General features: G+C 39.9%; 1 protein-coding gene across 3 annotated transcripts; it reads right to left on the bottom strand.

Annotated features, from left to right (window-relative positions):
* Nucleotides 1–39,441: 39,441 nt before the first annotated feature.
* LOC149220259 (protein Brevis radix-like 3) lies at nucleotides 39,442–42,617 on the bottom strand. Of its 3 annotated transcripts, none has more exons than XM_089382770.1 (6): nucleotides 42,115–42,617; nucleotides 41,724–41,860; nucleotides 40,966–41,351; nucleotides 40,357–40,483; nucleotides 39,969–40,240; nucleotides 39,442–39,798 (listed from the first exon to the last, which is right to left on the bottom strand). In XM_089382770.1, exons 2-6 carry the CDS (start codon nucleotides 41,847–41,849, stop codon nucleotides 39,708–39,710), a joined length of 1,002 nt encoding a protein of 333 aa, XP_089238896.1. In that variant the 5' UTR covers nucleotides 41,850–41,860; nucleotides 42,115–42,617; the 3' UTR covers nucleotides 39,442–39,707. The 3 variants fall into 3 exon arrangements, with proteins under 3 accessions (XP_089238896.1, XP_089238894.1, XP_089238895.1); XM_089382768.1 differs by having other exon boundaries at nucleotides 41,724–42,008; nucleotides 42,115–42,615; XM_089382769.1 differs by having other exon boundaries at nucleotides 41,724–42,001; nucleotides 42,115–42,615.
* Between the last annotated feature and the right edge of the window lie 29,472 nt (nucleotides 42,618–72,089).

Below are 72,089 nucleotides of genomic sequence, written 5' to 3'. Positions count from 1 at the left end.
TCAAGGAAATTATAGAATATATCCCATATAAAGAATATTTCTCTGTCTTAAAAGAATTCAAGAGAGAAGCAGACAAGTATGCTAATGAGGGGTGCAAACTGAAGATAGGTGAATTAAAGATTATTGGCCAAATCAAGCCTACTATAATTCCCTAATCATGGATGAAGTCTAGCACTTCAAAAACTATTAATTTCCAAGACTTAAATGAACCTCTTTAAGACAACAATTGGTTTATAGTTATGAAATATTTTATAATCAATTAGTAGCATTATATGTTGTAAATTTATTTTTTTTGTTGGGGAAATTTTCTAAGGTATTCACCTACAAAATCCATCATTTTTTTGCTCATATATATTCTCATAAGGAAAATCATGTATTCCTATTGGAAAGGATAAAAAAATTGAAACTTTTTGATGAATTAGCTCTATAATGCCTAATTTATTTGTTGCAAACTAGGGGCAAACTTATATAAGGCAAATACTCTTTCAAATTTAATAAAAATGTATAAGACAAGATGAGATGATCCTTAGATTAGGTCTCCTTAGTATATATAGAGGAGACAAATGATACAATTATCATGAAAGGGTACAATGAAAGGTTTTGGTAGATCTACTAGTATAACAATAAAAATATAATAACTCAATATAAAGGGATTTATAAGTGGTTTTATGCTTAACACCTCCTGGGATTGAAAAAAATTAAACAAAGGAAAGGGAAATAAAAAGGAATGAAGCAATAGAAGAGAAGCACAAAAAAGGAGAGAAGTGAAAGATGATGAAAATGAAGGAAATTGAGCAAGCTCGGAATAAATAGTATTGTATGTTGATGAAAAAACATGGAATCAATGAAATTTGGCACCATTAATCAATATAATGATCTTTCTTAAATAGTTTTTTTCGATGATAAAAAGAAAATTCTCTTAGTCATATGTTTGTGTAAGGGTTAGAACAATATGAAATGAATATTTAAAATTCTATGTACCCAAGTGAAATGTTGATTTAAACATTCATAAACTAATTATAACCCCATAAGTTCAAAGTTGAATTATTTGTGGTAAACCAAAAACCACTTGATTTTATGTATGGTTCATGGTCAGCTGAAAGCACATCATGGTTCATGGTAAGTAGAAACCACTTGAGGATATGATTATTGAGGGTAATCCACAAAAACTCAAAGAATGTAATGGTTGAACTTAATCCAAAGAAAGAAAAAAAGTGTGGTTATGGGTTAGCCAAAGAAAACCCAAAGTGTGGTTACGGGTAAGCCAAATAAAAACTAGGATGTTGATTGATGGATGCATGGGAAGTGAAAATGTTTTTGGTTAAATAATTGTTGTTAAATCATGTAAGAGGAAAGGTTTCCTAGAGAATTAGTTGATACAATGTCTGGAGAGCCATGTATTTCAATGGATGGTAACTTTTTTATAGGGACCTTAACAAATACAATGTCAATTTGCAAGTACAACATGAAAAGTGAAGATGAGTGAAGATGGAGGAAAAATTGTAGAAGACATGAAATGAAGATAAAGAATCAAAGGAAAAGAACAGATAAAATGACATTACTAGTTCAAAAGATAATTTAAATAACAAAGGATGTTGATTACATATTAATATCACAAGTATTCATTAAGGAGGAGTATGAAGGATTAAATCTTACTTCTGAATCTAGAATAATGTCTAAATTATGTGATGAATTTGTAATGATGCAGAGCAATCTTAGAAGTCTACATAAGAATAAGTTATGAAGATAAATAAGAGATGTTAGGGATGAAGATTAGTTGAGATATTCATGGAGATATTGTGGAGATAGTTACGGAGATGGTTTGAGATAAATATCTTATTATGCCATAACTATTATTATTGCCTATTGTTATATAAAAAGGCCATTTGTACAATAGATAAACACAAATGGATCAATTAATAGATTTTTGCATTCGGGAGTTTTTGGAGAATATAATCCTAGTGTTCCTTACTTTATATATGTGTTTATGTGTTTATTGACTGCTATAAACACTAACATATTTATGGGTTTTTGGAGTCATCAAATGCATTCATGATCTCAAAAAAAGTTGAAAATAAACTAAGACCAATCACAAATTGTTTGTTGGAGAAAAGAGAGTTTATAAAAAAATTACATTTTCGTTAATGCATATCAAGCTTCAATATGATAACATGAGATAAAAGTGTCCAAAGCACGCCCTTTTTTATGCCCTTTTCATGATTAAAATCTAGTGACTAACTTATAGTTAAAACCTATGAGTTTACAACTTTAGATTAACATAAAGGTTTTTGGGTTCGGTTAACTTGATCATTAGCTTAAAAAAAATGCATCCGAGTTTATTTGTGTTTTAGAATAATGTATATCAATCTCCATTATGATATAACTGGGCTAGATCCATTTTAATTCCATATATACCAAGCACCGAGAGGGATCAAATCTCTTGAGGTGCAAACCTATTTTGGAGTGAAAACAGATTTGATCACTCTCAATGCTTGGTAGATATAGAGTTAAGATGAATCTAGGCTGACCTATTATATAAATTTCACATTTCTATATATAAAAGTATTCTCATTTTCTATTTTATAAAAACATTGATTTAATCTCTATTGAATGTCCACACAATATATCTAGTAGTAGCGAGGGTAGAGAGTTTACATATATCTCAAAAGTATAACCCTTTTATTTTATATTTAATTTAAAAATGAACTATAAAATAAAATAAAATAAAATATTTATAAAATATTTTTATTGTGGAATGAGTTATGGTTTTTGGGCATGTGGTATTGATAAGCCATGGTCTTGTAACAAATCCTATTTACAATTTATTAATAACCATGGTAAAGTGGGTGTGAATATTCATTGTGAAGTATTTTGTTATATTGTAAGTATTAAGTTTTTATGTGTTTATTAATTAAATTTAAATATGGTTACAAAATCATTACTAGTCCCTACCATGGAAGGACTCTAGAAATCCATTTTGACCATTATTGTTTTAGTGTTGATCAATGCAACTTATAATGATTAATTTTGAAAAACAAATATTTATTTTTCAATATTATTAAAAGAAACTATTTTTTCTACATTTGATTGGACCATAACTTGAAGCTTTGCATAATATAATGCAATGTGGATAACTTCATCACATATTTTGTGCCATAATTTATTGATATGGTTCCAATATTCATGCTCCTAGATATTTGCGTACATATTTTTAATCCAAAAATAAAATCCTTAAAAATAACTCATATTTAGGTAAATAATGTATTTTCCGTGAATTACTCCCCACAATAATTTAAGCAAGTCTTTACATAAAAAAAATAGATACAAATAAATAAAATAAATCTAATATATGAATAAATATAAATTCAACATATTAAGTTGACATTTAAAAAAGGTGTAGTCTAACTTATAGATGAAATGACCTATTTTCAAAGCATTTTTCTCGTTAGTTTTAATCAAAATCTGGTAGATATTTTTAAAAACTTGAGTTTAAGTTGTTTAATCTATTGAATTCCTCTACCCTGATGTTTTTCAGGGTGCTAAATCCATTTATGTATTCAAAAATGTATTTTAAACACCAAAAAATCATAATTTTGCTTGAGATTGTATCCTCAAATTTCGGTGAAAAGGCCATTTTATATATAAGTTAGACTACGCATTTAAAAAATGTTGACATACTATATTTCTTACATTACACCTAATGCCTACACATCTCACGTACACTGGGTTGTACAACACAATGACATACAAATACCTAAAATGGATCTTTGTGATTGAAATATTCTGACAAGTTATAGTTTCAAATTGTGATCAGAATATCGGGACAAATTATAGTTGCAATCCAAAATTATTAGTTTTTACATTATTATAGTGCTCCAAAGATTCTAAGTGCCACCAAATAGATGTATTTAATAAATGAAATAAATATATATTCAATAGATTTATAAAATAAAATAAATCTGTATTCATATGCGAATTTATAATTATGATTATTAATATTAAGAGAATGAGTTATATGTTATCTATTTTTTGTAATTGTATAGGGTTTGAATTATTATTCTAATAATAATAATAATAATAATTATGTGGATAGCCATGTTTATTTTAGAATAGATAATCTGTAATTTTAGTTTAATTATCAATAATTATTAGGTGAATCGCAAATATTTCTCCATAGAATATGCTAAAATATTAATAGTAGTTTCATAGATCAAGGGTTAATATTTATCTCCAAATTAGTTACCCTAATAGGTTGTTGGCTTGTTGGGGCCTAACCCAGGTTCAGAGTTAATTAGCCAAACAAATCCCTGTACTACTGGCCCTTTCGGCAACAGTCCGCGGAGCGTGGACTGAGGTCTCACCCGAAGTAGTATGGCGGGGTGCTTGAACCAGGTTTCCACACCCTTGAGATGTCTGAGGGTTTGATGGGGTCCAACCGTTAGTCCCTTCGCGCAGGTGACTTCGCGCACTTCCCTAGCCTTCGTGCCCTGATATACTCGTCTTCACGCAGCCCTAACCAGAGATTGTCTACATTATTTCCCTAAGTCCCACCTGATATCTAACTTATGTTCTTACACCAGTTAGTTATCTTCGCGTAAATGGATGCCTTATGTTATATTTATTTATACAGCACATTCATATGAGTTCGTGCAGCAAATACACAGTAAAATTGTAATCCATACCCAATAATACATAAAATATGAAAAGATACACAAAAATATGATAAAACTTCTCTTTCTTGATGTTTCCAACGGTTACATACTTGAACTTCCCTGCGCACTCAGCTGCAAGGGTCTGCGCACTCAATTGCGGACTACTAGGCCTCTGCGCACTCACCTGCAGAGCCTTTTCCTACTCTACGACCCAAGACACACTTTTCACTTCGACTCAATCTCTTAGACTCATCATGCTTCTAGTCTATTCACTGATTGATTCTTTTTACACATATAGCCTCACTCTATTTATACAATCCCATGGTCCGTGGACCATGGGTGGATCTTTCAAGCCAACATTACATTACAAAAACAAGGGTGGACAACCTTGTGACTCTATTATGACTTCGCGCTCTGCGCCCACAAATCGCGGAGTCTTTACAAAGGACTTAGTCAAAACTTGAGCTTTAAGCCCCAAAACATGCCCTGGGGGGATTCCACGTCCAACAAGCCTCCAACACAAACATTGTGACTTTCCCTCGAGTGACTCTGTCAGTGCGAAGCTCTTTGCACGGAGTCCCTCTAACTTTGCTAGAACCGTGGCAAGATCGATAGCACACTAAGCGGCTGACTACTGAATCTCCTGTACCCGTTGTTCCGAGACCACAGTGTTGGAACTGCTTCCCTGCATCTATTCCTGCGTCCCTTGCATTTGTGCGAGCTTTCCTTCAATTTTTGTTGTGATGGTGAAGGCCTCGTCGATCCAAGGCTGAACGCACACGTTCAAGACTACTTCTTTGTGTCGTGCTGCGTCCACCTTCTCTTTCAGTGCTTTGGCTTGTTGCATTCGCACGAGTCTCTGAGTGAGGGCCACCATCTGCGTGGTCCCTTTGACGCTGTCGTACTATTGTTTGAGCTCACGCGCCTCTGGCTCTAAGCACTGGATGTTAGGGTCCTCCTACAGATTCGTGAGGACCTCAAATGACTCCTCCAACATTCTGGTGCAATCACTTACTACACTGCCGATCTCTTCCAGCCCTGATGTAATAGCGCTAGTGCGTTGTTCTTTTACTTTTAGAGGGGTGGACGGCTATGCCTTCAATCGCAACTCTGCTATCTGAAGGTTCAACTCCAGCTGAACCTTAGTCATTTCATCCCGCGCCTCATGCACCCCTGCTACTAGTCTGTGGATGCGCGCCTCTACTAGTTCGTCTGCTAGGATAGCTAGCTCAAGGACCATCTGATAAGATTCTTCCAGTACCTGTACCATTTTCCTGTTCTGTGACAGCACTTTGTCATGCTGCAAGCTCAACTGCTCCATGTTGATATTTTGCTCACGCAGCACTTGTAGCACGCGGCTCTCCCTAGCCCGTAGTTCTACAGTAATCCCATCCTATAGAATGTATAGCATCTCCTGCAGGAGTGCAGCCATGTTGATCTCAATACCCTTCAGTGCACTAATCGTAGGCCTATCGGCCTCATTTGTTGTCACCAGTGCCCCTTCTGGCAGCACTATTGTATTTGTTGTTCGAGTGCGTAGCATCTGCTCTGTTGTAGTTGTCCCTACTGTGAGGTTGGTTGAAAGGGTACTAGCTTGAGGAGTACACACCTACAACTCCTGAAGCTATGCTCTGAGGGCCCCCAACACAATTTGATTCTCTTGCGCGAAGCTATGGAGGGCCTCGGAGGTGATGTCGCGCACCATCTCATCGATGTCGTGCAGATCACTCTCTGTAAGGGTGATCAGGTCAATAGACAAATTTGATGCCTTGACCTTCTTGCGCGGCCCTGTCCGCTCACTTGGGCGCTGGCACTTTAGTTGTGTTGACGTGGTTTATGGGTCCGTGCTGCCCTCCTCTTCCTCTTCTTCCTGCCCATGTGAAGGCAACTTTTGGCCCTTACGCACCTTCTCGGCTGCGTCCTGTGCTGTTGCTGCTACTGTGGCATTTTTCTATTTTGGTACTGTCTGGGTAGTGTCTCGCACCTCCTACGCTTTTTATGCCACTACCTCTTACCTTCTATTTTCTGCCAACAGTGCCATGTGCAGTTTGGCCTCCTCTTTCTTCTTCTGCGTCGCAGATTTCTCCATTTCCGCGATGTTTGGGGCACGCCGCTTCGGCGGCCATGTCTCTAGTACATCAAAGATTATGTCATCCATGGCTACAAAGGGTAGCTCTCTCCATTTCTTGGCCGGGTCCTTGCACGCTCTGATATAGATGTTGTGGAGGTCCGCTTTAAATTCTGCAAAACTTTGTAGGCTGTTGTAGACAGTGGGTGATAACTGCGGCTTGCGGTTAATCCCCATTCTGATGTTCATTTCCATGAACACCCAGAATATCTTACTGTCGCAGATCCGGTTTTCGTCCTTCATGGCCCAGAGCGAAGCATACTTCGCAGCCTCCAGCAGATCCCTGTCGATTATGGGGAACTGATTGTCCTTTGGAAATTCCCCTACCACGAGCACTATGGATAGCAGAATCCATGCATAGTGAAACGTTTTGCCATGTTCCTGGGCCTTGCAGAAATTTTCCAGGAACTCCTTGCATAGGAACTCAGACTAGTTAAACTGGACACCCTCTGCGCACTGCTCAGCAAGTTCCACCACCAACACAGGTACCTTGTCCGCACGGCACTTGTACATAACATTACTTGCCAGTATTTGGGTCGCCACTTTAACTACTTTGTTGTTGATGTTGGATATGGCGTAACCCCTTTTCTTCTTGATCCAGGTACGGGTGTGACAAAGGACCCTTCCAAGACCTTTTACTTTCGTGATGTGTTAAATTGCATTTTTAAAAGAAAATAAATGAATACATCTGCATGCTGTAAAAAAGAGGAACATGACAATCACTAGCAACATAAAACTCAAGACGTTGATAACGGAGTTCGTCCAGGAGGGACTACGTCTCTAGGCCCTAGTGTCAATATGGTGTAGGCCGCTGCATTAAGTGTTGTCAATAGTGATGATGTACACAAGAGATGATGTTGCTATCATAAAAGGAAAAAGCCCTCATGCAGGAGTGGCTCCAAGAGATGTTCCACTACAGGAACTCTCAGTCAAAAGACTCCTATCAGTATGATACAAACTCATGCATGATGAGCATCTCGCTAACATGGCATAAAAGGGACCTCAATGCAAACATACATGATGACAACATGAGTATCCCATCAACATACAACAAAGGGATCTCAAAACATAACATGACGAATCATGACAACAAGTACATCACATAGATGATTCCGCATCACATCAAGCAGGAATCATGAAAACAAGTAATAAACAAGATCCCTCATTAACATCAAACAAGGATCTGTGCAGCACAATGCATAGAAAAATAAGTACATGAACACTACATATACCTCACAACCAAGGGCCATCTGAAGGAGTGGATGTCAAACTGCTGAAGTTGTTTGTGTGATCGAATCGCACGAAAATGGTTGCTCGCACATGAATGCTGACACCTGCACTCTAGTTAGAAAAGTGGCTGAAGAATAGAATGAGCAAATGAAAAAATCTGAACGCACCTTCAGATTTGTGGCGTCGAATAGTGCAAGATCAATAGTCAAATTTCTGAATTCTGAGAAATTGAGAATCTAGGGCTCAAGGAATCTTTTAGATTCCCCCTAAATTCCTCAAAGATTATACTCCATGGGTGGACTGGAAATATGCAACTCAAAAGGCGAATCCATCCTCACCATTGCAATCCCTGCGGAAAACTATGAAAAACGACTATAAACTTGACTATATTCCAACATGGAGAAAAATTACCTCCTCGGGAAAATTTCAAGGATCATGGTTCCGCTCCCTGTTTCTACAACAGTCATGGTTCCACCTCCATACTAAAAAATGGCTGAAAAATGCAGAACTTTGATGGAGAAACAGATAGCGCCATTGCATTCGTGGCATCAAGAAGTGCTAAAACCATATAAAATTTGTCAAAATCTGACAAAGTGAAAATTCGGCCCTCCTGCAAAAGCCGCCTCGAACTGCGTTCACTGTCTCCTCCTCCTGGGCGTACTGAAAAACTGTGTTTAAATAAAATTTCCCTGGTGGATTTTTCCAAGTGAAAGGTTGGATGAGTTGGTTAAGGCTCCCGGTTAGTATGGAGGAGGTTGGGCAGTCAAACCCCGCCTCCTCCCTGTTTTATACATTACAAACGAATTTTTTAAAATTAAAATTTAATGGTTGGGCCGAGCCCACCTTGGGCGGCCTGCCCACCATACCTACCTCCGCCGTGCATGTGGTTGTTGCATCCCTTTGGGTGTGGTTGGGTCTGTGCCCCAAGGGTCGGCCCACCACCCAACTCCCAACTCCCACTTTATATTTATGGTGGTCTGTTATTTTGGTTTATCGTATTACATGGGGCCGCCCGTTTGGGGTCTAGCCATGTGGGCCGAGCGGGTTCGACCCCCACCAGATCCCTTACTAAACTCTTGTCATCGCTTTATTGGTGGGGGTGGGGGCCGGGTCCATCGGCGGTGGCCTGTTCCCACCCCAAATAATGTAATATGGTTACGATGGTTGGTGGAGGGCTCGGCGGGGTGATGGCCACCGAGCCAAGCTTTAATTAATTTTTTTTTAAGGTTTCGGGGGTGGCGAGGTCATGGCCACCTGCCCCTTTTTTTAATATATTTTTGTTATGAGAGGTATGAGGGGTGGTGGGGGTGGTGGCCCGCCACCACATATTTTTCTTAATTTTTTTATTTTTTTTTTAAATAGGGCATTTTAAAATTATTTGGATTTTAGGCCGAAGGAGAAAAATTAACCGGGCCACAAATTCACCCAGAATCTGGCCTAGGTTGGCCGAAATCTGGTGGTCGGGTTCTGTCCAAATTGTGGCCTCCTTAAGCCTGCCCAGTCAGCAAAAAGTCAACCGAACTTTTACCACTTCTAACTTTCTCATACGGACTCGGTTTGACGAACCGTTCACATCACCACAATCAGGACGATGAGATCTACGCTCTGGTCCTGGTCTGAAATAATTCTAATTACTTTGATTTTTCAGTGTTCATAAGCCCTCTTTGTCTTCTGTGTGTCTCTGGAGCCACCTGGATCACTTCTTCTCCAGCTTGTACTTCTTCTTCATGGCCTCCGCGATCGCCAAGTCACTACTCTTCCCCTCCGAGATGTCTGTGGGGTCCTCTCCTTTGCATGGGACCCGGGTAATGCAGTGGATTAAGTGGTCTATGATTGGGATGGGCTCTGGTAGCCACAAACACCCACCATGCACTAAGCAGAGCAGCTAGCTGATGACAAATATTGTTATTGGGGTGCGGTAAAAATTGGACACCCAGAGTGGGTTTAGTAACCCTGCCTTTTCCACTCCGTGTAACCACTTTCGCAGCTCCAATTTGATAACCCCCGTCGCGGTGTTCTCCTTGGGCTTCATGAGGTGTGCAGTCTCTAGATGAGGGAACTTCTCGTGGTCAGCGAGATCCTAATCTTGAAATTTCAAGCTCGACAGTCGTCCCAGGTGCGTGCCCTAAAAAATGATGTTGTCCGGGAGGAGCGGGGTCTGGAGAGAGCTCTTGCTTTTGTCGAGATCCTTGGGCACTTTTTCCTTCCCTTTCCATGGGGTAATATAGGCAGGAAGCTTTGTTGGAGGGTGCGTAGGCTCAATTTCTTCCTCCATACCTTCATCCTCATCTTCTTCAATAATAAGGTCTTCCAGGTCTTCCTCCTCATCGTGGGTTTCTGGGTTAACTGCTTTCCCCTTCTCCTCCATTGTTAAGCAGGTGCGCAATGGGTTTCGAGGGGACACACATATAGGAACCATCAGCTGTTTGTCTTTCTTCGGCCTCGGTGTGCGCAGTGATTTGGGGATTTCTACCACAATCCCGGTGCCTTCAGGGGCATCCCCCATAGTCAGGGCCTGCGCATCCTCTTCAGCGGTCATCTCTGCAATTTCCCTAACTTCTTGTGACACTGCCATCTTGCTGGTCTAGAAATATTTCAATCACGTACTCAGGGGCTCAATCAATGCTTGGCACAGGGCAAACAGATCTTGGCTCGGGATATGTGGGGCATACAATAGCTCAATTCGCAAATGACCAAGTGTTGTTTGTTGGGCAGCCCTTTGTAATTTATAGCGCCTTTTGAATTTGAATTCGACCGTTCCCCCCAAATCTGGTTCATTAATGCTCCCTTGGCAGCAGATTTTCCCAAATCTTGCCCATAAAGCGCATATTAAATGCCTGTCGCCCACTCCATTTGGTCTCAAGTCGAGCATCACATCGTGAATAGTGACTCCAACGGTCACTTTCCAACCAACCCGTGCGGCAGCGCAGCCCCCCTTGCGCGGTCGCGGACCTTGTGACTCTTTGCTTCTGCACGCAGCTCCAACATCGTGCAGCTCCCGGGTAGAGTAGTTTACAGTCCCGCACCTCCTTTCAACTGCCTGGAGCACTAAGACTATGCTTTCCACAGCTAGTCAGGTAGCCGCACCACCTGTATAAGGTTTCATTCAGTCATCCATCAGTTTTCCTAGAAAATACCCACCTTTTATTGTTGTTGGCTGCGTTGCGCACTTTATCATCGGCATCATGCCACCATGGTTGATCTGTTTAGTAATATGTGGTCCAATCCAAGGCATCAAGCTGATCAATTCTCGGCGATAGTCCCTAAATTCATCAATGTGATCGTGCGCACCCTATTTTGTCATCCTAGGTTCTTTATCGAGAAAATCCTTCTTGATCCCATCCTCAAGCTTCTTGGCTTCCACTTCCAGCAGAGCACTTTTCTCCCTTAATCGCACCCTATCGTTCATAAGTTCTTGGAGCCTAAGGTCACCCTATCGGATTTCCTTGTCAGGTCCCAAGTGTTCTGCTTCGTTCAGCTATGCTACCCCTTCTTCCAAGGTTCCGCGAATCGTTGTATCTGCCGATGCTACCATGCGCGGACTAGGCATTTTATGATCTATGGGGATTATAGCGTTCACTCCATACTCCAACCTTGGAGGTGCTTGCACCATCAGTTTCTTGCACGTGGTCCTATAAGCCCATAGAACTGCTGGTACGTGCAAGTCCCAATCAGTCCGCTGCGCACTGTGTACTTTGTTTAGTGCTTCATATACTTCATTAAAGCCTTCTATGTGGATAACCTTCTGCGCACTTGGTCTTTCCATACTCTGTGGTTCCAACTGGAGGGGTCGTTCACACCATTGCCTCACCCGCACATGCTTACTGATTGTGTCTCGTAACGCGAAGACTGTGTGCATCCATGCAGGTTTCGTATGATATGCCTGTATCCATTTGGACATGTGGGTGTGCAGACCGTTTCATCCAACAATATTGTCTGGTAATTGCATCTAAGGCTTCCCAAATCGTATGTGCATCGCTCTCCTGTAGTTGCGCCAGTCCCCGAAGCTTCCTTGGTGCATACCCCACCACCTCGCAAGCGTAGCGTGCAGTACCCATTTTAAAGCTTCAAAACGTTGTTGTTCTGGCACCTCTCTTTCGAATCTGTTTAGGAAGTCATCTACCTTACTTAACCCATCATACGTTGGCAGATCCCTTACCTCTGTTGATACCCAGCGCAACAATTTCGTCATCATGGTACAGTTCAGCGTGGTTACCTCGTGTAACTGGTTCTGCCATCGTTCTATTTCCTCATCAGAATCTGATGTGCAAGAGCTTTCACGCTCCCATGAGATTTGTCTATCCGCGGTTGGGTTTACCCAGTCTTTCTCTCGCACGGTTATCTTGTAGATGTAGTATAAGTCGTCGTCACTTTCATAATCGAGTACTGGCTCTATGTAGCACGAACCTTCTGCATGGTTTAAGGGTACAACTACGTGCAGAGAATTTTTCTCAAAAATCATCTTGCGCTTCTTCAGATTTATCACCCCATTCATGTCAGTGGCCCAATCTATTGCTAATAGCGTGGGGTAGGGATTACTATCATCAACAATCTCTATTACTTCAAAGTCTGCTAGCGCGCTTGCTCCTTCAATATCCACTGTGATTCCCTATAATCTCCCCATAGGTAGGATCTTTTGGTGGTTTGCCATTCACAGTTGGATAGGAGACCATTGCAGCGTAGGCCTTCCCATGCACTCCCATATTTGCTTCAGCAGAATGATCGCATCTGATCCTAGGTCCAAAATTACTTGGTCCATCTCATATTCTCCAATTTACGTGATCAATCTCATCTCCCTTCCCATCCTCGTCGTGTGCTTTCCAAGCTTCCAGACTACGCGTAGTTCTCCTAGCGCGATCCCAGCACATTTATTTATGAGTTCCTGTAGCCCCTTTACAGCCTTGCTATCGCGTAACAGCTTCATGCATGTTTCCAGGAATGTTGTGAGCATCGATGGGTCCATTTCTAGCTCTGGTTTGTCTTTGCTTCCTGAAGTGGAGGCATCAGCGAAGCACTTCTTGGCTTCCATGAAGGTTTCCTTAGCACACTCCAAATCAAACTCTGGTTCTTTCATTAGAGCCTTATGAACCCAAGTACTCTCTTCAGGTTGCTTTCCTTTTTCATCCCTATTGTAATTCCACTTCGGAGCACAATATTTACATTAGGGTCTTCCTCGTGCGGCTCAGACCTCATCATTTGTAGGTTCTAAGTCCGGGGAGGTTGGAGTGCTCCTTTATCGCGCAACCTCGCTATCAGTGTGGGACAATCCTTCATCTCATGGTCAAACAATGTACAATACAAGCATGATGGTCGCATTGGATGTGTACAATCGTGGTCATCATGTCTAGGCTCTCCGCAATTGTAACATATCAGTTGTCTGCGACCTCTTCCAAGTCCTCCTCCACCTCGGTCTCGTCCGTGCCCCCGAAATCCAGTTTGCGGCATCCCTGCTTTCTGTTCAAGGGGCCGCGTTTCGGCCTGAACTCGGTAGGTAGGAGTTTGATCCATCATCAGCTCATAACTTCTACAGGTGCGCTCATCATGTCCCACTGATCTATAGAAATTGCAGAACAACTACTATGAATTCTGCATGTACTTCTACAATAAATGGCATTTATCTGTAGCATGTTTTCCTCCTATTTGACAAATCGCACAGCACAATGCAGGTGTTGCGCTTAGTCTCGCTTGTGACTCCAGTCTCATTGGCATTGGTCCTCCTCCCGCGAGGTAATTTTTTAACACCGGGCAGTGGTCCTTGTCATGTCCCTGACCCTTTCACTTTACGCACCATACCTCATCGCACACTTCTGGGCGATTTGTCCTGTCTTGTTTCAAATCTACATCTCAAGGCACAAGTTTTTCAACTTCGCGTGAATTTGTTGAACTCCTAGGTTGGGATCTTGTATTGGGGTCTCGTGCAGTCTCATTGCGATCTCTAAGGCCTCGGCTTGAGTTGTTAGTCTCTGTTGTGACAGTGCATTCCTTAGATGCGGTGTTAGCGATGCTACAAACCATTCGCAGTGTTGTCCATCCATCAACGTCATGTTAGCTTCACGAATTGTGCACTTCAGTCTCTGATCCGACTCCCAAGGGGTCTCACCTGGTAGCATTGTGATTTTCTTGAACACAATGATCGACTGCGACTCTAACTTTGGCCTGCTAAATTCTTTGTTTAGGGCAGTTTGGATATCCATGATCCCCGCATTTGGATTGTTGTTGGAATGCTTAATGTACCAGGTCAGCGCATGATCCTGTAGAGCACTGACCAACGCCGCTTTCTTTATATTGTCATCTGTAACTCCCTGCGCTTCCCATACAACTTTTATCATGAACCAAAACTGGTCAGGATCATCATTCCCTACTCCCTTGAATACTGGAAAGTTTATCGCGCTTGCCATATTGACTCACGGTGGTGGTGGAGGTGGTTTGGGTGAAGATGGGGGTGAAGACGGTGAAACTAGCAGTGGTGTGGGTGGGGGTGGTATGCGTGGAATCCTCTGCCTTATCAAATTGATCACACTTCTTGGTAAGACCTTTGCGAGCTCTTCTTCGCCCCCTCGCGGAGGTGAAATCAAGGGGCTAGTTTCTAGCTCCGCACTACCTTTGTTTCTATAGATTCTCCCACTTCGCATAGCCCTAAACATCAATTTATTTGCATAACCCACTTTTCACACAGTAGCATTTTAATTCAAGTGTTAAAAGACTTAACGTACTTACCTTTTGGTCCTTTGAGGAAGCGTTGTTCTGGCTCGCTATAGTTCACTGAAGTATCTACCGCGAACTCGGTGATGAATCCTCCTATAATTCGATCAAGCCAGTGATCAACAATGTGCACGATCTTATCCTCCGATGCTTCCAATATGCACACCAATTCTGGAGTCCACACAATAGGTCTGTTGAGCTTACACCTTCCTTGGCTATCTACTAGCTTCGCGATCCACTCGTATAGCTCAGTAGGGAAAGATGGAAAGAACATTTTGTGGATCTCTGTGTATAAGTAGCAATCTAACCACTCTTCTTTTGATAATCGCAGATTCCTTTTCTCCTGCGCTGCGAACTCATGAATCTTCCTATCCAACCAATCCTCAATTCCTTTCTTAGTTGGATTCCAGTGATATGACATCAGACATCTCTATGCAGATCTCGGTCCCAACAACAGAACCATTTGTTGGCTTGTTGGGGCCTGACCTAGTTTCGGAGTTAATTAGCCAAACAAATCCCTGTACTACTGGCCCTTTCAGCAATAGTCCGTAGAGCGTGGACTAAGGTCTCAACCGAAGTAGTATGGGGGGGGTGCTGGAACCAGGTTTCCACACCCTTGAGATGTCTGAGGGTTTGATGGGGTCCAACTATTAGTCCCTTTGCGCAGGTGACTTCGCGCCCTGATATACTCATCTTCGCGCAGCCCTAACCAGGGGCTGTGGGGCATCTGCTCTACTGGAGTAGCGCTCTACACTATTTCCCTAAGTCCCACCTGAGATCTGACTTATCTTCTTACACCAGTTAGTTATCTTGTGTAAATGGATGCCTTATGTTATATTTATTTATACAACACATTCATATGAGTTCGTGCAACAAATACATAGTAAACTTGTAATTCATACCCAATAATACATAAAACAGGAAACGATACACAGAAATATGATAAAACTTCTCTTTATTGATGTTTCCAATGGTTACAGACTCGACTTGGCATGTGCACTCAGCTGCAGGGGTTCGCGCACTCAGCTGCAGACTACTAGGCCTCTGCGCACTCAGTTACAAAGCCTTCTCCTACTCTACGATCCAAGACACACTTTTCACTTCGACTCAATCTCTTAGAATCATAATGCTTCTAGTCTATTCTCTGATTGATTCTTTTTACACCTAGAGCCTCACTCTATTTATACAATCCCATGGTCTGTGTACCATGGGTAGATCTTTCAATCTGACATTACATTACAAAAATAAGGGCGGACAACCCTGTGACTCTATTGTGACTTCATGCTCCATGCCCACAAATCGTGGAGTCTTTACAAAGGACTTGGTCAAAACTTGGGCTTTAAGCCCCAAAACATGCCCTGGGGGGATTCCATGTTGTTACACAGTAATTTGTCACTGTCTTCACTCCCAGTCCTTCTAACGTGTCATGTGGTAAAACATGCTCATACTGAACAAATGCTCTCTTATGCTGCCAATTGACCCACTTTTCCAAAGTTATCTGCCTCATCACGAGAGTGGACTTAATATACGCGATGAATGGCGGTCATAAACAGTCTAGCCGCGCTTCCAGCGCGGAAGTACATCTATTTCCCACGACGGTCCGATTTCATGCTCCGGCGCGAGGCTACTTACTATCTTTAGCGATGATCTGACTGGCTACATTGCTCACTAGTGATGTCAGCACTAAAGCTTAGTTATAAACCCGTGATGATCCAGATTGGGTGAATTTGTTCCAACAGTCGGCCTTCTGGATGTCTCCAGACCTGGTTGTTGGCATAGGTTGTGTCGCCCTTCCTTCTCTGGTATGGCAGTTCCATCAATTGTGCTACCTTCCTTGGGGATAAGCTCTCTCTTCCACCTTTCATGGAGACTCCTTCTCCTATTTAAACACTCACCTTTGCTATGATCAGCTAGTTGGTAAATTCTTGGATTGAGTAGTGTTGTTAGTGCTTTTGAGTTTGATAGATAGCTGGTGTGGGTGTGACAAGTGTGAGAGTGTTGATAGCTTGTGGAAGGTTGTGAAGTTCCCTTAACTTTGTGTAAGAACTTATGAGTGAGAGAGAGATTTTGTGTGTTGGGAGATCCATCTTCAAAGAGTGAGTGCTTGAGGAACATGCTGGCTGGATCCTCTGAGAAGGCTTGTGACGTCAAGACTTTGGTTGTAAGCTTGCTCTTATTTCATTATTAATACAATCAATGATGTTTTCCTATGTCCTGTATGTAATTTACTTGATAGCTCATGACTTCTTGACTTTGTGAGTAAATAGATCATTGTTGTCTTCTGGGTATGTTCTTTGTTGTATTTCCTTTGCATTGTTTCAGATTGATCACTCATCGAGGAGAAGGAAGCGAAAGCTGGAGCAGCATAACGGAACTCCATCAACCACCGGTTGAGGTAGGCCTCCAACTATGACTGTTTAAGGAAATCTATTGTTGATCTGTCCTTGTTGTGACTAGACCCACTCTAGGGCTAGAGGGGTTGCCTCTGTTCGCAGAGGGAACACTTTCCTGCATCACAAGTTGGCGACTCCACTGGGGAGTCTATCCTATGTTCTTCTCTTGTTTGCTCTTGTTTTGATTTTGATTTGGTCTCTCTTGAATTTTGGGGATTAATTATCAGTCTTTTGGGTCACCTAGATTGATCTGGGAAACCCCTCTATTGTCTGTTGGATTGACTGGTTCTTGTTTGGGAGTTTTTTGCTCGTTTGTCATTGTTTTTTACATCATCACGGAATATAGTTTAACAGTCACGCTGACATCGTGCTCATTCTTTTGTAAAATCCTGTGCATCACTTAATAACGTCTCACAGTCGCGACGACTCTGAAAATCGGTTCATCGCGGAAAAGACATGTACTTCCGCGACGATGTCGCCCTGTTGCTACAGCTAGTTGCTTATCAGCACTAGTTGCTTGTGTAGTGCCCACGACGATTCCTGTAGGATTGATTTTTTCAATTCTTCCTCCTGAATTCACTAGTCTTGTTGATCCCTTGCTTTGTTCGCTTGCTCAGCAGCTTATTTTTCACTGTTTTGGTTAAGGCACTCATTCTTTGGCTTTGTTGAATGAATATTGCATTTTTTTGCCTGTGTGACCTAGTTCGTTCTTTCAAGTTTTTGGATCAATTGTCTTGGTTGCTGGTTTCCTCAAGGCTTGTTTGCAGCCTTCTTGTTGGTTTGATTGAACCTTCCTCATTGCTTGTTTCTGGTTGATTTTTAGTGACAATTATCGGACCAATCTTTGGTATTGATTCGATTTCTTTTCACTACCGAACGTAGATCACGATTGTTTGGATCAACCGGTTCTTTCACACTTGCTGGTTTGTTTCTTTTAAATTATAAATAAAAAAATAAAAATAAAAACACATCAAAATCAAGAGACTGCATTTATTTACTGTACGAAAGTGAAAGTGAATTTGCATTTCAAGGTTGCATATTGGAAAGCAAATGATAAAATCTCTCATTAGTAGTATCCATGCACTGTAGGAATTGATGTCTGTATGCATTGTGTGATCGCATTTGCTTATCTTGGTTTTCTTGGTTTGGGAATGATCTCTCTACCCTCCTGTAGGTAGGTTTTCATCGAAGTAAAAGGATATTTTGCTCATTCTAGCTGCATCCTAGGATTTGTTGTATACATACGGTAAGGCCTGAAAACTGAAACATAATTCAAGATCAACTTTAAAATGAACTGAATAAACCTAACAACGCATTGGAACATAACGCTCATTACTTAGAGGTCTAGGCTAGAGACGTGCTCCGGCGTCGTTAAACCTAGTCACTATTGTTTTCACTCAAGGTTGGGTGATTCCTCCTTTTGTGACTCAATAGCGGTCTAGTATGGAATTGTGCTCCCATGTACCGTCGAGTATATGTTGGGAGACCCCACTAGGTTATCATCCTTTATCCCTAGGAAGTCGTGTCTACCGCCTTGCAAACCATAACGCACTGAACACAACATTCGGGAAGATTGACTGTTGTACGGAAAGTCCTTGGTTTTCATATGACTGCCAAGGTGTATATGCAGTTTTACGGGTTGTTTGGTAAACCTTTTGCCTAGTTCTCCAGAGTAGTCACTTTTGTTCCTTTTCGGACTCCCTAAAAGAAAAGGTCCATCTGAGCACTTGTCACTTCAAGCTCATTAAATATTTGAAGGTGACTAGACTCACCTTTTCGTCATTTTCTTGACTCTTGAAACATGAAAAGGTCAAGTCTTGTTCCTGCGTCATAAAATTTACTGCCCATGAAATATTCTTGGTAACAGTTCAAGTTCTTGGTTGTGATAAGAGTGTTTTTCAGGCTCGTTCTCGATGGCAACATTCCCCGAGTCTACCGGCCAAGGTCTTCCCCCAGATGGAAATCTTGGTCCGTTTCCTCCATTTGGAAATGTCGGTGCTCCATATATGGCAACATTGTCTTTGCCTGGGTTAACCATCGGTTTGCCTGTGTGGTTGTTTTCAATCTCAGTGGTCCCGAGCGTCATGACTCCTATTCCACCATCTTCTTCGTTTGGACCAAAACATGATGATTCCAAGGTTGAGCCTATGCCTTCTTCCCCTGTTTCTTCCCCCTCCTCTCCTCCTTCGCCTGGTGAAAATTTCACATCTAGTAACCAGGAGACTAAGAAGAAGAAGAAGAAGTCCGATAAACGTGAGGCCACCTGTGCAGCTACTGCTCCGAGTACATCTCAGGTCGGACCACCTTCTGCTCCTCCGCGAAAGGTTAAGTTTCCTTGTAAATTATGCAAGGGTGACCATCTTCTTCGTGATTGTCCTGGTATTCCTAGGATCTTAGGCATATGGTCTCATGATCTGGCTCGTCCCTCGTCATCCTCTGAAGGTCATGGCGATGCTACCCTATCAACTGGCAACGATAAGAAGAAAGGGAAGATTTGATTCCCCTGTAGGCTCTATGAAGGCAACCATCCCCTTCACCTTTGTCTGATCATGGATAAAGATTCCGCCATTTTGGAAAGTCTTACAGCTTCTTCACCCGAACTTCCCATTGGTTATCAGAGGCTCTCTTTAGACCCTCTCCCGATTAACAAAGAGATTAACTTAGATTCTTCTCTTGTCCACCCTTCTCTTCCCAAGCCTGGCTGTGCTAAGCCTGTTCCAGACCAACCATTGGTCGGAGAGAGTGTCGACTTGGGTTCACCACCTGTTGATCACTCTGCTTCGGAAGAGCATCATGCTCATGTTCTTCTCGTCTCGTCAAATTCTCCTGAGTCCAAAAACGACCCTCCTATCCCCGCTGATCACGAGAGTCCTTCTTCGGTTCCTGTAGAGCATGGGGGCAATCATATGATACCCCCACCAAGTAGTTCAGTCGTTTCCTTCGACTGGAGTCATTTGACTGCTTTCTGCCTTCCATCCTACGTGCCTTTCCAGATTACAGTACATGCCTATGATAAGGCAGTACCTGGCACTGTCTTGGATGAGGGTGTATCTGTCAGTATTATGCCTTCCACTATTTGGCAAGCTTTGGGCTCCCCACAGCTTGTGCCGGTCACACAAAATCTTTTGGCGTTTGACGGAGGAACCTGTCAACCTTTAGGGATCCTTTCGAAGTTCCCTGTTACTTTGGGAGGAAAAACCGTCTATATAGACGTCATGGTTGTCCAAGGTGCTCTATATTTCAGTCTTCTCCTTGGCCATGACTATGTTTATGCCATGGGAGCTCTCGTTTCTTCACTTTTCTGTGTAGTTTGTTTTCCACACGATGGAAGAGTGGTGACCAAAGATCAATTATCATTCTTTAGTCCCCTGGTGCCTCCTGTGCAGTTGTCATCCCCTCTCGATTCTTGCTCGCAAGCAGTGCCTTCCTTTCCACAGGTCAATTATGTGGCTACCCGTTCTGTCTCCGCCTCTGCTAACGATCATGCAGATGGTCTCGTACATCTTGTACTAGGGGCATTGGAACCCGATTTGTCATTGGTGCATCATGACATGTATTCCTCCCAGAGTGTGTTTCTTCCATCCCATGAAGATTTCTTGGGAGCCATGTTCTCGTATGGCCCATGAACAGGAGTCTCGAGCATAGTTCCTTGTCTTGTGTCAAGCTCATTAAAAAATGAAACAAGGAGTCCCGAGGATAGTTTGTCCCTATGTCAACCTCATTAAAAAATGAAACAAGGGGTGATGAGCATAGTTCCTTGTCTTGTGTCAAGCTCGTTAAAAAATGAATCAAGGAGTTCCGAGGATAGTTCTAATCTTGTGTCAACCTCGTTAAAAAATGAAACAAGGAGTCTCGAGCATAGTTCCTGATCTTGTGTCAAGCTCGTTAAAAAATGAAACAAGGGTTATGAGGATAGTTCTTTTACTGTGTCAACCTCATTAAAAAATGAAACAACTCCCTTTCCAAATCAAGTCTTTGATTAAGATCTCGTAAAATCCAAGTCGAGTCTTTCCAAGATCTCGAAAGTGAACCTTCATTCCATCCACCTCATTGAATGCAATGAAGCTTGGGGGGCATGTACCTCGATTTGCGTCATTATGCTGGGGGCATGCGAACTTATAACAAGCATAGCTTTTCGTTTCAAGCTTGTGTAAACATGAAACCGAATCCAAGCAGAGTTCTCCATGGTTCAAGCTTGTGTAAAAATGAACCCATACCCGATTTACATCTCGTGATTGCCGTTTTTATCCGCTAAATTCTGCTATATGAGCCTTGGTTGTTTCATTCCATTGCCACCATATGCTTTCTCTTTGGCCAATCATATGCTTTCACTTGGTTGTTTTTCCTTTCCTGAGGAACCGCAGCGATGAGTGGTTTTATTAGCTAGCCTCTTGACCATTACATGTTTTGAGCAGTTCCTCCATTGCCGGAACTAGTTGCTACCCTTTATGTCACTCGTTCCTCCAGGACGAGTCTCCTTTAAGCTCTTTTATGACTCGTAAAATATGAAAAGATTTCCGAGTCTCCCTTTTTGACTCGTTAAACGAAATAAGAGGCGGTCTGCTTTAAGCTCTTTTCCAACCATATAAATGCGAAAAGATGGCCAGACTTTTATCGTTTCAGGTTCGATATTGGTTACGAAACGGCGTGTCTTCGATCACTTTTCTAATCTTTCAGATCGAGTTCACTAACTATGAAAAGTACTCCTTGATCGTAATGGTCAAGCGGTTCTCTCGAGTATTTTTTTACACTTTTTTGGGCTCAAGAGACACAAATATATGAAAAACGACCCCCCTGGAGTTTTCTTTTCCGTGTTTTTTTCAAACTCCCTAAACATGCAAAAGACTCCGAGTTTTACCTATGTCGGACTCGTTAAACCCTGACGACATCGGACTCGTCACCATGACGAGACTCGAGCTTCTCCTCCCTAGGGCTCGTTAAACTATTACTAGGTTGGATTCGACCGTAGGTCGAACTTGTATTACAAGCACATGTTATCCCCTTCAAGCTTGTTTTCAAAAATAATTGGGGTACTTGCCAGCAATGGTGGGGGAAAATTTGGAAATCATCATTGATCGTCTATGGCAGCTAGTCGCTCTTGAACATCGACACTTTTGATTCTTGTTGGGTTGGGATATTCATACATCGTCATTTGGCCTTTCGCGGGTTTGGGTTGTCATTTAGCCTCATTCCATCTAATCCATGCTGTCTCCATCAAGCCTTTGATCCTTTGGTACCTGAATGCTGCCACCCTCCGGAGTCATGTCGTCGACATGTTCAAGAGGATAATCCTTCTGCAGTTTACGTCCTCTTTTGATACTCTATTTCGCCATCTACTGCTTGTTCCTTATCTCGTGTCGTTGATGGGGGAAACATTATGGCCCTCTTGCAACGGGTCGTCTCCTGTCAACATCAGCTCATTATCCAGGAGATTGACTTAGAGATCCCCTTTGGTACCTTGGAGCTTGCATGCCTCAATGGAAAGTTCTTCACACCTAACGGTCGACTTTCATCATTGGTCGTCGATTGGGTGATTCCACGAGTGTTCGACTTCAGCTCCTTCTTCACACTTCGTGGATTGTACTTGACAGTGCCTTGAGAACCATTGGCATTATTGGTGGTTTCTCTCGCGCTTGTTGACCGTTTTCCTCATTGGCTGGTAATCAAGCAATTGTCTATCATGCTCGACTTCAGCACCTTTATTTGCATGCTAGAATTTGTACTATGATTGGTTGGGTTCAAGACCCCGAACTCAGATTACACATGTTCAAGCTGTGTGGATTGGTTTGTGATTGCATGACTCACTAATGGATGGCTGCGACCATACCTGAGTCTTCAAGGATGGTTGCGACCATACCTTTATCATTATCATGGTCTTATTAGCTGGATGGCTGCATCCATGCCACAGACCTAGTTCGTATGTCTTTGGATGGCTGCACCCATGCCTAGACTACATGTATTTCACTATCAGAGATATCAGTTGTACTTGCGCCTGCAGGTTCTTCCAGATGGTGTCCCAGCTCAGTCAGTTTCATAAAGCATTTCACCCCTCCCACTCTCTCAGGCTTCATACTTTAGGGGGCATCTGTTACACAGTAATTTGTCACTACCTTCACTCCCAGTCCTTCTACCGTGTCATGTGGTAAAACATGCTCATACTAAACAAATTCTCTCTTATGCTGCCAATTGACCCACTTTTCCAAAGTTATTTGCCTCATCACAAGAGTGGACTTAATATACGTGACGAATGGCGGTCGTAAACAGTCCAGCCGCGCCTCCAGCACGGAAGTACATCTGCTTCTCGCGACGATCTAATTTCATGCTCTGGCACGAGGCTACTTACTATCTTTAGCGATGATCTGACTGGCTACATTGCTCACTAGCGATGTCAGTGCTAAAGCTTAGTTATAAACCAGCGATGATCCAGATTGGGTGAATTCATTCCAACAGTTGGCCTTCTAGATGTCTCCAGACCTAGTTGTTGGCATAGGTTGTGTCGCCCTTCCTTCTCTAGTATGGCAGTTCCATCAATTGTGCTACCTTCCTTGGGGATAAGCTCTCTCTTCCACCTTTCATGGAGACTCTTTCTCCTCTTTAAACACTCACCTTTGCTATGATCAGCTAGTTGGTAAATTCCTAGATTGAGTAGTGCTGTTAGTGCTTTTGAGTTTCATAGATAGCTGGTGTGGGTGTGACAAGTGTGAGAGTGTTGATAGCTTGTGGAAGGTTGTGAAGTGCCCTTAACTTTGTGTAAGAACTTATGAGTGAGAGAGAGATTTTGTGTGTTGGGAGATCCATCTTCAAAGAGTGAATGCTTGAGGAACATGCTGGCTGGATCCTCTGAGAAGGCTTGCGAGGTCAAGACTTTGGTTGTAAGCTTGCTCTTATTTCATTATTAATACAATCAATGATGTTTTCCTATGTCTTGTATATAATTTACTTGATAGCTCATGACTTCTTGACTTTGTGAGTAAATAGATCATTGTTGTCTTCTGGTTACGTGCTTTGTTTTATTTCCTTTGCATTGTTTCACGTTGATCACTCATCGAGGAGAAGGAAGCGAAAGCTGGAGCAGTGCAACGGAACTCCATCGACCACCGGTTGAGGTAGGCCTCCAACTATGACTGTTTAAGGAAATCTATTGTTGATCTATCCTTGATGTGACTAGACCCACTCTAGAGCTAGAGGGGTTGCCTCTGTCCGCAGAGGGAACGCTTTCCTGCATCACACATGTCCAACATAGGTGTTGGGCGCTGGGTCCCCCAAGGGAAGTTTTGGGCTTAGAGCCCAGATTTTGGTCAAAAGTTGTAACCCTAATGTAAAGACTCCGCATTTTGTGGGTGCGGAGCGCGTAGTTTGTAAAAGAGTCATAGGGTTGTCCGCCCTCAATTTTGTAATGTAATGTCGACTATAGAGATCTGCCCATGGTCCGTGGACCATGGGATTGTATAAATAGAGCGAGGCTCTAAGTAGTTAAGACATCAATCAATCACTCAATAATAATGACAAGGATGAAGGATTGAGTCAGATTTGAAGTGTAAAGTCTAGTTTTGGGTCGTAGAGTAGAAGAAGGCTCTGCAGCTGAGTGCACAGGGCGAGATGAGTCTGTAACAGTTGGAGAATTAATAAAGAGAAGTTTCATATCCATTCTGCATATTTATTTCCTGTTTTATGCATCTGTTACATTGAATATACATTGCACTTTTAATGCTTATATGATGCGCGAATATGTATGAATGTGTTGATTAAGTGAAAGCAAGGTAGAATATCTGTTTATGTGAAGTTAACTAAGATATTTAAGAAGATAAGTAAGATACATGGTGTAGATTGGGGAAATAGTGTAGTTCGCTGCCATAGCAGTGTGAAAGCATCTCAACCCCTGGTTAGGGCTGCACGAAAGGTGATTATAACAGATCACAAGGGTATTGAAGGTTAGAACAGTGTGCGAAGATAGGTACAGTTGGACTAAATCGACACCACAGACATCTCAAGGGTGTGGAAACTTGGTTCCAGCATCCCCCCATATTGCTTCAGGTGAGACTTCAGTCCGTGCTCCGCGAGCTGATGCCGAAAGGGCCAGTGGTGTAGGGATTTGTTTGGCTAAATAACTCTAAACCTGGGTCAAGCCCCATCAAGCCAACAAATGGCTTCATTTCCAGGACCAGAATCTGCATAGAGATGTCTGATGTCGTATCATTGGAATCCAACTAAAAGGGAAATTGAAGGCTGGTTGGACAAAAGAATTCATGAGTTCGCAGCGCAGGAAAACAGGAATCCGTGACTGTCAAAAGAATAGTGGTAGACTGCTACTTGTACACGGAGATCCACGAAATATTCTTCACGTCCTTCCCTATTGAGCTATATGAGTGCATCATGAAGCTAACAGATAGCTAAGGAAGGTGGAAACTTGACGATCCTATTGTGTGGACCCCAGGGTTAGTGCGAAGATTGGAAGCATCAGAGGAGAAGATCGCGTGCACCGTTGATCATTGGCTTGATCGTATTATAGGAGGATTCATTACTGACTTTGTGGTTGACACCTCAGTTAACTACAATGAGGCAGAGTGATGCTTTCTTAAAGGACCACGAGGTAAGTACGTAAAGTCTTTGAATACTTGGATTAAAATGCTATTGTGCGAAAAGAGGGTTATTCAGTTACCTTGATGTTCGGGGCTACGCGAAGTGGAAAAGCTTACAGAAACGAAGGAAGTAAGGGACCAGAAACTAGCCCCTTGATTTCATCTATGCAAGGGGATGAGGAAGAGCTCGCGAAGTTCTCATCACGAAGTGCGATCTATCTGATAAGGCAATGAATTCTACGAATACCACCTCCACGCACTCCGCCACCGACTTCACCACCATCACCTCCATCTTCACTCGTACCACCTCCACCACCACCGCGATTCAATATGGCAAGCACAGTGAAGTTGCCTGTGTTCAAAGGTTTGGGAAATGAGGATCCGTGTTGAAATATGGCAACAAGAATATTCCAATTTAATTTGTCCTTGAATTAAATTGTGAATTAAAATCGAATTTAGTCTTAACATCTACTTGGAAATAATTAATTAATTTATTTTAAATTAATTAGTTGGAGAAATTCAAGTTAGAAGTCTTTATGAAGTCATGCAAGAGTTATCCCTTAAATTAAGGAGATAAGATTGAGTTATATTTGAGTTGTAATTAGTTAACCCAGTTTATTGAGATAAGTCCAGTTAAATTAGTTCCAAACTATTTTAGGAACTAATAGAGAGTTAACAATCAGTTGATGCATGCATGCACTCAACTAGTGCTACTCTAGTTAACTGAAGATTCCCTTATCAGAAACTCATGCATGTCTATTCTCAGAAAGACCCAGTTGAGTTAAATGTCAACGACAGTGTACTATTAGTTGCATGTGTTTTCTCATGGAGAAAACTCATGCATGCAGTCAAGGATTTAATCCTTGAGGATTGCACAGTTTTGGAGGAGATCATCCACTTGGTAACATGAGAATCATCCACAAGGAACAACGCAAGGAAATAGGAGCTTGGAGGGTAGAGAGGAAGGCTGGAGAGAAGCCAATATTTCCTGTGAGCATCTATGAGGATTTTACTGAGAGTTGGCTAGCTGTGAGAGCTAAGGCTTTGTATAGTTCCTATGTATTTCCACCATGTATGATAATACAATAGTGTGGGGTTTTTAGCTGAGGCTTTACCCAAAGTATTTTCATATGTATTGTGCCATTGATTCTTCTTCTTCTGGTTATATTGTTCAACTCGATATTTAAGCTTCCACAAATTGATAGTAGAAGTAGGTTATAGTATTTTTCTTTGATTTATATTTCATTATCGGGTTAACCTACCATCAGATTTTCTACATGGTATCAGAGTTGGATTTCTAGAAATTTTCTACAATCCGGACCAATTCTAGTTCGTGGTAAGGGCTGTATGGGAAGTGCAAGGAGTTACAGATGACAATATAGAGAAAGCGAAACTGGTTAGTGCCCTACAAGACCGCGCGCTAACATGGTATATTAAGCACTCTAATGATAGTCCAAATGCGGGAATCATAGATATCCAAGCAGCGCTAAACAGAGAATTTAGCAGGTCGAAGTCTGAAGCACAGTCAATCATTGGATTCAAAGTGATCATGATGCTTCCAGGCGAGATTCCTTGGGAGCTGATTCAGAGGCTGAAATGTATGATTCGCGAAGCTAATATTAATCTGACGGATGGACAACATTGCGAGTGGTTTGTAGCTTCGCTAATGCCACATTTAAAAAGTGTGCTATCACAGTAGAAGATAACGACTCAGGCGGAGGCCTTCGATATTGCTATGAGGCTACATGAGACCCTGATGCAGGATCCTAACTTAGGAGTTTAGCAGTTCCACGCGCAGCCGAAGAATCTATGCCTTGAGTTGCAGAGTCTGAAACAGGATAGGAGAAGTGCACAAAGAGGTATGGTGCATAAAATGCAAGGGTCAGGGTCATGACAAGGACCACTACCTAGTTTTCTCAAATTACCTTACAAGAGGAGGACCGATGCCCTTAAGACTGGAAGCGCAAGAAGGACCTAGCGCAACACCTGCTTTGTGGTGCGCGATTTGTCAAATAGTAGGAAAACATGCCATGGACAATTGTCACTTGTTACAGAAGTACACGTAAAATTCGTAACAATTTTTCTGCAACTTTTGTAGGTCAGTGGGACACGATGAGTGCACTTGTAGAAGCTATGAGTTAATGATGGATAGAACTCGCACCTACAGAGTCCATGCTGAACCACGGCCCCTTGATCAAAATGCAGGAATGGCGTGAACACGATTTTAGGGGCATGGACGAGGCCGAGGTGGAGGAGGACCTAGAAGAGGTCGTGGACAATTGATATGCTACAATTGTGGAGGGCCAGAACATTATGCCCACGATTTCACAAATCCAACGTGCCCATCATGTTTGTATTGAAACTTGTTTGATCATGAGACAAAAGATTGTCCTACATTGATAGCTAGGATTTGCGACAAAGGAGTGCTACTACCTCCCCCGACTCAAAACTTGCAGATGATGAGGTCTAAGCTGCGAGGAAGATCTGAATGTAAACATTGTGCTCCGAAGTGGAATTGCGACGGGAGATGACAAAGGTAAACAACTAGAAGATAGTACTTGGATTCGCAAAGCTCCAGTGAAGGAAAAAGAGTTTGATTTGGAGCACACTCGAGAAACCTTCATGGAAGCTAAGAAGAGCTTCGCTGATGCCTCCACTTCAAGAAGCAAAGATAAACCGGAGCCAGAGATGGACCCATCTATGCTCACAATGTTCCTGGAAACATGTATGAAGCTACTGCGCGACAGTAAGGTGGTGAAAGGGTTACAGGAACTCATTAACAGATGCACTGGGACCGTGCTAGGAGAACCGCGCGTAGTCAGGAAGATCGGAAAACATAAGACAAGAACGGGAAGAGAAATGAGACTGACCGTGCAGATCAGAGAATATGAGATGGATCAAGTCATCCTGGATTTAGGATTAGATGCGAATGTTCTACCAAAATAGACATGGGAGCAAATGGGGCGACCGACACTGCAGTGGTCTCCAATTCAGTAAAGAATGGTGAACCAGCAGAAAATAATACCCATGGGGTGATTACAAGGAATAACCGTGGATATTGAGGGAGCGAGCGCGCTGGCAGACTTTGAAGTGATAGAGATTGTTGATGACAACAATCCCTACCCCACGCTCTTGGGAATTGATTGGGCCACTGACATGAACGGGGTGATTAATCTGAAAAAGAGGAAAATGATTTTTGAAAATAAGTCACTACACGTAATTATACCCCTGGACCCTAGTAAAGGATCACGCTATATGGAGCTGGTGCGCGACTATGAAAGTGATGATGATTTGGACTACATCTATAAGATAATAGCACGAAACCAAGATTGGGTGAATCCCACCACGGATGGGTAGATTGCATGGGAGCACGAAAGCTCTTGTACTTCGGATTCAGACGAGGAGACGGAGTGATGGCAGAATCAGTTACATGAGGTAACTACACTAAATTGTAATATGATGATAAGGTCGCTACGCTGCGTATTGACAGAAGTAAGAGACCTACCTACTTATGATGGTCTAAGTGAGGTAGATACCTTCTTGAATAAATTTGAAAGGGAGGTGCTGAAAAAGTAATGCTTCTAGGCTTTAGACTGGGTACTGCGTGCTACATCCGCGAGGTGGTGGGGTATGCACAAAGGGAACTTTGAGACCGGCGTGAATGTAGGAGAATGATGTGCACACGATTTGGGAAGCCTAGGGTACGATTGACAGGCAAGTACAATGGACGGGGTGATCCTCGCACGCATCTGGCCAGGTGGTCGTAGGCATGTGGAAAAGTACCTACGCGGATGCACATGAACTCCGCGCTGAAATGTATGATCAATAAGCATGTATTGGGGGGGGGCAAATGTGCAAATGGCTCTTAATGTTGGGGAAACATTATGTAGGAAGAATAATCACGTAGAAGGTTATCAACGCAGAAGCATTCAACAAGGTGTGCAATGCGCTGAACAAGGTATAGAATGTGCAGCGAAGTGATTGGGACCTGCGCGTACCCGCAGTATTATGGGCTTATAGGATGACATGCAAGAAATTGATGGGACAGACACCTTTTAGGCTTGTCTATGGAGTGGAAGTTGTAATGCCTATGGAACACATTGTACCTAGTCTGCGCATAGCAGTGCTCACAGGTATGATGGACCATGAAGCCCTCGAGGAGAGGGTCGTGCAGTTGGAGGAGCTCAAGGAGGAACGATTTTTGGCTGGATTTCACCAGTAGGTCCAAAAGTAGTGAGAAAAGGCTTGGCACGATCGACATATTAAGTTGCACACCTTCAAGGCGAATGATTTGGTGTTGTTGTATGATAGTAATTTCGATAAATTCCCAAGGAAGATTAGAATGCATTGGCAGGGACCGTATGTTATTAAGGAGATCACAGATGGTGGCGCAGTGCAGTTGGTAAAGTTAAATGGAGAACTCTTCCTAGGAAAAGTCAATGGTAGTCGTTTGAAGGCGTACATAGGTGGCCCGACCATCTAACTAGCCAACAGAAGCATAGTCTTAGTGCTCCAGGAAGCTGAAAGGAGGCGCGGGACTATAAACTACTCTGCCCAAGAGCTGTGCGATGTCAGGTCTACGCGCAGTAGTGGAGTGTCACAGGGTCCGCGACAATGCGAGTGTAGCTGGGCTGCCACATGGGTCAGCTGGAAAGTGACTATTACGGTCACTATTCACTATGTGATGCTCGATTTGAGACCAAATGGAGCGAGCGACAGGAATTTAAGGCGAACTTTATGTGCTAGATTCTTGAAAATCTACCGCCAATCGAGAATTAATGGATCGAATATGGGGGGAACGGTCAAATTCAAATTCAAAAGGCGCTATAAATTACAAAGGGCTGTCCAGCAAACAACACTTGGCAATTTGAGGACTGAGTTATTGCATGCACAAACATTCATGAACCCAGATCTATTTGATCTTCTGAAGGCGAATTCGTTGTTTGAGCATTTACCCGAGCCGTTAAGAGAATTGTGGAATAGCACTATGGCAGCACCTGAGGAAGCCATGGATACTGGAGTAATGACCGCTGAGGAAGCTGCATAGGCCATTACAGAAGGAGAAGCCCCAGAAACTATTGGGACAATCGCAGAAATCCCTAAATCGCTATGTATGCTGAGACCCAAGAAAGACAAGCACACTATGGTACCAGTGCATGTATCCATGAGAAATCCGTTAAGGACTAAGCTTACCATGGAAGAAAAGGGGAAGGCTATTAATTTGGAGGTCGATGAGGAGGAAGAATTTGAAGAAATCCTGGTAGAGGAGGAGGAGGATGTAGAAATGGAGGTTGACACTCGGGGTGTGGATCCTTTTACCAGGTTGCCCGCATATGTTCCTCCGTAGAAGGGTAAAGCAAAGGTGCCCAAAGACATAGATGAGAGCAAAAGCTCTCTGCAGACTCTGCTGCTCCCTAACGACATTATTTTTTAAGGAGCGCACTTGGGGCGAGTGCTTGTATTAAAATTTGAACACTGGGATCTTGTAGACCACGAGAAGTTCCCACATTTGGCAACCACACAACTGATGCGCCAAAAGAAAGATGCGCCGACTGGAGTCATAGAGTTGGAGCCGCGTAAGTGGCTGAGAGGTGTAGAAAAGGCAGGATTGTTAAACCTACTCTGGGTGCCACATTACCATCGCACCCCAGTGACCATTTTTGTCATCAGGTAGCTACTCTGCTTGGTGCATGATGGGTTCTTCTGGTTGGAGGAGCCCATCCCCATCATAGACCACTTGATTCATAGAATTACCCGGCTCCCTTGCAAAGGGGAGGACCCAACGAACATCTCGGAGGGTAAAAGTGATGATTTGGCCATTGCGGAGGCCATGAAGAAGAAGTTCAAGCTGGAGAAGAAGAAGAGAGGGTACGTGATTTCCAGCATCAATAACCCCGTGGTCAAATTCACGACGCAGATATTGGCAGGGAAGGTTATGCGGAAGTGTTGCGCAGATGAGGTGCTTGCGTCGGTGGTTGCACTTGTAGCACAATGTGCAGAAGGGGTCCAGTTTAATTGGGTGAACTACTTGTGCGGAGAGTTCCTTGAGAACTACTGCGAGGCACAGGAGCAAGGGAAGACTTTTCATTATGCATGGCTACTGTTGTCTATAGTGCTGGTGGCATGGGAATTGCCCGAGGACTGCCAATTCCTGACGATCGCATAGGACCTTCCAAAGGCAGCGAAGTACACTTCACTGTGGGCAACTAGAGATGCGTAGAGGATAAGGGACAGTGAGATATTTTGGGTGTTCATGGAGATGAACATTAGAATGGGGATTAATTGCAAGTCGTGGTTATCACCCATGGTCTACAACAGTTTACAGAGCTTCGCAGAGTTCAAGGCAGATTTCCATCACGTTTACATCAGGGCATGGAAGGACCCCACGAAGGCATGGCACGAGCTACCCTACCTAGCGATAGATGACATCATCTTCGCAGTCCTTGAGTCGTGGCCACTAGAGTGACGCACTCCAACGAGCTCCGTGGTGGAAGCAGAGAAGTCCGCCATGCAGAGGAAAAAGGATGAGGTGAAACTGCAGATGGCATAGTTGGCAGAGAAGCATCGGAATGAAGCAATAGTAGCCTAGGCCCAAGGGGCGCAGGACGCTGTGAAGGTGGTGGAAGAGTAGCAGAGGAAGATCGTGAAGGGCAGAAGTCACCTTCGCCCGAACAAGAAACAAACATAGAGAAAGGTGGCGCAGACCTACAGACAGCATCCACACAGCTGAAATGACAACACCCAAGGGAGCAGGTAGGGTCGCAGAAGAAGTCGAAGGCTTCAAAGACTTCTTTCGACCCGATCACCCTCACTGAGAGGGATCTGCACGACCTTAGGGAGACGGTGAGGGATGTCACCGCGGAGACCCTTCAGCAATTTGCAGAGGAACACCAGATGGTGTTGGGGGCTCTCCAAGCGCAGATACAGGAGTTGCAAGTGCACACTCCATAGGCTAGCACTCTGTCAACCAGCCTCATTGTAGGCACATTCACGATTGAGGAAATGATGTGCGCCCAAATGACCAAAACTATAGTGTTGCTAGAGGGAGTACTCATTATAGAAAATGAGACTGATAGGCCTATGGTCAGCGGGCTGAAGGGAATCGGGATAAATATGGTTGTGCTCCCTCGGGAGATGCTCTATGTTTTATAGGATGGAGTTACTGCAGAACTGCGAGCCAGGGAGGGTCGCGTGCTCCAGGTCATGAGTGAGCAGTGCATCAACATTGAACAGTTGAGCCTGCAGCGCGACGAGGTAGTGGCACAAAATTGACAGCTAGTGCAGGTGATCGAGGAAACTTGCCAGATGGTCCCAGAGCTGGCCATCCAAGCAGAAGAACCAATGGAGGTGCGCGTCCGGAAACTAGCAGCAAGGGTGTGCGAGGCAAAGGAAGAGATGGCCAGGGTTCAGCTCGAACTAAACCTTCAGATAGCCAAACTACAATTGAAGGTGCAACCTTCAACTCTGCTAGAGGTTAAGGAACAACGTGCCAACGCGATTATAGCAGCAATAGCGGAGGTCAATAGTGCAGTGAAAGACTGCACAAAGTGTTCGAGGAGTCATTCAAGGTTCTCACCACTCTGTAGGAGGACCCGAACATACAACGCCTAGAAATAGAGGTGCGTGAGCTACAACAGAAATATGATGAAGTAAAAGGGACCACGCAGATGGTTGCCCTTACACAGAGGCTCGCAAGGATGTAGCAGGCGAAAGCGCTCAAGGAGCAGGTGGATGCTGCTCAACATAAGGAAACAGTTTTGAAGGTGCGCTTACAGCCGTGGTTTGATGAGGCAATGCCATTATAGCCTCTATTGAATAAAAGCTCGCGCAGATGCAAGGAACACAAGAACAGGTTCAGGAAAGCAGTTCAGCTACATCGGTCTCGGAACAACGCATACAGGAAGTGTAGCAGGCAGCCGCTCAGTACGCTGCTAATCTTGCAGCGATCTAGGCAGAATTGGGAGGTCTTCGTGCAAAGATCTCCACACCGACAGAGTGACTCGAGGGCGAGTCAAGATGTTTGTGTTAGGGCCTGTTGGCTGCAAGATCCCCCAAGGGAAGTTTTGGGGCTTAGGGCCCAGAGTTTGGTCAAAAGTTGTAACCCCGATGTAAAGACTCCGCATTTTGTGGGCGCAGAGCACGTAGTTTGTAAAAGAGTCATAGGGTTGTCCGCCCTCAATTTTGTAATGTAATGTCGGCTGTAGAGATCTACTAAGTAGTTAAGACATCAATCAATCACTCAATAATAATTATAAGGTTGAAGGATTGAGTCGGATCTGAAGTGTAAGGTCTAGTTTTACGTCATAGAGTAGGAGAAGGCTCTGCAGCTGAGTGCGCAGAGGCCTAGTAGTCCGCCGCTGAGTGCGTGGACTCCTGCAGCTGAGTGCGTAGGGCGAGTTAATACTATAACTGTTAAAGAGAATTTTCAGATCCATTATGCATATTTATTTCTTATTTTATGCATCTGTTATATTGAATATACATTACACCTTTAATGCTTATATAATGCGCGAATATGTATGAATGTGTTGATTAAGTGAAAGCAAGGTAGAATATATGTTTACGCGAAGTTAACTAAGATCTTTAAGAAGATAAGTAAGATACGCTGTGTAGATTGGGGAAATAGTGCAGTTCGCTACCATAGCAACGCAAAAGCATCTCAGCCCCTGGTTAGGGCTGTCCGAAAGGCTATTATAACAGACCGCGAGGGTATTGAAGGTTAGAACAGTGTGCGAAGTAACCTGCGCGAAGATAGACACAGTTGGACTAAATCGACACCACAGACATCTCAAAGGTACGGAAACTTGGTTCCAGCACCCCCCCATACTGCTTCGGGTGAGACTTCAGTCCGCGCTCCATGGGCTAAAGCCGAAAGGGCCAGTAGTGTAGGGATTTGTTTGGCTAAATAACTCCGAACCTGAGTCAGGCCCCATCAAGCCAACAATAGGGATGTCTATTTTGGAATGGGGCTTCAACAATTTTAATTTAATTATCAATAATTATTAAGTCAATGGTTGATATTTAACCTCGATGTAATATTCTATAATATTCATAGTAGTATACACAAATCAAAGATTGAGATTTATTAGGGGTGGTAGGAGTGGTGCATCGGGGTGGTAATTTTTTTCATGAGAATCAAGAAGAACATAAATATGCTTAGGGTTTAGGTCACACTTCCAATCTTATGCCTTATATCAAGGTTTGAGGCAAATTGTGAATCTTGAAATTAAGTAGATGATTATTTTTGTGGTTCTTTGAATATAACTCACCGTTTATAATCAATATGTCTCCTCTCAGATAAAAAAATTTAAGTAATATTTTCAAGATATTTATTAGTTGTACTACTATATCCCCAAAAAGAAATGTTTCCATGTTCTTAGATCAAAGGACTCTAAGGGTGACCACATGGTTAATTTGGGGTCAAGACTAAATCAAGGTGAATTTTTATGGCAAGGGAAAAAGGGGTATTTCCACTTCGATTAATGGTTAATCAAGAGACTCAAAAATCAAAGTAGAGGAATAATTCCTCATGGTTTGATGTAACATTTTGATGCTTTGTAAATTTTAGTTTTTTTTTAGGTTAGCATTGGCAAATGTACAAGTGGAATATTGTAAATATTGTAGCATTTTGTTCAAAAGCTTCAAGATGGTGGGTGATACATACTCTATTTTGACCATGTCCATTGGTTTCAACTTGGTTAGGTAAACCATGTATCTAAATTGATCTTTAACTCAATGCCCTCTAATATAACAACTATTTTGGGTTCTTGTTTAAAAAAAATATCTTTTTCATGTCAACTAAATTGATTAAATAGAATAAATTCACATGAACAAGTGTCATATGAAGTGAGTTATGGTTTTTTGGATATTTGATGTTGATAAGCCATGACATTGTAATAAAGCCTATTTATAGATTAAGAATCTCCATTGTATATATGTTTAACTAATATATTAATTCTTTTTATAATTAATAATAATAATAATTTCAAATAAAGTTAAAATTTATTTAATCTTTACGATTTAATTTTTATTTTTTTAAAGGGAAACGTGAGATGTATAATGGTAATTGTTTCAATGTTTATCATGGGTTGATGTCTATGAGTGTTTACAAACCATTTAATTTATGTGGTTGCACTAGTAATAATCCAATTTATAGATAATGGATACCTACTCTTTTAAGTGATGCAAGAAATGTATTCACACCTACCTTTTTAAATTTTGCATGTAATGTAGTCCATGTAGAATAAGTTTGAATAATAGATGAGTTATCAAAGATACAAAGACAATTTATTGACTGGCATAACTATATAAATTAAATGAAAGGTAAACTCGGATAGACATTAATCTTTGATAAATATAAAAAAAATTACTTCATGATATACTTGCTAAAATTAAAAAACCATAAAAAGTAACTAAATTATAAATTTATTTTAAAGTATTCTTATTAATTATAAATAAAAAATAAAAAAATTAAACATATATACTAAAAAATAAATTGTAATAAGATTCTCAACCATGACGATTCACCCCCAATTTACCATTGAGATTTTTAATTTGTAAATAGCCTTTGTTAAAATCCTATGGACCAATACCATTGCTTGTCAATACCAAATGCCCAAAAATCCACAACTCATTTCATGTGACACTTGTTTATATGACATTTTTTTTAATTAATCATCTATTTTGGAGATAATTCTCAACCTTTAATTTGTGAATACTAATAAGAATATCCTATAATATTTCATGAAGGTTGAATCTCTACCATCCACTTAAAAATTATTAATAATTAAATTAAAATTCTAGAAACCCTCTTCCGAAATAGACTAGTTTATATAGGCATAAAAATAAGGATAAAGTGTTGTAAGAAGAAAATAGAAATGTGATAATTGCAAGTAATTTCAAATTTTAAACTTAATAAACTTCCTCTTATGATTATATAACTCTACATATTTAAATATGGTTTCATTAAATAGTAAATGATAATTAATTAATATATATTAATATATATATATATATATATATATATATATATATATATATATATATATATATATATATATATATATTTAGTCAAAACAACTTCCTTATATTATCCGAAGAGAGATTACATTTTGGTGGCTTTCGGCTCTCCCCGCTTCACTCTGACTGTATTTGTCAGCGAGAAGAGGTGGAGTTTCCAATTGTGTCCATAGAAGGTGGTTGTTCCACATGACCCGGTGAAGGAGTTGGGGCGTGGGCTACCTCTCCGTCCCTAGTGACAGCTTCAACCTCATCCTCGTTGATGTCCATCCCCCTATCGGCCCAAGCACCCAATTTCCCATGACGTCCGCCTCCGTGGCGAGGACACCCTCATTGATGGATCATTACAGCTACTCGAACTCGGTGTCCTCCTTGCCTCACGCCCTATTGTGTGAACCCCATCTACTAACCACCCTCAAACATGGAAACCGAGACCACACTCCCCTCTGTCTCAAAACCAATCGTTCCATCGCTGGCAAGGTTGGATAAGAGAATACTCTTGCAGCCACCTCCCAGCCCAACGAGTAGCAAAATAATAAGAAAAGGCAGCATAAAACATAAGCAAAGACTTGAGCCTGGACACTTACCCCTCTCAAGGTCTTCAATGACCACACTCAAAGCCCACACTACACAGAAGGAGTACCAAGAGGAGATGGAGAGCCACTAGGAGAGGTGCCAACTTCGGGCCTCATAAACCTCAACCACTGTACCAATCACCCTCCGAGGAATATAACGAAAGACAAATGATTGCCCTGGAGCCTTACCATAGCAAAGGCCACATTATCATAGAAATAAGACCACTTGACCCACATTAATAGATTCCAAACAACCTAGATAAGGAACCAAACTAAGGCATAAGACCATCCACCACGAAAGGGTAAGAGAAAGCACTAGAGGATAATCCATCCCAACCACAAACTCGGCGTCCTGAAAACTAGGAGCCCAATTAACACTTCCAGGTTCGGGAATGAAAGAAAGGACCACTGTAAACTCCATTCCCCCAGGAAAGTTCTTTCAAACCGAATTCCTAGAAAGAAGGAATCAAATTACAAAGTATACCTGCCAATATACTGCGTTATAGATGCTTGCATGGAGAGAAAAAGTTCCTGGATCCTAGGTGATAGGTTTTCTTATAGCTTCAAGCCATCCATCCACAGAACCCTCTCCCAATCCTATACAATTAACTAGGCAAACAATTGAAGGTCTACATGGCACCCCGAAGCAACTCCTTGAAACATTCTCACTGAAAAAACCTTCGCCCAACCTTCCTCGCATTTCCCGAATGCAAATAATGCCCATTGTTGTTTCAACCCAGAGCCAAATACACCACCCTACCTTGAGAATGATCAGGTACTGATCCCAAGTACTTCGAAAAATACCATGTCGCATCCACCCACTGTCGTGTGGGGTGAGCCTTAACGCTCACTAAATCTATATTATCGTACTTCGTCACCCCATCGGATAATTATATATATATTAAATGCAGATTAATAAAACATTTTAAATTTTGTAAATTTATATTTTAATATTTTTTATCTTTCTTATTTTTTAATTTGTGTTAAAATTATTTTAATAATAATAATAAAATAGATATTATTAATATATATATACTTATATATATAAAAGTAAAAAAAGATTAATAAAACATTTTAAATTTGGTAAATTTTCATTCTTATTTTTTAATTTATATGTTACCGACCATAATACTTGTTTAAATTATTTTAATAATAATAATAATAACAACATAAAACCGTGAATGCACTATTTAGTTTATTATTAATTTATAATCTTATAAAATTTATAGTTAAGAAAATAACTACTCAAGCTATGTATATGAATGAATGAGTGAGTTTGAATATATATATTTTTTCAATACAATAAAATTGGTTAACTATCCACCTATGCTTTTGAAAAATGAATTACAATAAAATTTTCTCTCAAGCAACTATATACATTCATTTCAAAATCACTTAAAAAGTTTACCCTATTAACTTACTAAATTACTTGAATTTACATATTAAAAAATATAGTTGTTCTATTAAATTTCCTTAATTTACCTATCCAAAAAGAGGGTCTCACACCCTCTTTTGGAAGTTATGTTTTTTTGTGCCCATGTGAGGATCGATATTTCGTACGAGCACTAGAAAAGTAAGGAATATACTTATACATAGAATATAGAGAGCCAATGTCCAGCCAAAATCTCTTTCCGTGGATATATGTTCATCGAAAAAATGCACATGAAACTATGGCTTGTTGTAACATGGTTCAAAATTTTATACAGTGGAAATTAGGCATGTCCATATGTACAAGGAACGGGCTTGTTATCGGGCATTAAATGCTTGCTTAGCTGCAAGCTCGATAGTTATATAAAACAGACACGCGCAGTGCTTTCCGAACACTCCGTCCTCACCGAAAGCTATATGGCTATGGAGCTTGCAGCTAAGCGGGTATTTAATGCCCGATAGCAGGCTCGTTAGCCCTTGCCTATGTACAAGACCTCAATTTTTAGAGATTACAGCCATCGTCATAATAATAATAATAATAATTGAATGATTTTTATTTGGATTATGATTTTAAATTTATAAATTTATCGTATTATATTTTAACTATTAAGAAATTAAAATTATATAATATTAATATTAATATGAATATTTTATTTATCTAAAAACATTTAGTTAGATTCGTTTTTAATAGAAATGTAATACCTATCAAAAAAATTTAAAATCATTCGCACCACATGAAAAAATACCTTCCGTTAACTGAGATATATATGATCCAAGAATTTATATAGTTTCATAGATAATCCAGTTCTACCTAAAGTTGACTGGGAATTGAACTTCATAATGAAATTATAAACCAGAGTGACTAACTTCTATTTTAGCAAAGATACTCAATAATATGACAATGGTTGACCTAATCGAGACTTCAACCTATATTTCAGCCAAGACGCACAGTAAATAATCTGAAAATAATCTAGAGACGTTATTAGCAATCCATCGACACATTAAATGGGAGGCCCAGCGTATTTCGCATGAATTCTTACGCGATTTTCTTCCCACCATAATTTCGCTTGCGTCTCACTGAACTTCTCGCGGCTGAAATGCATTGTCGTCATCACAATCAAACTCCTCTAAAGTGAATACACTATCATCCTCACAGGTAAAGAAAGTAATATCGTAAAAAAGGCAAAAAAAGTAAACATTTAGGAGGAAGGAATGATGACTGAAAACAGCGAAAAACATAAAAGGAAAGAAGGTGAGGGTACCGGAATTTGACGCGCTTAATTTGTCTTGAGCCTGTTGGGAAACAGCGAAAGGTAACATAGACACCGGGTTCATCTTCTTCAACGCACTCGTATTCTCGATTATGCCCTTGTTTACTAGAATTGTCTTTACTGTGTAGGTCATCCGACCGATCAGTATGGCGAAAAGAACTCGTTTCTGATGCCTGTGAACCTCCTGGAAAAAGAGTCTTGTTTTGCATCGCTGGCGTAACAGGACTGTCAGTTCCGGATTCGGCCCGCATCTTGGAATCTCTCTGCAATCGAAGTTATTGTAATAAGATAGTGATAATATTAGTCACAGGAGCTGGCTGAGTTTGATTCCATTGTAATGCTTGGGTTATAATAATGGCATTTGGTTGTCTTAGGTTACCTCGTCCTCAGATCTCTGAGGAGCAGGCTTGTCCTTGGTATGCGCATGGACATTGTAAAGCTCCATGATTTTATCACAATTTTCAGCCCACCAACCCTGAGCTTGCTCGGGGTTGAATATTTCTCGGCTGCATTTATCAGAAGCAGACACATTGCTTATTAAAGTTAGTAAAGAATAGAAAATTGATTCAAGAAATGTAGTCTTTCTCGATATCAGAGCGTGTATTCCATGATCTATCTAAATCTAAACGGAACTTGCAGCCGGGACTCAACACATAACGGCAAAAACGATGAGACACTTGCGATGACAAAATTTGGGTTTAAAAAAACATAAAATTATTGTAAACCAGTAAATTATTAAACTAGGTCGAAATCCACACGTCTGTTAGATAATGCTGAAAAATTTGTGATAAACTCACGAACAGAGCCCCGTGTTACGGGAAAAAACAGTTAAAATTATTTGTCCTACCAACTTAGAGCCAAAAATGAAGCAATCTGTTGGGAAAAGGTCGAGCTTAAGGTTTTATTAACGATTCTTACCAGCAAATAATTCCAATTTAAAGCGAAACATTGACTTTATCAACTATAGATATGAAAATGATGCCATTACCTGAATCGGATCCGCTTAAGCTCATTTCGTCCTCCCTTGAGAGAAACTAGAGTAATGATGACGCCAGGTTCGACCTGTGATATCCACTCTTTGGCGTCCTCCTCGTCCTTTTCGTCCATCATTGTTTCGACTGATCCAGAGGAGGTATGGAAAATCGGTGTGCCGGTTGGTGAGGTATTCGTGCACAGCCTATCGCTTAGAGAATCGCCTTTACTAGAAGCATCCATAATGCACCAGGTCGCTGTGGAACTGGAACTTTCTTCAAGCGGTGTTCCGCTTTCGGATCCTGCTTCTGAATCTATGCTCCTTTGCAACTGTTCCTCGCGGTTAAGGTTGGATACGGAGGAAGGCCTATGCGCTCCGGATAATTTTAATGGCGTATCCTTCTACAACCAGTAAGAAGTTGTGTAACCATAAGAATCTTAAAATTCACTGAACTTGCTAGGAAAAACAGCCTTAATACACTAGAGCCGTCTTTGAAAAAAAGACAAGAACATGTGATTAAAGAGATTTTCGTTCAAAACGGAAAGGGATGAGATGCTTCTCCGCTAGGTTACGAGGAAATTAGAAGTCTGTCGCCGGCCTTACAGTAGATTCCTTTGAATGTGTGCGGGCAGAACGGACACATGGAAAGTTTGGCAGTAATTTACAAGAAAAGCCGCCTTCAAAGAATGTCTGTAAAACCACTGATCTTATCTCTAACGTTTACGACCAAATACATTCATTTTCCAACAAATCTTTAAGAGGATAGTATAAACCTGAGCAGTAAGATTCTCAATGGCCTTCCCGGAGACTGGAGATCTTGGAGTGCCAGAGGCACCCTCATCTGAGGCATCTTGCGAACCATCATTTAGCCGCTTCGAACACGCGATGCACGCCAGCATGGTACGGATCACTGGAGAAGCAGTATTTCTCGATGATCAGCCACTGTTTCAAATGAAGTTTTCTTTCACGCTTACTGAAAAAGGCGCTCAGAACAAATCTTTTAGCCCTCTCGGCAAAACACCAAATCTTTTTCGAACTTGCGCTCCAAGATCTTGACACTTCAACCAAGAAATATTTCACGCCATTGCATTCAAACGGCAGACTTCACGATCTTCTTAAACAACATGAAATTCATTTTAAATGATGTAGAGCAACTGCCTTTACCTCGGATTCTGATCAAATTCGGGCTGCAAAATATGGCACTGACGCCCGTTTCACTCTAAAGCTGAAGCTCCGTGTGAGAGAAGCCCTCTGCGTCGACGGTCCCCACCACATGCTTCTGACAACGGAAAGGCAAATGATAAATACAGATTCCTCCCATATTTCTCATGAGTTGGCTCTGTCCTGCTTACATCCAAGTGCTGCCAAGTAAAATCATCAAAATGTTGCCTGCTCTCGCCTAAGTTAAATCTTGATTGTAAAGCGGCTTCAAGCTTGGATTTTTGGGGTTGAAGGAAGCTTGTGGATTCTCTTTCCCATAATTATTGCATTTTAAAGTGATGATAACCATCACACCCTTTGCAGATTTAGATATTATCAGCTAAGTTCCTCTCTGGAGTGTCCATTTCCATAATCCATATGAAGTGAAAGTTAAATAACTTTACATCACATCCTTTTTAAACATGTGGATCTTAAATTGCAGTCCTTTTCTGAGTTGATAAAACTGAGGGCGGCAGAGAAGATTGGCACAGAGATTTTCCCATTTCTTGAAAAAATCAACCAAGGAGATAAGGGTTTTGTGACTGCAGTTCATTGTTGTCATTTTCTCCATAATCACTGTCCCACCTTTAGAGTTGTCCTCCTAGGGTTTGAATGCCCTGATCAATGTCACTGTACTCTGTTAGTTGATGTGATGGCCATTCAAAATGTTGGTAAAACTTCTTAATATGAACAATGGCACGGTAAATATTAATTAATTACTTAATTAGTATATAGGTTTTTTTACGTAGGAATAATAATATTTATAGAAGGTTATTGCGATTAGTAGATTTTGCTACAACTAGACGATTGACCTATTATATATTTCACATTTAAAAGTTAAGAAAATGATTAGAATAGAAGGTTATTTTAAATTATTATTATTATTATATATATTTTAAAAATATATGATAATGGAGATTTATCTCATTTTAATTTGTAGAATTTTATTTTATAAATAGATTTTGTAATAATATCATGAATTACTAATATTATATGTTTGAAAAAATCATAACTTGTTTTGAAATTACTAATATTTTTTTTTTCTTTCGACTTTGTTACCGGAGAATCCACAGTAAGAACCATTTTCTGCCAACGTTTCAAATCCCAATCAGGATCCATCATCAGGACAAAACACGATTGGGATTTGAAACGTTGGCAGAAAATGGTTCTTACTGTGGATTCTCCGGTAACAAAGTCGAAAGAAATAAACCACAGAGGTCTTAAATCCAGAATTACTAATATTTATTTAAATGGCAATTTGTTTAATTAATTAATTTAATTAAAGGGTATAAATGACATAATTACTTTTGACATCAATCTCAATATTTGATTTGTGGTTAATATTAAGAATATTATAGAATATCACGTGGAAGTTAAATCTCTACCATCTACTTAATAATTATTAATAATTAATTTAAAATTATGGAAATCCTATTCCAAAATAGACACATTTATAGGTGTAATTAGCATAGCTATCTAAAGTAAATGGCTAGTAAACAGGACATCAATCTATCATAATCATCAAATTGCTTATTTCATAATACATTCACATTACCAAACTTTAAAATATCATCAAAATTAACAAATTATAACTTAATTTTAAATTATTATTATTAATCATATAAAAAATAATAATATATGAGTTAAACATATAAAAATGTAACAAGATTTTTAACTATATACATTGTTAAGTTGTAAATAGATATTTTACAGTACCATACACAAATACCATTATCTACTAATATTTTAATTTAAGTTTATAACATTGTTTTAATTAAATAATCATATAATTATCTTTGAGAGAAATCTCAACCCTTTATGCTAATTGTTAGTAAACATATTCAATTGATATTTTGTAAAGTTTAAATTCCTACAATTCGTTTATTATTTTTTGATGATTAAATTAAAATTATGGATGCCTTATTTCAAAATAGACATGTTTCTTGGACATAGGTTGTTGATAAGTGTGTGTCTATATAAAAAAGATAGTGTTAGATTTTATTATGTTGTGTTTAACCTTTAGCTTGAGAAATCATGACCCAAGGGCATCTAAGCCATAGTCAAAATCACTTGGGGATCACACTCATCCTGGGCCACATAGCCCTTAACATGACTATAGGGATCACACTCATCGTGGGCCACATAACCCTTAACTTGGGGATCACAATCATCGTGGGCCACATAGCCCTTAATTTTTCCCCAAAGTTTCCAACTTGTGACCTTCACATCATGGAGTGTCTTAATAGTACACCGCATCATCATCTATTTTATGTCCCCTAGTTTTTTAACAAATATTATATGTACGATTAAGATTTAAAAGAAAAGAATGTTCACTATTACTATTTAATAAAAGGTTGTTAAATTTATTAAATTACATGCATTTTATTAATAAAAATTTGTGATTATTTTGATTTTATCCAAATTCAATAAATTTCAGGTAGATATTAATGATATTATATCATAAATTTTTTTATGATTTAATAAATATTTAAAAAAAATCTATGATTAGGGTTTTATAAGTTTTTCCCTAGTTAAATAATGTTCTTTTAAAATTGGCAACCAATCAATACCCACAACTCATAAAAGGATTTTTGTCAACCTCTTTTTTAACAAAAATACATGTGGTTGAAAGTTTGCTTAAATGCCCACCTATTCAAATAGAATAATGAACAAACAATGAGATAAATTACCTTACCCAAAACCTACTATGATCATAAAATATGTGATTGTACTCTATTAAAGAGATTTCTTAGTTATCAATTAGATCTCTTAGTTATTTATATTAAATGCCACTTTGATCCAAGTTCATTCTATTTTTCAAGTGAACAATAGTAAATGTGGATAGGTTCAAATTGTTTTAAAGAACATCCATGACAATAAAATCACTATTTCCCCAAAATTTTAGACTTCTAAATTGATTTTTATTGGAGGATTGGATTTCATTAAACCCACTACCTCAATCACCATGAAGCAAGGTGCTCCTTTTAGATCTCATCTTATGTACAAATAGGATAAGAGGGTACACTTGTGCCCTTCCTTTAAGTGATCTCATTTCACAAAGAACCATAGTAAAAACCTAGATCTATATATTGGAAAATTTATTGTACATTATTGTGATGAAACCTATAGATACATTAAATTTTTGTGATGCCTTAGCTAGGTTCGAGAATGTTGATAATGAGAGTACAAACTATATTTACATTTGTTCCTAGTGATGGTAGCATTGTGAAATGTCATGGTTATAAGAGATCCCTTAGGAAAAAACATGATATATAAGATAAGGGCCATGTTTAAAGATTTTGATGTATTTTGTTTACTAGAAGTTAAAGTCATTAATTTTTTTCTTAAGTTGCTTTGAATTCCATTTGGTCACATGGAATTACTTTTCAATAAGATAGTTGCATTAAGAAGTAGAATTATGGAAACATTGGCCTCTCCTCATTATGATTTAGGTGTCATAAGATATGGAAAAAGCCATTACAATGACTATTTTGAAGTTTGTTTAACCTTGATGGCCATCTTTTGCACCCATACAACATATACAATTTGAATGACATTGAAGAGAAGGTATCCTTATGGATATGGATGGTTGTTGAGTTGCTGGAGACTCACTACTAATTTAAAAATTGTAGTGAGCATTCCTTTGGACTAGTTTGTCACAATAGATCTTGCAAGTTTCTTCGAAATATTTATTATGAAATGTTTACTTTATTTTTATAATTTAATACTACAACCATAAAGTTGAAATGGGGCCTTCTCATAAAATGAGTCCTACAAGTCAATAGATTAATTTTTCCACTTAGAAAGCACCAAAATATATTATAAATTATATAGTGATCCATTTCAAATCATGCCTCCCTATTTTTGGAAAATTTTGGTCACAAAAATATTTTACTAAAGGAGGTAAGGAAATTTTTACTTTATCTTCTCCCTAGAGTATCATTTGGCCTTACCTAGAAGTTCTGCCTTCAACCCAACCCGCTAGATTTCTTTTTTGCCTCTATTTAGTTATTTTGGAGTTCTCTTGCAAAATTGTACCACTTGGTAACTCTTCCTAAGATTTTGTGTTAAGTCCTTTATGGTAGATAAGTCTTTCCTATAATTTTCTTGGTCTAGCATGAAAGGTTCATATAATTTAAAAAATATCACATTCACTATTAAGTCGATACATATATATGGAGGTAGGATCAGTTTGTAAGCACTATCATCTACCTACACCAACACTTTAGAAGGAATATACCAAAAATAATTAATATTCTTACCAATAACCCATAGCCTCTCTAGCCCCAAGGGATAGCTCAATTGGTTGAGTTCTCGTTGCTAAGTACCTTGCCAATTGGGAGGTCACAAGATCAAATCTCCTCGGTGCCCTTGGGATTAGGCTCGACAATATAAGTGAGTGGGTAGATCCCTTCAGGTGGATCTACCTGGATTATTACCTATGGATGTAGTGGCCACTTAATGCTGTCAACCACAGTTGGAAAAAAAAAAAACATAGCCTCTCTTTATTTAGATGAAACTAGACTTAGTCTCCTAATTTGAATGTCTGTTTAATTCTATGCTAGTCATGTTAGGACCTGTACTTTTTCTATGACTTATGTAATGCCTCTTATACTTGCAAATGAATCTAGCTAACCTTGTTAATGAGCATTTTAGTCTATGATACTTCTCTATTGTCTTCCCTCTCTCATCCATGTTTTCCACATACAACATCTAAAGGGAAAGGTTGAAAATATATAAAACGATTTTAAAAAGGGGAATTATTTGTGAAATAGTTGTCTATCTTGTTATAAGAGTGCTCAATATAGATCAAATTTTCATCTAAATTCCTAGGAATATTTTGATTATGGATCTTTAAAATATTGAATCAATTTCCTATTCACAACTATTGTATAGTTATCTATTTGTCGCTGGGAAGCCATATATACCTTCAATTTGGTGTCCATTTTCTCCCAAAGTGTAGCCCAAAAGGACGCAATTAATATGGTGATCCAGATTTATACAAGAATGAAATGAAACACATATTTAAAGAGAAACATAAAGCTATAGTGAAAATTGAAATTCAATTCAGTGATAAAAAAATACTAAAACTATTTACATGCAAAATGAAATTAAACTAGCTCGGGTGATGGCAGCTTATCTCTGAGAAGATATGTGGCGGATACATGCCTATGGATTGTATTACAATGAGGCTCACAGGCCTTTTTTATTTGAGAAATAAGGGAAAATCCCAAACATCAAAAAATCTAACCCTAGGAGATGAGGCGCCAAAAGTTTGTGGGCCCTGTTGGGGTTAGTTGGTAAACCAACTTCTCAGGATCCTAACTTTGGCATACAATCTATGTTTGATGCGTACGATACCTCATCAGAAATATCTATCTTAGGATAACAAATATTGACTTCTAGTCGTTATTGCAAGCTTTGGGGTTTTCCCATTAAAAAAAAAAAACGTCATTTAGGGCCTCAAAACGACTCTAAAAGTTCATGACCCAAAAAATTGCCAAAAATAGTAAATTGTTCTACAATTAAGGAAACTGAAAGAAACAATGCCGGGGTCCAAGTGGAATAGGTGGGTGCCCACCAATATCCACCTAGATCATACGATATCCTTGTTTGAGATGATACTTATTGGGTCTTGTAATTGGAATCCTTTTACCATCAGTTCCTCACCTTTTTAATCATTTTTACCATTGCAATAACATTTTGTTACTCCACCAACTCCCATTTTGACCAATGTAAGCTACCTTTTCATGTCACCTTAATTTATGCAGTTTTGTTTGTATATTGATGAGAGGTTGATTGTTTTGGGTAATTTACTAATGAAATTAGATGATTTGGCCTCATGGGATGTTATTATTTACATGCAATTTTGTTTCTCCGAGTTTTGTATAGTTGACACTCTACAAGAGGTTCTTCTGATGTTGCTGCTGCAATACTGATACTCTATTTCCTAATAACTTTGTTTCAAAATACTCTCTTTTCTTGGTGAAATCATCAAGGGTCAACATGGGAGCTGCTACTTGGTTGTAGTCAACCAATACTGTCGTGAAATCAAAGAGAAGACCACCTTTTGACAATACAACCAACTTGGATATGATAATTGTGATTTTCTGTTGTGAGCTTCTCACTAAATGAAGACATTCTTATGACACTTTATTTATTATTAGAAAATTAGTTGTGATATGTTGTAAGAGACTCTCAATTTGGAAAACTTGAGAATCGAAAGATTGTCATGATTGATTTTGGTTCTAAGATTAGAAAAAATGTAAATCTATAAATATAGAAGCTCTCTTCCTCATTTGGGTGTGGCACCATCGTCTTTTGGAGAATTATGCATTTGTAATTTTCTTAAATTTAATGCAAAAATTTCAAGGGTTCATGAATCAATTATGGTTTGTTGTGGTAGCTTGTGAGATGTGAATTTCTAACTCTCTACTAAGGAGGAAGGGCCCCCCTCTTTAGTAGGGATCGATGTGTGAGTAAGGTAGTGTAGTAGTATTCTTCGTTTTTTTCCCAATTATGTTTAACATTGTTTAGTTGTAATTATTATAGAATCTTATTAATGTGCCATAATTATTGTCTATTAATTGTTTTGAATAATATTTGATCTTGTTTAGAAATGTAACAACAAAGCTCCTAGATTGATCCCTTTCTGAGCTGTGTGTTATCCTTAATTGATTGCTACTACAATTTTTGAGTATTTGCTAGAACAAAATATTATGTAGATCATTACTATAACTATTACAAAATGATTGCACAATTGATGATTTGATTGCAATGAGTTCATTGATTATGTGAGATTATTGATGGGTTCCATCAATATGTATATTTTGAGGCCCATTGTGCTATCCTCCAGCCCTTAAAACTCTCATTTTCTCACATTAATTTGCATTTTTAGCCATAATATGCTTAGTAGGAAGACTAAAGGGTGCTTGTCATATTTCATGGCCTAATGTGATTAATATGTAGGCAAAAGAAGCATTTTTGGAGATATTTACTATGCAGGGGCTTGTTGGAGACATCTAGAGAGAATATAGGAGGCTTGTCCACTACATTAACTCTCCAAATAAGCTTGAGATCAAAGATTCCCCACCAACAACTTGAATTCACTAGTAACCGGGGAACTCAAGTGCATGTGAATATCCAAGGGAACCAGATCCACCAATTTCAAGATTTTGGAGGGAAGCAATCCTCCTTTCAAGGGAGCTACCCCTCAACTACTTTTTGTATAAATAAATAAGCCTAAAGGCTCATTGGGATTCAAAATTTTGTTGGAGATAGGAGTAGATACAGAGAGCGTAGTGCTTTATACTGTTATTTTCATCTTTCATATGATGTATGCGACTCTTATTTTCTGTCAATGAAAATCTTATTGTTGGCCTACATCTGAGTTAAATTTGGAGGGTGTTAGTGTCAGTCTTTGCAGCCTTCCTCCAGTGATCAAACATGCTCTTACAAAGTGATTTTAAGGTGTCAAGGTCGAAATTTGTCATTTCAGTGAGTCTTCAAGTAAAATTTGGTCACTAGGTATTAGGTCTAGGGTTTGCTTTTACTCCTTTCAATGTTGTCCAAATGTTGGTCCATGTCACCATTCAGCTGAGTGTACCATCATTCAGAGGGTTGTCATCATCATGTTAGGTTAAAATGGGTCATTTTACACCTTGTTCATGCTTCAGTTGCGCCTAGGTAAGGTTCATTTCCCTCTCCTAGGGTTTTGAGGGTAATTTCTCTTGGATGATCAAATCATCAGCAAAACTTGTGTCCTAATGTTCATACACCTTCCCATATCCTTAATTTACCTTATTAAACACTTCCCATCACTAATATCCCTCAAATTCCTCATTTTCGCACAAACCCTAGTTTCTTGCTACAACTTGACAATTTTCTAGGCTAGGCCTGTGTTTTGCCCTTTTCGACCTCTTCCCCTCACTCAATATTTGAAATTCCACTTTCCCCTACTTCCTAACATCCCTCCCTACTTCCCAAATTTTTCTCAAGAATTTAGAAGCTCCTTATCCCCTTCATTTCACTTCATTTCGACAAATCCCCTGTTCCACACATCGAGATAGGTTTTACTCCAATGATGTTTCTGAGCAAGAAAAGATGAATTTGGGAAAACTGAGAGAGGTTTTTGTCCATAATAGGCCAAGGAAGAAAAAAATCCTTCACCTTTTACACAGGTGTCATTATTTTAGAGAAATGTCAAAAATACAGTTGCCTCAGGAGAATTGATGCACCTCTGAAGTGACCTTGGGAAAATCAAGATTTCTCCTAGCTTGGTTGGCCTAATGACTTTCTTGATGGATCAAATGATAACTAGACACAAAGAGCTTTCCAATTAGCTATCCTCGGCCCAATTTGGAGTTGAGGAAGACCTTCAAAAGTTGGTTGCAACAGCACTCTGCCTTTAGGCAGCCTCATTTTGCACATTTTGCCCAGTCTTGGGAGATTGGACTTTTGACAAGGCAAATAAACTCCAAATTGAAAAATTCAAGTTGTGATGGAAAGTAGACTCAATAATATTTCCAACGAGCTATCCCGCACCCAATTTGGACACCAAGAAGGCCTTTAAAAGTCTCCTGAAAAAAGCGTGACACACCTAGGTTAGAGCGCGGCGCATTGGGCAGTGATTTACAGTGTATTTTTATAATGGGCGTGACGCATTGAGGCAGCATGTTGCACAGGACTTCAAGGCCTGAAATCATTCAAATATTCCTCCAAAGCTCCCAAAATTGTAAATTCCTCATTGCCCAAGTAAGTTCACACTCCAATATGCTCAATGCATGAGTTTGTCTCAGTCTTCTTGGTGATTTAATAGGGAAATATTGAAACCCTAGTTCCTTGCAGTTTGATGAAAAAACATTGCATAAGGTTTATAAATTGCATTTTTTGCTGCTAAATCCCACTCCCATCATTCTCACTCACTCATTCCCTCACTCCCTCACTTCATTTTCTCCCTCCCTTTTCATTTATATTTACCCTTTCCATATTCCCCATATCCCTAAACTACCAACCCTAAATCCTTAATCCCACTATCCCAAACCCTAATCAAATATCCCTAATCCCTAAATGTTATTCCCTAAACCCTTTCATTCCCAAAAACCCTATAGCTAGCATCAAATCCTCCCCTCATCAGTCCCACTCATCCATGGAGCTCAAAAACATAAAGAAAAACCAGCAAGCTGCCAAGAGGAGGAAAACCAAATTGACAACACTTGAAAGGGAAATTCAAGCTGATCGTGAATCTTGGCTCGAGGTGACAAACATGCACTTGGAAAAGATGCTGGAGAAATCCAACAAAGAGAAAAATATGTTGAGGAACATGGCATACCACTACTTGGCGAGAAACAAAAGTTGCAAAGCAAGAATCAGGACTTTAAAGGCCAAGTTGAGGAAAGCATTGAGGAAGAGAAAAGAGCAAGATAGACTTCAGATCTTGGCTGAGGCTTCCTTATCCCAACACAACACCTGATGAGGAATAGCCAGCCCAAATTTCAAGAAATTTGGGAAACTTTTTGCAATTTTGAAAATTTTGGCCTAAAAAACAGGTTTTTCTGCCTGATGCGCCGCGCCACTTGGCGCGCGCTTTTGCTAGAGACCTCCTTTTGAGGAAAACTCAGCATTTTTGGATTTCTCATGGAAAAATATGAATTCCCTCACATGTCTAGGAAATCTTGACAGGTTTTGAGCTTCCAAAAAGGTCAAAAACACCTCAAAAATGACCTTTCTGCCCCTTTTTGGACACACAGGAAGCAGTGTTGGGAGAACTCAGTTTTGGAGGGGAAAATGGAGGCCAAATTCAGAAATTCCACTTGTTCTGGAAAGTAGACAGACAGAAATTTCCAGCAAGTCCACTTGGAGCAAATTTTGTGCACGGGAAGGCCTCTAAAATCAACTGCAAAAGGCACTATGCATAGGGAAATCAGCGCGACGCATAGGATGAAATTTGCTCATTTTGGCCAAAAAACTCTGTTTTTCACCTAGTTTCCTCACAGTTTGACTTTTATCTTTCTAATAGTCAAACTCATGATGTAATTTAATGTGAATTGATGGATTTTGATGTAATTATGCTAAATTTTCACTCATAGAGGTAGATTCATCCATGAAAAGTTTGCAACTGAATGAATCAGTTCCCTAGTTTTTAGAGGCAAGCTGTTCCATTGCCTACTTTTTAGTTCTCAATTTAGACTTTGTTGGAACAGCTCCTAAACTTATGAGCTCGACCCCTAGAGGCTAGGATTAGTTGTTGGTTGCCTATATCTTGTAATTTTTCAGTCATTGGAAAAGGTTGGACTCTAGTGAATGCTCTGAGCATTATTGTACATTCATCTCTGCAGTTTGGCAAAGGAATAGACCAGGGTTTGCAGCTTTTTGTGGGATTCTTGTGGCAAGTTGATTTGGTATTGTTTTTCCTTCTGTGATTCAAGTTTACATGTGTTTATGTGTGTCATTATCTCTCTCTTTTCAGTTGAACTAAATGAATCAAGTATAAAGGTAGAATTCATTGATGTTGCAGTGCTCTACCTTAGGGTTTGTTTAGTTTTATATGTTTTCTACTGTTTGCAGAGGACTCATGACACATTCATGCCCTCTCCAACTCCTCACCAGTCTTAAAACTCTCCATTTCACTTAATTCAAAGTACTAAAGAATTTGCCTACCTCGCCCCATATAAACCTCTACAAAACTGAGTCCATTCTCCGGACCCAAATCTGCCTTTCACATTTGAGCCAGCAAACCATCATCAGATTCAATCAAACTCCTCTGAGCATATACCTAGCCTAAAATTAGTCTTTATATCAGTCATCTCAAGCCTCATTTGCTATATTTTCCTGATATTGACAAGGAGAGAGCCCTCTCCTGACCTGGTAGGGCTAGCTACCAGGTTAAGCGTGGTTTGATGTTACCCTAGACCTGCCTTTCTCAGCCTGAGGTAGATTTAGGCGCTAACATAGTGGCGACCATACTGGGGAAGAAAGTTTCTTTTCATTGTTTGGCTTTATAGACTACAGACAAAGCCTGAAGTTAGCCAGGTAGCCTTCGAAATGCTATTGCTTTGCATTAATGAAAGTAGATGAATGCTGCTTCAGTCAATCTCTGGTCTAGTCTTATAAGTTGAACATCTGACTTGCAAATTGCCCCGGTAACATGTATCAAGTTCAGATCTGATTATTGATGGTGGACAACGATCAGACACCGGAAAGGCTGAAATCATTCACCTGGTGATTCCAAATTATTTTCGAGATTAGATCCAAAGACTCCACTAGAGGATGAACCCAACCAGCAAAAACATGAAAGGACAATATGGAAAGATCAGGTATTCAAGTTGGAATTTCATCCAAGACATGTTTTTCTTTGTTATAAATTATTTCTTCTCTTTTCCCGAGAATGTCAAGAATTATTTGCAAAATATACTATGTTTGAGAAGAGATCCTCGGTCTGCATTTGATTCCTTCCTTTTGAAGATTGTAAATACCAAAGATTTGCATGCCTTTGAGCTTGATCAAGACCCTTTTTCTGAATTTTTTGATGACCATCTTCAAACTGATGAGCCTAATGAGACCAAGATTGATTCTATACTTTCTATACATACCCCTATACCTTGTAAAATTCTAGATCGATACAAGCCTCTGATTTTACCTCCTATATCCCATGCTTTGCCTAAAAATCATGATCTATATCTACCAAGATTTGATGGTGAACGTGACAATATCATTGCTGAGAGACATGTATTGAATTTTGAGTCCTTTCTTGACCTTTTTGAAGTTGATGAAGAAGATGTTAGTATTAGGCTTTTTGCTCTTTCTTTGCAAGGCAAAGTCAAGAGTTGGTTCAAAACGCTGCCTGATGCGAGCATCTCAGATTTCCAGCAGTGCGTCAAAGTTTTCCTCGACAGGTGGGTGGTCAGATAGAACCCTTTCTTGATTATAGAAGAGTATAGCCAGTTGAAAAGATTGCCAGGGGAGACAGTACAATAGTTTTCTGCCAGATTTAACCAAGTTTATTATTCGATGCCTGTTAATATAAGACCTCTTCTTGGATTCGCTCTCTTGCATTACCTGGGTGCCTTTGATCCGGAAATGGAGTTTCAGCTGAGGGAAAGGAACCTTGCAACACTTGAAGAGATGCAGAATAGTGCAGTAGATGTAGAGGTTCATTTGTTGATCCGAAGGGCAAAGTTGAAGGAAGAAGAGATGAAAAACACAGATCCAGAGGAATCGACATCTCTAGAGGTAAAGCTTGACATTTTGGTAAGTACAGTGAAAGAGATGATGCAAAGGATCATCACAAGGAATGAGTATAATGTTCGAGCCCATGGCTCGCTGATTGAAGAAGAACAAGTTGCTGATCCAAAACATCTTCTTTCTTATCCCAGTTGTCATAGATCTGATAATGATTGTCTTATAGATCATCTTGGAGAAAAGAGATCTGTTGATATGACATGTATGCTTGATGATGTGTTTTATACTGACAATTTGCCTCAGTTTGATCAATATGATGATGATTATGTTCTCCAAACAGAAGCTAATCTTGCAGACAAATCAGTAGCTAGTTTGTGGAAGGAGGAAGTTCACTTTCAGCAGCTCGAGTACAGTGATCAACCAATGCATATCAGCTATGACAGTGACGAGGAAAGTGCAGCAAATTTTGAAGTAAGTGAAGGATCTTTACCTTTTTGTTTTGCTTCGTTTTAGTTCGTCAGAGACAACTTTCATGCAATCAAAAATCAATTGTCGACAAGTTTTGATTTAGATCATCTTGAGGACAATGAAATCCTTGTTCAAGACTTCTCATATCCAGATTTGCAGCCCCCGAATGCCATTGATTGTCAAGTTGCAGATGAAGACTTGGAAGCTGGCACATACGATCAAATGATACAAGATGATTCCGTACCATTTTGTTTTGAATCATTTCAGTTTCTGAAGGGAAAACTGCATAGTATATCTTCAAATGAGCAGCCTGTAGAAAGTCATGCAATCTCATCGAAACCAATAGAAAATGGGTTGCAGCAGTCTTTTCAAGTTTTTCACGATCCAATAGTTGATGTGTTGGATAATGTCTGTAGTCAAATTCCTTCTCCTATCTGTGAGCTTAACAAAATTATTGATACAAACTTGATCTGGTAGCTGGTTTCTTTGTCATTTTCAGTAGGAGTCTCGTCACAAAGATCAGATCAAAGTTTGCATTCGTGGTATGAAGATAAGAGAAGTAATCCATTGGATGAGCTAAGCCCCAGTGTGCATGAATTTCGAGATCCTTATGTAGTGTTTTTGGAGGTGGATAGAGAATCCATAGTATTCAACAGATCTGTTCACAAGTTTTCATGGGAGTTGCCTTTCAGTAGTTCTCTCTTGTTGTTCATAAGCAAGCACTTGCGGATAATTCAAACAGCAGCCGGAATACTTACTTGGGTGCATTGGTTGTTTCATTTCACTTGATTAGGTGATGAATGAAACTGTTAGAGTAGGTTTTGATGAATAAGCTCTACTTTGAATATCATTTCCAGTTTATCGGTTTTGTTTAAGTATCAAGTCAGTTTTTAGTTGAGTGAGAGTCAGTTTGTGTCATCAAGTCGTCAGTTTTTAGTCATGCATTTTAGCTTGAGTTTTTGACTCCATTACCCAATGGATAAGGCACTGGTCTACTCTCCCAAAGATCTGCCGTTCTTGGCACCTCCAAGGAGCTACCATCCCCATTGGAGCCAATGTTAGTGTCAGTCTTTGCAGCCTTCCTCCAGTGATCAAACATGCTCTTACAAAGTGATTTTAAGGTGTCAAGGTCAAATTTTGTCATTTCAGTGAGTCTTCAAGTAAAATTTGGTCACTAGGTATTAGGTCTAGGGTTTGCTTTTACTCCTTTCAAAGTTGTCCAAATGTCGGTCCATGTCACCATTCAGCTGAGTGTACCATCATTCAGAGGGTTTTCATCATCATGTCAGGTTCCAATGGGTCATTTTACACCTTGTTCATGCTTCGGTTGCACCTAGGTAAGGTTCATTTCCCTCTCCTAGGGTTTTGAGGGTAATTTCTCTTGGATGATCAAATCATCAGCAAAACTTGTGTCCTGGTGTTCATACACCTTCCCCTATCCTTAATGTACCTTATTAAACACTTCCCATCACTGATATCCCTCAGATTCCTCATTTTTGCACAAACCCTAGTTTCTTGCTACAACTTGACAATTTTCTAGGCTAGGTCTGTGTTTTTCCCTTTTGGACCTCTTCCCCTCACTCAATCTTTGAAATTCCATTTTCCCCTACTTCCTAACATCCCTCCCTACTTCCAAAAATTTTCTCAAGAATTTAGAAGCCCCTCATCCCCTTCATTTCACTTCATTTCGACAAATCCCCTGTTCCACACATTGGGATAGGTTTTACTCCAATGATGTTTCTGAGCAATAAAAGATGAATTTGGGACAATTGAGAGAGGTTTTTGTCCATAATATGCCAAGTAAGAAAAAACTCATTCACTTTTTACACAGGTGTCATGGTTTTAGAGAAATGTCAAAAATACAGTTGCCTCAGGAGAATTGATGCACCTCTGAAGTGACCTTGGGAAAATCAATATTTCTCCTAGCTGGGTTGGCCTAATGACTTTCTTGATGAGTCAAATGATAACTAGAGAAAAATATTTTTCCAATGAGCTATCATGAGCCTAATTTGGAGTTGAGGAATACCTTCAAAGGTTGACTGCAATAGCACTCTGCTTTTAGGCAACCTTATTTTGCACATTTTGACCAGTCTTGGGGGATTTGACTTTTGATAGGGAAAATGAACTCCAAATTGAAAAATTCAAGTTGCGTTGGAAAGTACACTCAATAATATTTCCAACAAGCTATCTCGTGCCCAATTTGGACACCGGGAAGGCCTCCAAAAGTCTCTTGCAAAAGGTGCGATGCACCTGGGTTAGAGCGCGGCGCATTGGGCAGTGATTTACAGTGTATTTTTATAACGGGCGCGACGCATTGAGGCAGCGTGGCGCACAGGACTTCAAGGCCTGAAATCATTCAAATCTTCCTCTAAAGCTCCCACAATTGTAAATTCCTCATTTCCCAAGTAAGTTCACACTCCAATATGCTCAATGCATGAGTTTGTCTTAGTGTTCTTGGTGATTTAATAAGGAAATATTGAAACCCTAGTTCCTTGCAGTTTGATGAAAAAACATTGCATAGGGTTTATAAATTGCATTTTTTGCTACTAAATCCCACTCCCATCATTCTCACTCACTCATTCCCTCACTCCCTCACTTCATTTTCTCCCTCCCTTTTCATTTATATTTACCCTTTCCATATTCCCCATATCCCTAAACTACCATATTCCCCATATCCCTAAACTACCAACCCTAAATCCTTAATCCCACTATCCCAAACCTTAATCAAATATCCCTAATCCCTAAATGTTATTCCCTAAACCATTTCACTCCCCAAAACCATATATCTAGCATCAAATCCTCCCCTCGTCAATCCCACTCATCCATGGAGCTCAAAAACATAAAGAAAAACCAAGAAGCTACCAAGAGGAGGAAAACCAAATTGACAACACTTGAAAGGGAAATTCAAGATGATCATGAATCTTAGCTCGAGGTGAAAAACATGCACTTGGAAAAGATGCTGGAGAAAGCCAATAAAGAGAAAAATATGTTGAGGAACATGGCATACCACTACTTGGCAAGAAACAAAAGTTGCAAAGCAAGAATCAGGAATCAGGACTTTAAAGGCCAAGTTGAGGAAAGCATTGAGGAAGAGAAAAGAGCAAGATAGACTTCAGATCTTGGCTGAGGCTTCGTTAGCCCAACACAGCACCTGATGAGGAACAGTCAGCGCAAATTTCAAGAAATTTGGGAAACTTTTTGTAATTTTGAAATTCTTGGCCTAAAAAACAGGTTTTTCTGCCTGATGCGTCGCTTGGCGCACGCTTTTGCTAAAGACCTCCTTTTGAGGAAAACTCAGCATTTTTGGATTTTTCATGGAAAAATATGAATTCCCTCACATGGCCAAGAAATTTTGACAGGTTTTGAGCTTCCAAAAAGGTCAAAAACACCTCAAAAATGACCTTTCTACCCCTTTTTGGACACATAGGAAGTAGTGTTGGGAGAACCCAGTTTTGGAGGGGAAAATGGAGGCCACTTTTAGAAATTCCACTTGTTCCGGAAAGTAGACAGACAGAACTTTCCAACAAGTCCACTTGGAGAAAATTGGGTGCACAGGAAGGCCTATAAAATCAGCTGCAAAAAGGCGCTATGCATAGGGAAATGAGCGCGGCGCATAGGATGAAATTTGCTCATTTTGGCCAAAAATCTTTGTTTTTCACCTAGTTTCCTCACAGTTTGAATTTTCTCTTTCTAATAGTCAAACTCATGATGTAATTTAATGTGACTTGATGGATTTTGATGTAATTATGCTAAATTTTCACTCATAGAGGTAGATTCATCCATGAAAAGGTAGTTTGCAACTGAATGAATCAGTTCCCTAGTTTTTAGAGGTAAGCTGTTCCACTGCCTACTTTTTAGTTCTCAATTTAGACTTTGTTGGAACAGCTCCTAAACTTATGAGCTCGACCCCTAGAGGCTAGGATTAGTTGTTGGTTGCCTATATCTTGTAATTTTTCAGTCATTGGAAAAGGTTGGACTCTAGTGAATGCTCTGAGCATTATTGTACATTCATCTCTATAGTTTGGCAAAGGAATAGACCAGGGTTTGCAGCATTTTGTGGGATTCTTGTGGCAGGTTGATTTGGTATTGTTTTTACTTCTATGATTCAAGTTTACATGTGTTTATGTGTGCCATTATCTCTCTCTTTTCAGCTGAACTAAATGAATCAAGTATAAAGGTAGAATTCATTGATGTTGCAGTGCTCTACCTTAGGGTTTGTTTAGTTTTATATGTTTTCTACTGTTTGCAGAGGACTCATGACACATTCATGCCCTATCCAACTCCTCACCAGTCTTAAAACTCTCCATTTCACTTTATTCAAAGTACTAAACCATTTGCCTACCTCACCCCACAGAAACCTCTGCAAAACTGAGTCCATTCTCCAGACCCAAATCTGCCTCTCACATTTGAGCTAGCAAGCCATCATCAAATTCAACCAAACTCCTCTGAGCATATACCTAGCCTAAAATTAGTCTTTATATCAGTCATCTCAAGCCTCATTTGCTATATTTTCCTGAGATTGACAAGGAGAGAGCCCTCTCCCGACTTGGTAGGGCTAGCTACCAGGTTAAGCGTGGTTTGATGTTACCCTAGACTTGCCTTTCTCAGCCTGAGGTAGATTTAGGTGCTAACAGAGGGTTGAAACCCTTGGGTTTGGGTCCAACCTAGAGGCTTTAGTCCCTCTCATGTATTCTTTCCTTGTTCTTGTTCAAGTTATTATATTTATTTCATTTCTTAAGTAAGGATTATATTACAAAAATTGTAGTTTCAGGTTTGACCACCACCTCTCTTGTGGGAAGTGTGGCTCGAGGATCTACAACCAGAAGCCAAAAACATGTGTTTATGATTTCTTGGAAATTGTTAAGTTTTGAATTGTAACTCTTTTGCATGCTTGATTTCCTTAACTTAGAAGTTATTAACATTGATTTGGAAATTAGAGTAGGTATATGTTGTAGGGTAGAGTATATCTAAGAAATAAAATTCAATGCATTCTTTCCACTTTGATTCATTTTGCTACAATATTGATGATTTAATGCATGTACTTGATTAGTCTATAGGGATTGTTGATGACTTGCAGGGGTTGGCACACTAATCCACATCTAATTAGGCCATTCCACATTCCTTATGGACACCTCATACTGCTCTCAAACTCTACCACCGAGATCACCCTTACAGGGCCAATGAAGGACATTGTGGGCATTAACGTTTGTGCAAGATAGGACTCTGAGGGGTACTAGGCTTGGAAAAATGACTCCCAAACCTTGATTCACCTTCATGCTCCTTCATCCACCTTCAAGGCGCCATCCTTGCCCTCATAAATATCTCGAACCCACTCTTGTAGCAAAATAGGGCCTCCTATAATAAAACAAGGCCTCCTATAGCACTTCCTATAACAATCCTATAGCACTGCATAAATATAACTAGATTTGCTCCATACATTAAATATTGCATTTTGAAGTTGAATAATGGCCTAAAGGCTTTGATTTCATGATTAAGGAGACTTTAATACCACTCCAACCCTGTATCTTCCTCACTGCAAACACAAAACAAAAAGAAGAATTAGACTTAGTATTTTTTATTTCCATAGTTGTGTTGAATATTGAATTCCTCCTTTTCAAGCAAGTTCCAATTAGATAAATGATTCATGCAAGTAGAATATTAATTTGATTGGTGTGCAAGTAGAATAGCATGGTTTACTTTTGCAACTAGACTAGTATATTCCTTTCATGCAGTTACAACTAGCCTTTACATTTAATGAATGGAAATTTCATTTATGTAATTAGCATCATGTTCATTATCCTTGCACTCATGATATGCTTTCATAGGAAATTATCATTGTAGTTAGTTGAAGGAGTGGTCTTTGAATACCTTGATCCGATCTAATGACTAAGGGTAATATGAGTAGAACTTAACCTCCTGCGCATATAACATTGTGACCTCTATGTTTGTATGAACCTTAGGTTGATAATTTAAATTGAGAGCCTTGGGAGTCACAACATTCTTGATGCAATACCAGGTCTCATTAATTTTTGACATCATTACCGGGCAGGTGTCTAAGTAGGTGTTGTCTCTACTTAGAAGTTACTTGTTTTTTTCTTTATGTTTTTCATCAACCTTATTGATTTGAAAGCTTCAACAAAAGGAAGAGAAAATTAAAAAAAAATAGAGCTAGTTCTTTCATGCCTCGTAGGAGTAGGGATAGTCAAGGGAAATTCTTACCAAAAACACACACCCCTTCAAGTACTCAACCTTCACTCTTATTTTCTGATTGTGAACTTAACTCTCTGATTACAAGGGAGTTAGAAGACCCTCTAGGTGAGCAACTTGAAATTTTTGAAGAATCCCGTTGAGTCTCAAAATTGTCTTCATTATTCATCCACATTTCCATCCTTTAATAAACCATTTATCCCTAATTTCATAATTATCTAGCCTAAACCCCTACATCAACTAACCATCTTTATGATTATATGGGTTAGGATCCTTGTTTTCCAAAGTTATTTATTTTATGTATTTAAAGTTAATTCATGATTAAAAACTACGAAATTAACATGGTTTCATTTATGTGTGTGTGTGTGTGTGTGTGTGTTATGAGTTTTGTGACATGTGTAGATCATTTGGAAGCTTCCAAGGCACCCTTATGTGGCCTCCCAAGATCAAATTCGAATTTCAACTCAAGAGGTGGACCATATTCCAAGGAGAAATATCATGGAGATCTTTATGAGTCATGGGATTTGTATCTAGTATTTAGGGATAAGTTGAGACAAGTATGGATCTAGTAGATATTTAAGGGATCTACATTTATTGAGTAGATATCCCTAATTCATGTATAAATAGGAGGAGCATCCTTCAAAGGAAGCTAATAGTTGTCATTTATTCATTAGCATCAGATTTATGATTGTTCATTCAGCATGAATAATATAATTTTCTCCAATTCATGAGTTATGAGTGTTGTTTGATTCTTAAGATGTGATAGTTGTTCTTGTGTGCTCATTGAGGAATGGAAGGATCCCATTCAACCACAATCTGCATACAACTGTAACATAGTTTGATTTCTGTTATTTCCTTTCATGCAAGTGTGCTTTACTTTCTATAAGTGTGATTTTCTTTCTGCAAGTTTGATTTACTTTCTTACATTTGATTTGATTGTCATTAAACTACTTGTTTACTAGCTATCTTAGTTTTCTTACTTGACAACTAAATCACTAGTTGCTATTTACTGCTTTCTGAATTAATTTTCTTCTTTCTAGATTATCATAGTTTGATTCTTATAGTTGTTCATAGATTAGTTTTCTTTTGAATAGTTTAGAAAGGCCATGGCGTTAATTCATTCATTCCAGCTTTAGAATTTAATTTAGTTTTCTTGGATGAGATTTCTTTTGCAGTTTTCTTTAGTTATATTTTGGTTTGCTTCTAAGTTTATGAAACCCATGGGTTGACATATTAAAATGACAAGGGATTTAGCATACCATTAAATCTCCCTACAAATCCATAGGGGAAGAAGAACCTATCTCACCTACCAAAAACATGGATGATAATAGACAAAAATTAGCTCTTCCCTATCAAAGAAAATAATGGGAAGGCTAGAATGAAGAATATAAGCAGTGCTTCCCTTCCACATTTCAATGGCCTAACTTTTGAGGACCTTGACACCTTCATGTTGAATTTTTTGTTTTTTGTCGGACCTATGAATGCCTTTGATGAACATAAGTTGAATTTGTTTCCATCTACCCTAAAAGATGTAGCCTTGTGCTAGTTTATGAGTTTACCTAGAGGTAACATCACTACCTGGGACTAGATGCAACAAGGCTTCAATGACAAGTACATGGATTACTATAGGTCCAAAGAAACAAAGGATAAAATCATTAGGATGACCCTAGGACTAGATGAATTCTTAGAGGACTATGAGGAAACATTCCAACTCAATTATAGGAGGGCTAACTGTACCCTTAACCCTAAGTCACTTCATCTAGTTCTTCTTCGAGGGATTAGGCAGGATGTAATGGAAACCCTTAACATGATGTATGGAGGAGACATTTACCAATTGACTAATGATGACATCAAAATAGTATTCAAGAATCATTCTATGGCTGCTAGGAAAAAGGGTAGATCTAGCCAAGGCTTGGTTAGTTCATCTCCCTTTACATCAGCCATCAACCATGAGATAGGAAGTATGTTGGAGGATTTTAAGAGTGAAAGGTTACATACCTTTTCCCTATAGATGGACACTATGCAAATTAAAAGGAATCAAGAAGAAGTAGAAAGGGAACTAACTATCTTCTTCCCTAGATGCACTAAGATACACCCTAGGAATGAGTGCCCATTAAATGACATGTAAGTCTGCTCCATTTTTGAAGAAAACCATGTAGTAGAAAAATGTCCTTCTCTACCAAGACTAAATGTTGTATACCAAGGGGAAGAAGGGGGTTCAGAGAAACTTTTCTTCATTAACCAAAGGAGGCCTCAAGGCCCTCAACCATATCAATATGGCATGCAAGGTTTGCGCTATCCTAATTACAATCTAAATCAGAATGCACCTTGCTAGCCTTGGTACCCTTCTAGTCATCCATCATGTCCCACACCTCCTCGTTGGCCTTATACTCCTTAATATCCTCCTCAACCTATTAACCCTCCTTTCTAGCCATATCCACCTCAATATTCCCAATGGGGAAACCCCTCACAAGGGTGGAGGCCTAAAAAAGCCCAACCTCTTGCTTTAAAGCCTCCACCTCAACCTCCACCACATCTCCCTCACCATACCACACCTACGCAACCTAAAATGCCTGCTCAACCGAATGTGAGCCTAAACAATAAGTAGGCACAACAAGTTTATAGTGAGGAGACATGCTATCCTTCTTATGATGTGGAAATCCAAGAGATCAACCTTCAGTTTGGGAAGGTGCTCCCAGATAGACACCCACCTTCTCCACTTGGAGAGATTGAAGAAGAGAAGGAAGAGGTTGTCCCTCAAGCTAATGCACTTCCTCACCCTAAAAGATTGTTCCATCCTAAACAAGACACCATAGAAGACGTTGAAATTCTAGCGGAATTGAAGAACTTGTGTGTTAAAATTCCCCTTCTCTAGGTCATCAAAGATGTCCCCATTTACAAAAATCTTATCAAGGAAGAGTGTTTCAAAATTCCTAGGAGAAGAAGAAGAGATACCCCCACTATCAATGTTGTTGGACAACCGTCTAATCTAGTGCTTGGGAGGGTAATATCCCCAAAGTACTTGGATCCTAGTAGCCCAATAGTGGATGTGCACATTGATGGCATTATGATCCCTAATACCTTGATTGAACTTGGGGCTGCAATCAATTTGATCACCAGAGAAGCCATCCTCAAGCTCAACTTCCAAGGGGCCTTGAAGAAGACCACGATAGTACTGCAGCTTGTAGACATATCCATAGTACCTCCTGTTACACAAAAAATCGTCACCATGACTTTCTGTAACCTGTGTGAGTCTATCACTACTCATACTTACCTCCTTTGCAAGTCTTAAGTCTCAGTTCTTCATGTCAAGCCTTGAAAATGAAAGAAAGCCCTTCAAAAGCTCTAAAACTCTGGGCCCACACTTTCTGTTAGCAATGCCTGCGGTCCCGCACCCACTGGTCATGTTCCCTGCGGACCTGCCCGCTCTGTCTCTAAAGGGATGGGTGCGGACCCCTGTAAAAGTCAAAAAGGCAGAAATTTATTCCTAAAAAATCACTTTGGGTAATTTCTGGAAGCTTCTAGAGGGAATCTTGAGGTGGCAAGTTCGCTCCTTGGTGGTTCATTCATCCCATTATGAAAGGAGCTAACCCCTTGATGTGAGGAGCTTATCCCTTTGGAGGAGGACTCTATCCCTCCATTGGTGGCCCTTGTAACGTCCTTCCTCAGCACTATAAAATGAGGCCTTGGGCTGGTTACTTGGGAGGTTGAAAGCTGAATATTTTTGAGGGTAAATGCTGATGAAATTTAGACTTCCTAATTGAGCTTGAGAGGAGAGATCACATACCTTTTGATCTCATTGGAAAGAGTGTGAAGCTTGTCAAAGTAGAGAAGATTCTTGCTTGGACCCTGGGAGGGGCTTGTACAACATCAAGGCACAAAGGTTGTAAAGTTCTTCTTTGTTTAAAGTTAATACAATCAAGTTCATTTTTCTCAATAAGCTGTCTCTTATGGTTTATTTCATAGACTCCTTGATCACTATGATGAACATGATTTATTATATTAGCTATGCAGGTGTTCTTTGATGTGTGCTTGTTTGTGTTTGCAGATTCTCAAAAGGAAACTCTCTTGGACGGTCGAAGCGTGGCTGCCACAAAAGCGTTGGACTTAAGGTAGGATCTAAAACACCTCTTAGTTTTTATAAATGAATCAAAATATGTTTAGGGAAAGATAGACTTGCTTGTTCTGATTGTCACTAGATATCAATTGATACTAGGGAGATCGATCTTGTCCGCAAGAATGATTTATCCGCCTGACAAAATGGCAACTCCACTGGGGACTTGAATTTTGGTTTTTGCCTTTACTTTTACTTTGACTTGAGAAACTGTTTCTTTGTTTCTGGTTTTTGCTTGATGTGTGTGGGATTGGGTAGGTTTTTAGTTTGTGAATTGTTTTTTGTTTTTTCAAGTTTTTGAGAGAGGACCACACACACTGTTTGTAACACCGTGCAGACATCCCCGCACTGTTTCTTTACTGCACAGTGCGGTACCGCACCTAGTTCTACCAGGGGCCTGCGGACCCTATCAAATTTTTGAAAAACCTAAAAGCTTTTCATCCAGTTCAGCTTAGGATTTGTTTATATGTTTTAGCCTCTGCCCAGAACTGCATGTGTCTTGTCAGAAACTTCTTTTGAGTGAATTCCATTGGCATTTTGGTTTTTGGTGATTTTCTAGAAGTTGTGCGTGCCTGGCTTGATTTTCGTTTGGTCCTTGTAGTAACTCAAAGATTCGAAGCCTAAGAAACCTCAGATTCCCTGGTCTTTTTGGTCTTCTTGATGAGTTTGACTGATTGTTGAAATCTGCCTTTGGTGAGAAATAGATCTCATTTTCTCTTTGCACAGCTTTGAATGAACTTGTTGGAAAGTTTTGAATTTCATTTAAAAAAGAAAACATAGCTAGTGTTTCTTGATTAATTTGTTATTCTGGACAAATTAGTCCTTAGTTTGCTGATAACTAAGTAAAACATCTCAAAAAGACATTTTTCAAGCTTTTACTTCAATTAGGTTTTTAGAAATTGTAGATCTCAAGATTAGATTTTTCATAGTTTTGAGTGTTTTCTAGGAATTTTAAAATCTCTTTTGGAAAGAATTTGTTTTTGTAGTTTTTGATTGTTGAAAGAGAAAAGGATTTTTTCATGTGCGTAATTAGTAGTCTTGTTTTGAGTTTGTTGGAAAAGACAAAAAAGAGTTTCTTTCATTTATATGTTGAAGAAAGATTTGTTTTTCAAGCACTTGCATTCTCAACTCTTTATTTAGCTAGGAATTCATTGAAGAAAAAGGATTGTTTATCATCTTAGGTGCATTTTTAGTGTTTTGGAGTCAAGTCTTCACACCATAAAGTTTCATCTGCATACCTTTTGACTTAAGAAACAACCATAAAAATAACGCTTAAAGTAAAATTCATCTAGTAATCATTTTATTTCTAGGGCTCTTTATCACCAACATAGCTTAGGCTAGTATCTTGGAGTAGGGAGTAATTAACTCTCCAAGATAGTTTAAACAAACAAGTAGCTGTATCTTGCGGTAGGAGATAAATTCCAATTGTTACATCTATGCTCTGGGAAGCTCCTCTTAAAGGAGTCAAGCACGAGATCATATCCGAACCAGTGGGGTAATCAATCCTTCCTCATTGGGAACGATAGAAGATATACACGTATTAAAAATGGTAAACCTCGGATTGACCATTGTCGAGGAGCCTGGGGTCACTTGTTGGTAAACCTTGGATTATGTCAAGGAGCCTTCAAGGGGATTGAGCTTGTTACTCTGCCCTTGCATGTGTGTCAGATCGTAGACTGTTCCCCCAGGTATATTTGTCTCTGTTGGTAACCATAGTGACCATAATCTATAGGATTCTTTCCTAAGGTGACGGTGGAGGGAAGATCCCACTGTACCTGGAGCAGACATCGACTAGACTCACTTGGACTCTCTGGGGGGTTCTCTTCACTCAAGATGGTTTAGTGGAGAAACTTGTGCCAGTCTGTTTCATTAAGCAGGTTGTCGGGGTAACTGTTCCAACCGCCATTTCTGTATTGAATTCTGCGATGTTGGATTCCATCACCAACTAGTGTTTTCGGTACGGAAAGTTATTGTTTGTGTGTGGTTTGAACTCCTAGATTCTTTAGGCGTGTGATTCAAATTGTTTGGTTCTTTAGAGACTTTAGGTGGTTTTCTTGAGCTTTTCTTTGTTTGTGTGTGAAGTAATTAAAAGTTTTTAATCGTGGCTGAATTACTGAGACATTCCCGTAGACTTCGGGGGCAACCTCCCGAGTATTCACCAAGTCAGCCTGAAGGGCTATGAGCTCTTGTAACTCCTAGTGAAAGTAGAGTTGGGTCACCAGAAGAAGGAGAATCTTCTTTAGTCATTCATCCAGATTATCAAGTTCAAGCAACAGAGTATATTTCTGAACCAATCTCATTTTCTGAAGTTACTGGTAATATTTCTTCTACTAGTGAATTAGCTGAGGAACCTGAAATTTCTGAGCTTGAAACTGAACCTGCTGCTACTCCATCCTCAGGATTTGCTTCTCCAACTTCCAGTGGTCCTGGTTCACCTAGGGTAGGAAGAGTCATTGCCCAAAATCTTCCTTCGGGACTTATTTCCATTGAAGAGCTTGTTAGTCCAGAAGAAGATATAAATCTCCCTGAAAATCAACAAACTTTAGAACTTAGGGAGCGTGAATCAATTTTCTACAGTCCACCTAGAGGTAGTGCTTGGTATATATCATTGACGAACTTTTTAGAAAATCCGGGTCTTGCTTCTTCACCACCTCGAATTCCATTTCACCCAACACCTAGAGGTTTTTATCCTCCTTTGAATATGTCAAATCGGTCATCCATGTTTTCCCAAACACCGGAAACAGTTATATTTGGTGGTCCTTCTGTTCCTTCTGGGTATCAGTCACTTTCTGGTACTTTTTCGGGAGCATCTCCTCAACCCATTGGACATGGGATGTCAACTGGTAATAATGTAACTCAATCATTGAGCGTAGAAGAAATTCTCATGATGTCTAGTACTACTCCAAATCCGTAACCTCAAGGTAGTCAGTTACCGCCTGGGGGGCAGCCACAAGGTACTCAATTTTCACCTGGGGGGCAACCTCAAGGTACTCAATTTTCATCTGGGGGGCAACCCCAAGGACAGTACATACCTTCGGGACAGTACATACCTCAGGGTCAACCTCAGACTCAATATATACCTCAAGGTCAACCCCAGTATCAATATGTACCTCAAAGCCAACCCCAGTATCAGTACATGCCTCAAGGATATCAACCTCAAGGCCAGTACCCAACTCAAGGTTTCCAACCACCTTCAGGTCAATCATTTGTTCAAGGAGCTGGAAATGTACCTTTGAATTATCAACCCTATGCTCAACCCGGTTATGGTCCTCAATACGCTCAACCTGTTATGGGTCCATACCCCGGAATGAACGTGTGGGATCCATCACAAACTCAGCAGATTTTGCAACCTAATGTGCAGATGTCATCTCAACCTGGACAACCTTTGGTTTCTGGTTCAACCCAGCAACCTGTCCAGTCTACTATTCAAACTTCTGCACCTGGGGTAGTTTCACAGCCTGGGCCTAGTACATCTCGTACTCCGCCTCAAACGACTGCGGCAACTACTGCAACATCTGCTCAATCTTCCACAACTACTTCTGGAGTATCGGCAGCTCTGGTTTCTACTGTTCCTGCATCAACTCCTCAAGCATCCGGACCTCAGTCTGGACCTACAATTCTGACTTCGGTTCAGATGCCTGTAGGACAACCTGGTCCAAGTACGGTTGTCACAAGTCAACCTCAATTTACTTATCAACCGTACCAGGGACAGTACCAATTCAATCCTGCTGTGCAGAACCCAGTCTATCAGTATCAACCGTACCCTGGATATACTTATCAGCAACCTCAACAACCCCAGTATGGTCCAGTTAATCCTGGTTTTCTGGGAGGATATAATATCCCAAATGCAATTCCAATTCCAAGTTATCCTGGATATCCTCCTCCTGGGGCTGGTCTAATGACCCAGAGTTTTCGTGACCCTAACCGTCAGTTACCATTCATAGCAACTTTGGACTTGCCTGATTTGTCGCGCCTTACAAACGATCCAATTAATTACCTTCCGTTTTGGTCGCCAATGCCGAATAAGTTGCCCAGTGATATTCCTAAGTTGAAGGTAAATAAGGAGAGGATCCGTAAAACCATGTGATGACTTATCACCTCTGGTGTGCATCTAACTCCATCATAGATGATTCAATTCGCTTACATCTTTTTCAACGCACTCTGATTGGTCTTGCGGCCAAGTGGTACATTGAGTTGCCACAAGGCTCTTTTTACACTTTTAGTTAGTTAGCTACTTCATTTTTAACTCATTTTCAGTTGCCTGTCAGATATGACAATGATACGGAATTATTAACCTCATTAAAACAGTCAATGTCCACTTATATTTCAGATCATATCCATGAATGGAGGCGTCGACGACGTTTAGTGAAAGTTTTTATTCCTGATCAAATCTTAGCAGAATGGTTTGTTAAATCATTATTACCTAAAATCACTGAGGATGTAGCTAAGGTAGGAGTTGTTACTGAAGAGAAAGTAATTGCTCAAGCTCAGTACCTTGACTTCGTTTATACGCAGTTGGGTACTTTACACGAGAAAATCCCCTACCTTCCGAAAAACAATCAAATAGCTGCTGCTCCTTCAGGGTCTCATGCCGTTGATGGTATGATTGGTACAGTTAATACCAAAAGTAAGAAGAAATCTTCCAAGAATTCTTCTCCTATCATAACTTTACCAGATTCCCCGATAGGAGACTCTTCTGTAGAAATTCTTGCCGATATTCATGTTGTAGAATCATCTACGGCCAAATCCAAATCCGGCGATAAGAAGAAGGGGAAGAAGAAAAATAAGAAAAATTCGAAAGAGAAATCAGATAAAACGGAATCTACCGACGAGAAACGTAAACCTCGTTATCCTTGTCTCATTTGTGAAGAAGAGCATTTTACAAGACACTGCCCTCATCACGCCGAGGTTGCGAAAATTGTCAAAGGTTCTCAAATGCCTACTGTCTTGAAGGATCCTTTTCCTAGTCAAGATAGTAAGATGATCGATTCTTCCTCAAATGCCTCAGAAGAACCCATAATGATGATGTCCCATGTTAGGATTGTGACACAATCGCAAGATTATGGAAGTAAAAGTCCTATTGGTGGGAAGGAAGCAGAATCTTCTAACTCAAACCCATCAACTTCAACTCCTGGTTCCGATCCGCTACAGATCAAGAAACCTAACCCAGACTTAGTAATCAAACCACCTGCAAAAGGTATACTTCGAAAGTCAGCTTTCAATCCGCATGCGAGAGCTGCTCAAAACTATAACATTGTTGAAGACTTAGCTATCTCCCCTTCAGCAATGTCGGCTTTGGAGGTGCTGCAATCATGTCCAGCACAGCGTAAATTGCTATTGTCGGCTATATGAGCTATTGATATTCAGGACTTGAACCTTATAATCTTCGATTTGGAAAATAGTACACCTCACTTACCTCATCAAATGGCTTTCCAGATTCCAGTGATAGTCAAGAACAGACCTTGTTTTAGGACAGTGATTGATGAGGGAGCCTCAACGTGTATTATGTCGATCCAGTGTTGGAGATCGCTTGGTTCTCCTACGCTAAATCAATCCCTAACGATTCTAAAGGCTTTTGATGGCTGTGGGTTCCATCCTTTTGGCATTCTACAGGATTTACCTATAGGTGTTGAAGGAAAAACTGTTAATCTAGATGTGGAAGTGGTTGATGCCCCTCTAGATTACAACCTTCTCTTGGGTTGTAGTTAGTCTTATGCTATGACTGCTGTAATTTCATCGGTCTTTCGGCTTATAAAGTTTCCTCATAATGGAAAGATCGTAACTATAGACCAGCTTACATACTTTTCATCTGACCCAGCCTCTTCTGAAAGTATCCAGCATGTCGGCAAAGCAACTATCCCTTATAAGGATGTTGGGGTAGGACTAGTTAAAGATTCTGGTTTACTAGGAACTTTTTCCTTTCCTCCTCCTAACGTATCACCTTCTTATGCAACTATCAATATGATTTCATCGAACACAATCGCTTTCCATGATCCTTGGATTGTACTTTCCGATTCCGAGGTAGACTCATTGGGTGCTGCTATGCCCTTGAGTCCATTTGAAATTGCATACCAGGCTGTACAGTCGTTTTCCGACCCTTCTTCAACTGAAATCGATCTAATGAATGTGGTCAATGGTGAATCATTTTCAATATCAAACTTAGATTCAACAACTTTTTCCGAACTTGTTCATACTGATGAGCAGATCCGTGAAATTTTGTTTGTTGATGATTTACCATGGGAAGATCTACATCATCGATCTTCGTTCTTACCTGAGATTGATCATTTTGAGAATGATTTTTCATCTATTTTTAATACTGATTATGTCAAAGAACCGTAGAATCCACTGCATCATCCTGATTCTGAAATGAATTTGGGAAATATATCTCGAACGGTTCCTATTGATATTTCGGTAAAACCCGGAATTGTTGAAAACATTCATATAGGTGCTTCTTGTACGGACGATGAATTTCGAACTTATACAGCCCTATTTCAGGAATTCCGTGACGTGTTTTCCTGGTCATACGAAGAAATGCCAGGAATCGATCCAACAATTGTTGTTCATGAAATCAAAACTTACCCGGATGCTAAACCTGTCCGGCAACGTTTGCATCAGATTCACCCGCGAAAAGCTGCTGCTATTAAAGCAGAAGTTGAGAAATTATTTAAAGCAGGTTTCATTTATCCAACTCCCTTAACGGATTGGGTATCGAATATTGTTCCTGTTAACAAAAATCAAGGAACGATAAGAATATGTATCGATTATAGGGATATTAATCGAGCTTGTCCTAAGGACAATTACCCAACTCCCTATATCGATCAAATCATTGACGATTGTGCCGACAACGAAATTTTCTCCTTTATGGATGGTTTTTCGGGTTACAATCAAATTAACATTCTACCTACTAATCAACCAAAAACGGATTTCATTTGTCCATGGGGGACGTTTGCTTATTGCAAATTACCTTTTG

This window comes from Pinus tabuliformis, chromosome Q (assembly GCF_031772625.1).
Source record: "Pinus tabuliformis cultivar Carrire ecotype Pingquan chromosome Q, CPIR1, whole genome shotgun sequence".
In the NCBI taxonomy this organism is placed as follows: domain Eukaryota; kingdom Viridiplantae; phylum Streptophyta; class Pinopsida; order Pinales; family Pinaceae; genus Pinus; species Pinus tabuliformis.
Note: the sequence above shows the minus strand (reverse complement) of the source record. Positions and strands in the feature narration are given on the sequence as shown.

Coding starts and splice junctions, on each gene's coding strand:
- LOC149220259 (XM_089382770.1), bottom strand. CDS start 41,849: ATGCTGGCGTGCATCGCGTGTTCGAAGCGGCTAAATGATGGTTCGCAA. Junction 41,352..41,723: donor TTGAGAATCTTACTGCTCAG/GTTTATACTATC, acceptor TACTGGTTGTAG/AAGGATACGCCATTAAAATT. Junction 39,799..39,968: donor ATTAAGCGCGTCAAATTCCG/GTACCCTCACCT, acceptor AATGCATTTCAG/CCGCGAGAAGTTCAGTGAGA.